Source organism: Lonchura striata, chromosome 5 (assembly GCF_050655825.1).
Source record: "Lonchura striata isolate lonStrDom1 chromosome 5, ASM5065582v1, whole genome shotgun sequence".
Classification (NCBI taxonomy): Eukaryota; Metazoa; Chordata; class Aves; order Passeriformes; family Estrildidae; genus Lonchura; species Lonchura striata.
Window position 1 is genome coordinate 68,664,987 of NC_140707.1, and position 52,823 is coordinate 68,717,809.

Genomic DNA, 52,823 nt, shown 5'->3' on the forward strand with positions numbered 1-52,823 from the left:
GCACTTCAAATTATATACAATCATGGATTTAATTTTGCTTCCATGTTACCTACACACATGTTTTGATAGCTTTTTTTAAAAATAATACTGAATGAAAACATGGCCCTGTACCTTTTTGGCAATGCCCTCATTTTAAACTGCAAGAACGTAATGACAGCAGAGAGTTTGCTGTTGTCATTTGCTATTTATACATTTTTCAGGGGAAATTGGACTAAGTCAAATTACTACAATATTTTCTTAAACCATAACTTTTATTTAGTTCCCTACATTTGCTTGGCCTGTTGCACTGACAAGGTTAATAAATATTTACAAGAAATTCAAGCATCACTTTTAATTAGTATAAAACAGCTGTGTATATCATATCCCTCTACTAAACGTATTTGTAGTTGATAAGATTGCATCTCCCAGTGTACAACTATTTATTTTCTCTTTAGCTGCACATCAAGTTGTGATACAGATGGTTGAGACCTGTAGTCACCACACTCATTAGCACCACAGTAACAAGAACCATTGTGAAACTCAACTCTGTATTATAAATAATTTATGAGTTATTGAGAAGGATTACATTTCACTGTTGGAACAAGAAAATTCTTTTAGCATTATAGTCATATTTAAAATGATATGCTGCTCCCCAGCCTATTTTTAGAAAATATTATTTTGGACAATTTTAATTCTGTTTCCTGTTACAGCTTTTGAGAATTCTTTAGATGGATGGTAATTGCCAAGAGTATTTCTAAAAAAAAAAAATAAACCCCTGTGTATCTAAATAAACAGCTTTTTGTCACCAATGCACACTCAGTTATTGCAGGCAGGAGGATGAGTTTGTTCTGTCTATTCATTAAAACTCAATTTAGAAAATTCCACACTTAGCCCGATGAGGCTGTTCCCAATGACATCATTTCCCATAAAAAGAGAAAATGGGACCGCAGTTGCTGCTGGGATCACGTGGCAATTTAACTGCACTTTGGAATCAGCTTCCATCGCAGGGGCCATATTCTGTACGAGCCTGCCGTAATCTCAGCATGCTGTATTGCCCAGCATCTCTTTTAACTCTTCCTCGTTTAATACCAGTGATTCAACTTCTTTTATTGGTAGGTATATTGAAGTATCACACCTTGTTTTTCTCAAACAAGGGACTTTTAATACCAATATCACAGAATCACAGGATCGCAGAATCACAGAACAGCCAGGTTGGAAAGAACCTCTGGAGATCATCCAGTCCAACACCCTGCCAAGGCAGGGTCATCACCTGGAGCAGTGACACAGGAATGCATCCAGGAGGGTTGGAATGTCTCCAGAGAGGGAAGCTCCACAACCCTCCTGGGCAGCTTGTCCCAGTGCTCTGCCACTGTCAACATGAGAAGTTCTTCCTCATGTGGTGGTGAACTTGTTGTGGTTTAGTTCATGGTCTTTTCTCCTCATCCTGTCTCTGGGCACCACCAAAAAGCATCTGGTACCATCCTCGTGGCATCCACCTTTGAGATATTTGTCGGCATTGATGAGATCCCCTCTCAGTCTCTCCTCTGGACTAAAGGGGCCCAGCTCCCTCATCTCTCCTCAAAAGAGGGATGCTCCAGACTCTTGATCATTTTGTGGTCTCTGCTGGACCCTCTCCAGTAGCTCTTTGTTTTTCTTGAAATGAGGAGACCAGAACTGAACACAGGGCTCCACATGTGGAGGAGTAGAGGTGGAGGATCACTGTTGTAACTGTGAGCTGTTGTATGCACCATTTAGATTTCTTGACTTCACAGAGAAAAAACTGAACTTCTCTCTTCTGAAATCTTAGTTTCAGCTACCCTTACTTACTGTCCCTGTTCCTCCTCCCTTTTATGGTCTGCCATGAATATCTGATGTAGGTGGGAAATAATAAATTTCAAGTTACTCTGAGGCCTAAAAAGTTGGTAAACTGTGTGGTTTTGTTTGGAAAAGGATTTGTATCACCTGGTAATACTCATCTAAATATGAGATGTATAATCAAGCTGTCCAGGCTGCCTTGGTTTGGTGGAAGGAGACAGGTGATCATTACTGTCATGTTTTTGCCAGTGCCTGGAGCGGGTTGGGTGTGTCCTTTGAAGGTGACTTTTTTCTCTCCTGTAGTTTCTGTGAGTTCAGAAGAAGCTGAGATGGCTACTTAGACTAGATCCTTAATTTTTAGATAGCTTAAATTAATTCATTACCTTAAACCCTTAGAGATGCTCAGAGGTTATCTACAAAAATCTTCACATTAATGATATGTGTGACCTGAAATAGTGGGATGTTGGCTTGGGAAGTACTGATGCCCTGCCCCATCCCTTCTCCGGGGGGGCTGCACCTATTTTTGGAATCCCAAAGCCAGGTGGATGATTTCCCTGCAGGCTTTCCATCTTCCTGGTGCTATTCCTGCAGCATCCTGCTGTGATGGCACTTGTGGGGATCTGCTCAGGCAGCTGTGCCATTGGGAACTCCATAAAATGCTGGCAACTGCAGCAATGATTAATCATCACCTGATGCTTAAATCATCAAAAGCACACACCTAGGGTGTATCCTGCATCCAACCTGAACTTCTCTGAAGGATGTCACACAGATTTTGGTCATTGCATATGAACATCCTGCATTCCTGAAATACAGCACTTTTGATTTAATTCCCTTTCTGCTGGACTTTTGAAAAGTGCTTCCCAACCTGCCATACTTTGTTGCCACTGAGACCAGATCCGTGCTCTGCAGATCTCATTTAAAAACAGTTATGACCTCATTTAAAAACCAAATGCTGGTAATTTTCAAATTATAAAATTAGGTACAAAATCATTAGGGCATCACAACGTGGTTTTCTTATTTTAGCTGTGAGAGAAAGCAAGTGATGCTCAGTCATGAGTTTTATTTTTCCAGGGAGAATTTGCTGATGGAAGTAACCTATAATTCAAGAAAATCAGAAAAAGCAAAGTACAGTAAAGACCAATATATCAACAGAAGCAAAATCCTTTTATGCTGAAAATTATTAGAAAAAATATTCAATACAGAAACATAATAAAAATACAAAGCTTGTAAAAATAAGCACAATAAAAATATAAAGCATAATAAATATAAACATAATACAAAATAAAGCATATAAAACTCAAGCATATAAAATATATATTATAAATTAAGAAAAGATAAAAAGGAGAATAAAGATAATATATTTACCATTAATGTAAATTAGTACATAAAAATATTATTAATATTCTAAAATATTGGGTAAGGGTCATCCTTCCATTTTTCTCTTTTTTGTATATGAAATTTGGGAAAAGCATGGAATCTCCCAGTTTCTTCAAAAGCCCAAAGATGACAAAAATCAAAGCAGCTCAGGAAAAAAAATGCAGTTTATCGAGGTTTTCAGAGCTCATCTGCAAAGCACCTGCATTTCACATGATTCCTTCTATCTGTAGCAAAATGTCACCAAAGACCCATTGGCTGGGAAAATTTGCTTTTCCTGTGACATGGGGAAATTTAAAAAAGAATGTCAAAATAGTCTACAGGAATTTTAAAGAAAATTAAAAATGGGGAAAGAAGAAAAACATTTAAACAGCGATTTTTTTTCCCCCCCTCCCTTTAGAATATCTGCTGCCTTGGTAGCTGAAATGGAAAAGCCTTGCTAGAAAGCCTTGTGTGTCCTGAACATGTTATGGAAAAAAGACAAAATATCCATGCTTGATGTCTGAAGAAGTGCTGGCATGGCTTGGCTGGCTATGCCAGTCCATTCTGGCCCCTGTCCCTGAGCTCTCCACCAGTTTCTCAGCAGTACAATGCATATGGTCTCCTTGGGACCATCTGTGCTCCTCCGCAGCACAGAAACCATCAATCAGCTTAAAGCCACATTAGGAGACAGCATAAGTTGATTTGAAGTATTTAAAAGGCTGGGGCAGATTAGTACACACCAGGACTCCCACAGGGAATCCTTCCACAGTTCTCTCCAGCATGGAGGGGCACACTTCCTTTAATCTTCATCACTGGACACCAAGAAATGCCTACAGTATTCAAATTCTCAAAGTCTGATTCTCTTGACAAAATCCTCTTTTGCTACAACACAAGCTGTGGAGAATGAAATGAACAGGGTCTATGCCTTTATTAGTGTTCATCCCTTTATTGAAAAGTCAGCTGGGCAGGGGGCTCTACACAGAGCTCACCCCCGCTGTTGTGGCTTTTTCCCGATAGCTGAAGGGGGAGAAGGTGGCAGAGTCTGTCCCTGGAGTCTCCATGGCACACTGGTAGCTGGAGGTGAATAGGTGTCCAGTCTGTATCTGAAGTCCCAGCAGACTGTCCTCTCTCCTTCTCTCCTGGTGACACCAGATAAAGTGTCTGAGTGTCTGTCTTCCTTGTGCCTGCTTCCCACAGCCCAGTCCAGTCTGGTCCTCTGCAGTTATGGTGACAGGTCAGACACAGACCAGGGATCTGGTTCCCTTTTCCCCAACCAGCGCACCCATCCAGCCCCCTCCACTGTGCCCAGCCTTCCATTTAGGGGTGTTTTCATCCCCAAAACCCCCTCCCATGATTCCACTGGTCTCCCTATTTTGCATCCCAGTCCTAGAATGGTAGTGAGGGTGGGGCGGTAGGTGATTCCCAGGAGCGATTAGCTAATTAACATTTCAATGTCAATTCACAAGTGTCCCAGCCAGGCTGTTTTGTTCATAACAGAGAACGCACAGAATATTTTATCATCCCGGCTTTCACCTATTCTATACATTAGACTCTCTTTTCAGAACGTGAGACAAGTTGCTGGTTTTGTTTGCTCTCGGTCCGTGCAGGGAGGCCTCGCCGTGTCCTCCCTGGAGCCGGTGACAAAGCTGCGCTGACCTCGGCGTCGCAGCGCGTTGTACAAACCGCTCTTGGCCAACGACTGAAATGGGCCTGGCCACAACTGCTGGTTGTTTAACCTGAGAATTAGCTTAGCAGCCACAGCTGAAATTACTTGAGAGACCGACGATGCGTAAGAATACTTCACCCTGAGTCATCAGGAGTCTTATGATGCTCTTAAGGGGTTTATGATTATTAACATCCCGGCAAAGAGACTCTGAAATTTGATAAAGACTGGCATTTCCAGATGTGAGGGAGATTAGTTTGGATAAAAGGATAAGATTTATATTTTGTAAACTCCCTTTTTTCCCTTTTATCTTACCAGTCCTCTTCTTCTTTCAGTATGTAGTCATCTTCTTTGTACAACCACACACAACTTATGCTTTGCTATGTTCATTCACATAAATGTGCTTAATCAGTTGTCTCTTTTAACAAGCTGTTAGCTGGGACACAGCTGAACAGATAATTTTTTTTGGTGTCAATTAAACAGTTAAATTAAGCTAAAAGCAACATGTCCAAGTCAAATAACCAAGGCAGTGAGATATTTAAAATCTAAATATTACTCAGTATTTTGCAAAATAACTTTTCCACAGTACCAAGGATTCTGGAGAGTCCTGGATTTACAGGATAACAGGATAATCCTGGTCTGGAGCTGGATTTTTGCCACCTAGGGCTTTTTTTTTTTTTATCTGACAGGATAACCAAAGTTTAAATTTAGTTTCATTACATACGTGCTGAAGGGGTATGACTAAGAAGTAAAGACATTGTTTCATATTTGCTGGCATAAGGGACATGGTAAAAATGGATATGTGATCTCAATTTCCATGTGTCAGCTTTCTTAGGAAAGCAAAACAAGCAGCAATTTGGATTTTTAGCATTTTATGACAACCCTCACTCTTCAGTGATGGTGTTCTGTTTTGCTGGGGATGGTGCAGAACAAAATATTAGCAAAACAACAGGGCCCATTATGGAAAGAAAGTGCATTTTAAGCCCAGAGGTATTAGGAAAGGAAGATCTGAATTGCAGGTCACATTAGCATACATTCTTTTGGAGAACATTTAAGGTGCAGCTTCATATCAGAGGATTACTCAGAACATGGATGCTCCTTGGAGGCAATCCAAGTCTCCACCCTAACCAGAAAAGTATCCTTCCTTCTCAGGAAATTTCAGTTAATCCAAGGGATTAGGACAGCTACTTCTTGAGGGATTGTGAATGTGAGCTCTTTTAAGCATTTGAAACAAGTTTGTTTCCTTGCTTGTTTTCTTTCTTTGTAGTATATGACTCCCATATTTATTAATATAAATCTATGTTTCCATTCTCTTTGTATCTGTAAAGGCATTCAACTATGTTTCTACAAAGTCGTGGGGTTTTTTTTCCATTTTTTAACCTTTATAAAAATAATCAAAATGATTAGCTAGTACTTGACATTTATTGTGTTGTAATTACTCCCTTGTGTTGTTTTACTCTGTTTCACGTTGAAGATAAATAATAGGATCCCTTGTAAGGGACAAGATAAGGAAGGAAGAGGGAAAAACTTGTTTTACAATGAAAAATGATGAGGTGAAAAAGGGAAAGCAGTGGCTGTGGTAATTCACAGCAGTCTGCTGAAAACAGAATTGGAACCATTAGCTCGCTCTACAGAGGTCACAGGATGGCCATTCTATGACATAAATTTCAATTATTATAGACAGTGTCTCAACATGAAAGCAGCAGTTGACCTGAGCTGAACCCACGTTAGACAAGAGGCTCATTACCAATAACACTTGGCAAATGGGAATTTTCCTACAAGTGCAAACTGAAAAATGGAGTTACACCCCCCCAGAACACTGAGCAAACTCCTGCTCTGCTGGTGACCCTCTGGGCAGGATTTGTGACTTCTCAAAAGAGAGCATTTCTCATCTAACTGCAGAGTCAACCTATTGAGAAACTCATAGTTAAAAAAAAAAAAAAAGAGCAATTTCTAGTGTCACCTACAAAGCTAAAGTTTTGTATCTTTTCTGGTCACGAATCCTGAAAGGATTGAAGTTGATCCAGTGCCTTTCAAGTTGAGCTCAAGATTCCCACTGACTTCAGTGAGCCTGGATTGAGTAAAATTTCTTATTCACTCATTAGAACTGTCAAAGTAGCTTCCATCAGGTTAAGCTGGATTTATGACCCAGTAGTCACTTACCATAAAATCATGGAATAATTTTGGTTGGAAGGCACTTCTGGAGGTCACCTTGTTCAATTCCTGGCTCAAAGCAGGTCCAATGAGGAGTTGCTTAGGTTTTTGTCCAGCTGAGCCATAGAACTTTGGCGTGCCCTGAGCTGGAAAGATCATGGAATCCAGATCCTGACCCTGCACAGAACAACCCCAGGAATCCCACCCCGTGCCTGAGAGCATTGTCCAAACCCTCCCTGAGCTCTGTCAGGCTCTGCTGTCACCACTGCCCTGGGGAGTCTGCTCCAGCACCAACCACCCTCTGGGTGAAGAACTTTTTCCTGAAATCCAACCCAAGTATCTTTGAGAATGGAATTCTCACCTGACTAGGCACTTGGTTTTGTTTCCCATCAGAATTTCCTGTGTCATAATTTGTGTTGTCTCTTATCACTGTGTATCTCTGAAAAGAGCCTGTGATTGAAGGCAGCAGTGAAACCTTCCCTTATCCTTCTCCCCTTACAGCTGGGCAAAGACAGCTCTCTAAATCTCTCTCCACCTCGGCTGCCTCCATTTCACTTTCTCCAGTACATTCATGAATTTACTTACCCAGGGAAGGTAACAGGAGGCTGCTTAAAAAGCTTTGATGTAAATACCCATGGCCAGGACCTTGCCTGTTGCTGTGACATGTGAAATGCTTTTTAACATAATTAAAAATCCTTCAAACCTATGCAAAATAAACCATTATTGTCTTTTGTGACTCTCCTGAACATCTTTGGGTTGACACCTGTGTTACTACCCTTTTCTGCCTGATCCTGGACAATGCAGGAAATATTTTTAGGGGTTAGCATTATTTAGAGCAGTCTTGGAGCTTCTTTTTCTTTGTTTTGGATAGCAGAAAATAACTCCTGGAATACCAAGTGCACCAAACTTCCTTTCTCCCAATGCCGGCATGTCCTGTACTTCAGCTGGTTAAGAAAACACTGTGCTTTAATTCACTTCTCTGTCATCCAGGGATTTCCCCAGATAATCAGATCTCTGTTTTATGGTGTTGATGGGATGGGTGCTAATATTTAGCTACTGTACCTCCTTACCTGTTTGTTTCCTTCAATTATGTGCTGTCTGAGCATGGTTTTTTAGCTGAGATACACAGAAAAACCCCATCCCCAGCAGCCTATGCTTCTCGACATCCTTACATAATATTTCCATTAAAATGCCAATCACAAGGTGCTGCTAAGAGCCAGATCAGGCTGGGATCAGCTTTTTAGGCCATGTTCACTTTTGGACTTCTTGCCTGAGAAATTCCACAGGTTCACATGCTTGATTATGCAATTATTTTCTTGAATTCATTTTAAAAACGACCCCTATGCTGAGTTCACAGCCCCAAAGCTGCTCTTCCGTGTGATTTAATCTCTGATAGTAAAAGGTTAAGAAAGAGAAATCTGGAATTTTCTCTTGAAAAGGTTCGTTGGTAATGAAAAATCCCTGGTATTTTGTGTTTTGCTTTGGGAAGACCAGCAGAGGGGGCTTAAGCCAGAGAGCAAACCCCATCCCAGATTTGTACTGGAGTTGTGAACAATATCAGTGTAAAAAACCCAAGGCAGCCCCACTTTATTTTAGTTCTCTATTACAACCAAAGCAGAATACACCTATGAAAAGGAAGGCAAAGCAGCTGTCTTAGTAAAACTGCACTATTAAGAGGCTGTCCCAAAAGAAGTACTGTGAAAAATGCTAATTATTTGGTTTTTTAAATTTTAAAAGTTTAATAATAATAAAATGGTTATTAAAATAATAATATACTTAGAGTAATAAAGTTTAGAGTTAGGACAATTATAAGATAATAAAAAGTAAAGAATTATGGGTGTTAGGATGCTTTCGGACACTAAGTTATGAAAAGTATGATTTGTGAACAAAGGAATTATTTTTAAACTAATATATTTGTTGTATATTTATATATTTTTATGGTTATGTATATATTTTATTCTAAATAAGAAATTCTGTTTGTTGCATGTTAACCATGTTTTTAATTTTTTAGTGTCTTTGATTTTGAGAAAGGCTTGAAGAAATTAGTTTTTTCTGACAAGAAGCTATAAATTTTTCTTTTTTGGAAAATTTAGGTGTTCTTTGAAGTGAGTATTTAATTCTTAAAAAAAAAACTTTTTTACATACATATTTTCTATTTTAACATTATGTTGGAACTTAAAACTATATTTAACACACTACTTAAGAGAATTAATACAGCATAACTTTTTAACATTACACATATAATATTTATTGTAACATTTGCAAAAAGCCAATCATAAAATACGCATTTTTCACAAGTACTAATTATTACGGGGAAAAAAAAGTGGCAATTAGGAAATAAATTTTAATTATATGATTCTGTCATTGGCTAACAGCTACTAAAGGACTGATTCCTTGAAGTGTCTTTTTTTGGAAGACATTCCCTCCACAAGCTACTCCTTAAGTTACCTCTGTGTCAGGACATGGAGGAGGAAAAATTCTTTAAGTGCAGGACTTAGATCAGTCCCAGCTTATGTTCCCTGGCCACCCCCAAAGTGGAGTTTTTTTTCCTGCTGACTATTGCATGTGCCCAGTGAGGCAAAAATCTGCAGAATCAGCCTTTTGGAAATACTTCTTTTCCTTCTCCTGCCCCTCACTCACAATATTCAATGTTGCAAGAGAGAAAGTTTTCCCTGTTCCCTTTAAGTAATCCTTTCTAGTGCACTGAGAGAGCCCACATGGAAAAAAAACCATCTAAGTTCATCACAGCAGATTTAAATGGAATAAATGTTGTATATATACACATATGTCAAGATATATACATATATAAAATTCCAGATGTGGAAAGGGAGTGCAAATCTCTCCATTGAATTTGGTGACCTTGAAAAACCACCCCACGTTAATAGACACAAAACAGGGATCTAAGAATCAGAATGTAAATAACAATGGTATTGTCTGCCTCTTCACCATGGGAAGATGGTTTGTTCTGTAGCAAGACAGCAAGAAAACTGTTCCTTTAAAGCAAAATAGAATCAACAACTTCTATCTTGTCTTCTTCTAATGTTTCTTTTAAATAATCATAAAGAATTATGTAGAAGTAATGTCACACAAACAAAATGGTTATATCAAATGGGATTTTCTTCAATTTACCTGAACATGTTCTCTATTTCTGTTATTTAAATAAACACAGGTGAATTAGTCACACCCCTAATGTAAACTAAAAATAGTATGTTTTGAAAAGGAAATGGATGATATGACTCAAGAACTCTGGGTTCCATCACTGTCCCTTCATTATAAACAAATCTTATCTTCATATAGACGGCCCATCTCCTGCAAACAAGGTTGACGTTTTTCTGGATTTCTCTTTTTATTATTTCTCTGAGTAAAAGTGCTTTTAATGTCAATAAACAGGAAGAGAAGTCAAAATAGAGTGGTCTGGAGGAATGTGCAGGTCCCAGACAGACGTGACTTGAGTTCACCCTTATGTGAAGGACACATCTGCATTATTTTAGTCACAATAAAATATCCTTTTGGGTCGACGGGGAGACTTAATGTGCTGGAATTCTTTGTCTGGAGCAAATATTGTCCTTTAAAAGTAATGTGCCTCTTTTAAACAAATACAGTTAATGCAGGTGTCAGTGAATGCTCACAGAGCACTTTAAAAACAAAACCCAAAGCCAAGCAGTTTATAATCAAATGGAAAAGTCATGGATATGAAATTGGGAAGAAGGGCAGGGCCAAGTGGAGCTGCAGGTGGCTGGGATCACTGCAGAGTTTTACTGCTTCAAACACAAGTGTCATACCAGCTACAAGGTGGAAAATGCTTCTTTCTTCTTATACTGAGGAAATCCTGCCTAGGGTATGCCACAAAAAGTCACTGACCAACAACCAGGAATCATCCTCTGTGCCTGAACATGCTCCTATTTTTGTCCTGGCTGTCTGAACAAGCATTGTCTTACCCTTGTGTATTTTATATAGCTATTCTGTATTTTTCTGTGATGCTCTGTTGTTATAAGACATTTTCCTCTGTATTTTTCTATTTGTTTTTCTGAGGGGGCAAATAGTGAGGTAAGGGTGGGGAGGAGGAGAATGATTTACTCACAGTTACACTTTGCTTAACTAAACCACTGCAAAGGCTTGTGCAATCACCTTTGCTCCATCTTTGCTAGCAAGCAAAGCAATTTTTGAGCTTTTTACTACTGAGATCAGCTGGACTGCCCTGGCTTGTGTGTGTAGCTGATGTCCCTCAGACACGTCCCTCATTCCTGGGGACAGTGCTTGTGTGCAAAGCCATACCAGGAACCCCAGAAACACATTGAAAGTATGGATGACCAGATGCCAGTGTCCAACTCCACACCTGGCCCTGTTTGACTGACTGGTACAGATGCAGCTTATTTTGGCAAAAAAAGTGCAACGTCTCTAGTTTACCATCTATGGCTTGGGAACAGGCTGTATTGAACTATAAACCAGTGGCTCACAGCTGTATTTACTGTTTTACAAATGGATAGAAGACACAGTATTTCATCTTGTCCCAATTGTTCAGCCTGGAGAAGGGAAGGCTTCAGGGAGTCCTTAGGGAACCTTCCAGTGCCTAAAGAGGCTCCAAGAGAGCTGGAGAGGAACTTTGGAGAAGGGTCTGGAGTGACAGGATAAAAGCTTTAAACTGATTGAGGTTAGATTAGAATTTAGGAAGAAATTCTTCCCTGTGAGGGTGGTGAGGCCCTGGCATAGATTACCTAGAGAAACTGTGGCTGCTCCATCCCTGGAAGTCTCCCAAGATAGGTTGGATGGGGCTTGGAGCAACCTGGCCTAATGGAAGGTGTCCCTGCCCATGGCAGAGAGGTTGGAAGTGGGTGATCTTTAAGGTCCTTTCTGACCCAAACCATTCTATGAGTCTATGATAATTATAATTAGACTTCAAGTTTTAAATTGATGGGAACTCGCACACAAAAGCTTAACTAAACAAACTGAAATTAAATGGATGCAAGTCATAAGCAAAATTAGGAATGATCTGAAGGAAGACAAGGTGGGAGTTATTCAAGTCTCTAAATTGCCTGGGCAAGGCAGCAGGCAGAAGGGGCTATGTGTGAAAAAACATGAAGGTGGAACAACATGCTGCTAAAAGCTGAAATGAGAGGCAATTAGGGGAGATAGGAATGCAGAGGCTTAAGTGCTGAAAACCTCAGAGACTTGAACTCAAGAAGGTTACTTGGATGCAGAAAGCAGAGGAGCTTGTGCTGTTTGTAAGCAAGAGGAAAAATTTCACTGACATAGTGCCAGTGGAATTGTTCCTTGAATCAACATTGGATCACAATGATTGCCACATTTAAAGGTTCAAATGGATGATTCTTACCTAGGATACAGTTTTAGGTTTTCAGTAAATGCTGTTACAAAAGAGATGACACTTTCTGACATAGGAATTTGTGGTTAAACGAGGTATAAAATAAAATTGGTTGAGGGAATGTACATATCCATTTTCTGATCAGATAGATGTATGTAAGAAGTATTTTTGGCACTCTGTTACATTTACATGGGACTGTCTTTGCCTGGATGTGTGTTTGTTTGTCTCCTGTTCAGGCATCACTAAGCCATACAGCACAGACCACATTCTGAAGCAGATAGGATGGAGACATGGCCTTACTTCACTTACATTCATTTTATGGCAGATTCTCCCTAAAGTTTTGTTTTCCTAAACAAAGCAAAGAGCTTTTCTCCTTATAAAGTATTCTGTTTTGCTCATGGTGAAACAGAATATAGAAGAAGAGGATGCTCTACTTACTGATGTTCATTTTAGTGTTATTGTACTCTCATAAATAATTGAGTAAAGTAAGAGCGTTTTTCAAATCTGTGTTTGACACAGACCCTGAAATAATATAAGATAATTGCTCTGGAGTTTTATTCATTCTAATGTAGATCAAAGAAATTGCATCACAGCACTGTGGAAAATACTCACACCCATGCTGTCACAGTATTATTAGCAGGGCTGGCAGCAAGTCATGTGAGGCCCACCTTGTGAACATTCCAAGAGGAAGAACTTCACCTATAAATCTGTGCAAATTGACTCATTTTATAGAATCACTGAATGGTTGGGATTGGAATGAACCTGAATGACCATCTCATTTCAACCCCCTGCCATGGGCAGGGACACCTTCCACCAGGCCAGGTTGGTTCAACCTGGCCTGGAATACTTCCAAAGCAGGGGCAGCTACAGCTTCTCTGGGCAACCTCATCATCCTCACAAGGAAGAATTTCTTCTTAATATCTAATCTAACCATGCCTTCTTCCAGTTTAAAACTGTTACCCTTTGTCCTGTCACTACATCTTTTGTAACCTCTGTGTTTCTTAGAAGTCCCTTTATATATTAAAATGCCACAATAAGGTCTCCATGGATCCTTCTCTCTTCCCAGCTGAACAACTGCAACTCCCTCAGCCTTTTGTCCCAGCCCACTGACCATTTTCATGGCCCTCCTCCAACAAGTCCACAACTTTTTTATCCCAGAAATCCATAGCAGGACACAGATCTTCAATCTCATCTGTGCAGAGTAGAGGTGGAAAATAGGGGCTGCAAGGTTATGTTGCTGGCTCATGTCCAGTTTTTCACCCATCAGTATCCCCAAGTCTTTCTCTGCAGGACAGCTCTCAGTCCTTCCATCCCTCAGTTCTACTTCTGCACAAAGACCCCTCAATACTGCACAGCTGGAGAAAAAATACATAGAAAGAGCAATCCAATCAAACACATATTTCTGCCATATTGCTTTAGAGACAGAAGGCAGCTTATCTTGCTTTTTTTTACATTACATTTGTCAATATAATTTGTGTTACTCTTGAGAATAAGGCTCATTATCATATTATGTGCTGAGTTTAATTGACCCATTATCTGCTGCCTCTGACACAGCAGGGGAACCTCAGCAAGGCTCACGGAGGGTGTAGGGCAAGGCTGTGACCTCCCACATTAGGAATTGCTTGTGATTTTGTTTTCAGAGCCCTGCACTCCAGCTTTACATTGGCTCTTGCACTTCCCAGCTGGAGTTAAGCACGCTGGGCAGATATCAGAATGTGTTTGCTGAGCTCCAAAGTGCCATCTGCATCAGCCACGGGGCAAAGTGCAGCAGAGCTGCCACTCATGCTGCTGATGTTCAGGTTGACTTTGGTTGACTTTTAAAAGCTGTTAGCAGTGATGACCCCTTCAGAAAGTGAAAATTAGCTTCTCATGTGACAACTCAATTCAGACATTATGTGGAGAATTTTTTTTGGTCTTCCTTGGAAACAAAGATGTTGTACAAATCCAAGGGCTCTGTTATGATGTGATCCTTTCAGAAATCATAGAATAGATTTGAATAGAAAATTCCTTAAGAATTTTCCCAACAATTCCTTAAAAATTCTACCAAACTAGCTTGGGAGATTTCCAGGGATGGACAGCCACAGCTTCTCTGGGTAACCATAAGATGCACTTACCTATCATTAACATAATACTAATGAGATGAGTGTATTTACTTTTTGTAAATTGTAAAACAGCAAGAATGGACATTACCTTGTAAAGGACATTTTAAATTTTCCAAGTGCTCTCCTTCTGAAGCTCAGGTTGACACCAAGCATGAACTTCATGCCTGTCTCAGAGCAGGACATAAAATCTTGACTGATGGAGATTGTGCAGGTGTACAAATGCACAAAACCTCCCTGACTTAACTCTATTTTTTTTTTTTTAACAAGAGAAATATATTTTACTCAGGTTTGTTGTAAAAGAAGTGCTGAAGCACAGAGTTAACACAATAAATTGTCACCACTAACCAACCACAAGATGCTGGAACTTCATCACAAGATGCTTGTGAATTTCTGCTACTCATCTTTTCTGTGCTCAGCCCCAGCTGCTGCATTCCTGTGTCTTTGGGGATAGTTGGGAAAAACCCCCCCGGGAATACACTGTGCAGCTGCAGTTCACATCCTTCTCCAGCTTTATACTGCCTGTTAGGGTGTGTTGTGGCACAAAGCTCCACAATTGTGTACACACCCCCTGCATTTAGCACGAGTAGAAAATGAGACCCAGAAAACAGTTACTTGCTATTTATTTATATTATTTGTATTTTCTATGACAATAAGGTTCCATTACATTGTGCATTGTATTAGCACAATATAAATAGTTCTTAACTCAGCAAAACAGGAGAAAACAGAGGAATATAAAGAATATCTGTTACCTGTAACTGTATAACTGTGAGCATTCATAGTTCTGTGACTTCCTTTATAACCTTCAGAGGCCTTTTTCTATTCTGAATTACCACAACCATTTAATTTACAATTATTAGTTTGGACATGGCTGATGACTGGGGCTATTTACAGAAACAAAGTATGTTGATGGTGTGTTTTTATTTTCTGTCACCTTCCCCTTGTCATATGGATTAGGTTTGGACTGATTTGCTGAAAAATCAGTAAGAGACCAAGGGCTCAAAGGTAGACCATGGCTGTGTTTTGCTTCAAAAAGCTGTAATGCAAATTTTATGGTAATTCAGGGGGTGATTCATGAATTCTTCACTCACTGGTGGAGCTGGAACAGACCGAGCAGCTGCGTGTGGTAAAGATCCATCCTGTGCTGCATCTGCTGACAGATCAGGGGCCTGAGCCTGTGAGATTTTGGGAACAGGATGTATGTCCTGTCCTACACAAGCTCTGCATGCATTTGTGTCATATCTGGTGAGGAGCCAGGAATTACTGTGGGTTACCCTTTTCATGGAATCATAGAACAGTTTGGGTTGAAAGAGACCTCAAAGATCATCTTGTTCCAGCCCTGCTGCCGTGGGCAGGGACAGCTTCCACTATCCCAGGCTGCTCCAAGCCCCATCCAACCTGGCCTGGAACACTGGCAGGGATGGGGCAGCCACAGCTCCTGTGGGCACCCTGTGCCAGGGCCTCACCACCCTCACAGGGAAGAATTCCTGTCTAATACCAAATCCAAACCTATCCTCCTTTAGCTTAAGGCCATTCCTGCTTGTTCTGTCACTGTATGTCTTTGTGAAAAGTCCCTATCCAGCCTCTTTTTTGCATCTATACCTCCTCTTGTGAGATACTTTGGTACATCAAAGCAGTAAGAACAGAGCTTTTCACTTCTGCACATAAGCGCTAACAGATCTGTCATTAAGAACTGTAGATGAGTGATGACCAGAAATGCTGTAGTCCCTGGTGTTTTTAGTACTTGGGGATATCCACCACCCCAAAGTTGGGAGCCCGAGGTCTGAAACGTTGGCCAGAGTGGGTAAGTGTGAGAGCTGGGTTCACAGTCACAGGTGGGGAAGCAGGAGGCATGTCCAAGGGCAGCATTCCTGCAGGAACCTGGCCGGGAAAGGATGTGACCCAGGGGCCGGGGGTGGCTGCAGCTGGGCTGGCAGCCCTCGGAGAGCTGCAGAGGGGAAAGGAGTCGCCGGTGTCTCGCAGGGACAGCCACGAGGCTCTCCAGGAAATCGGGCACCGGTTTTTGTTCTCTGAGCAGCGTTTGGTCCCCGCACACCGAAGCCATGCCCGGGACGTGCGGCGGGCAGCGCTCTTTGCAGCGGGGAAAGGCCGGGCAGCCCCGGCTGCCCTGGGGGCGCGGCGAGGAGGGGAAACAACGCGCTCCGCTCCCAGAAAGAGACCTTCACCCCCGGCGGCACGCCGGGCTCTGCCCCGCGCACCCCGCGCTTGTCGCCGCAGCCTTGGGCGCCGCGGGGAGGGAGGGGAGGGGAGGGGAGGGGAAGGGAAGGGAAGGGAAGGGAAGGGAAGGGAAGGGAAGGGAAGGGAAGGGAAGGGAAGGGAAGGGAAGGGAAGGGAAGGGAAGGGAAGGGAAGGGAAGGGAAGGGAAGGCGAGAGGGAGGGAGGGCACCGGAGTGGAAGGGAAGGGAAGGGAAGGGAAGGGAAGGGAAGGGAAGGGAAGGGAAGGGAAGGGAAGGGAAGGGAAGGGAAGGGAAGGGAAGGGAAGGGAAGGGAAGGGAAGGGAAGGGAAGGGAAGGGAAGGGAAGGCGAGAGGGAGGGAGGGCACGGGGGTGGAAGGGAAGGGAAGGGAAGGGAAGGCGAGAGGGAGGGAGGGCACCGGAGGGGAAGGGAAGGGAAGGGAAGGGAAGGGAAGGGAAGGGAAGGCGGAGGGAAGGCGGAGGGAAGGCGGAGGGAGGGCACGGGGCTGGAAGGGAAGGCGGAGGGTAGGAAGGCGGAGGGAGGGAGGGCACGGGGGTGGAAGGGAAAGGAAGGGAAGGGAAGGCGAGCGGAGGGAGGGCCCGGGGCTGGAAGGGAAGGCGGAGGGAGGGCACTGGGTGGAAGGGGAGGCGGGCGGGAGGGAGGCGGGGAGGAGGCCGGCTCGGATAAAGGGGCGCGGCGCGGCGGGCGCGGAGCGGCGGCGATGGCGTGGGGCTGCGCGCTGTGCCTGGCGCTGGCGGGCGGCGCTCTCCTGGCGCTGCTGGTGCAGCTGCTGCGCTGGCTCAGGGCCGACGGGGACCTCACGCTGCTCTGGGCCGAGAGGTGGGGGAAGAAGCCAGGTAATGCCGCCCCGGCCGCGGGGCACCGCGGGGCGCGGCGCGCTCGGTGAAAGGGGGTGGCGGGGAGCGTAGGGGCGCTGGTGGCATCAGCTGTGCCGTGGGGTTGTCCATAAACATCCCCCAAAGGTGTAATTTCCCTGGATGAGGCGCGTGGTGCCCCTGGCGCTGGCAAAGCAGCTCCCAAAAAGGCACTGGGCGGCGGGTCCGCGCCCAGCGCTGGCTCCTGTGCCCGGGACTTTGTTTTGCAGTTTCTGGGCAAGTTCCCGGTCCTGCCCCGCGGAGCTGCTGAGCACAGGGCACAGTGTGGGAGGAAGGCTCGGGAAGGACGAGGGTGCCTGGCCCGTGTGGCCGGGACGAGTGGCTTTGTAGCCTTTTTTTAGCTGCTGCTGCAGTATTCTGCGGTCTCCGGGCAGATCCTGCGTTCACAGGGCTGTCCGAAGTGTTTACGGTGAAGGAAACATGAGTATTATTAATGCTGGGGCTATCAGGGTTTCCTGTTCCGTGGATTGTGCTCTGGATGTCTCCAGGGAGCAGCCCCGGCACACGATGCTCTTAGGGACTGTCACTGCATCTCTAGAAGGTGCTGCCTTGGTCACCTGGGGGACAAAAGTTCCATGAAACACTGTCAGGCACTTTCAGTTCTTGCTCGTGTTGAACTTTCTATTCTGACTGTGATTCTGCCTATTTCTGGACAAAGATCTTTAGAAATTATGGGTTTTGTTTGCTTAATAGAGGCTTTTGGTCGGAAAAGGCACAAATGTGTGAATATCCCCCCTTAGTTGAGCCTGCTGGGGTGATTTGTGGCTGCTGTGAGCTCCTGGCTGTGGGTGCTTTAGGTGGAAGTGGAGATTGGGGACAGAAGGTGGGATGAGAGACACGATAGGATATCCCATGTGGGAATTGAAATGGGCTGTTGGGTTGAGACAGGGAGAAGGGATTTCATGGAATGAAGGTGGACCAGGAATGGTGAAGGTTTGAGCTTGGGACCATGATTCCTTAGGGGATGGTGGTGCAGGTGAAGTCTGGTGTGAGGAACAGCTGGAGAGAAGAGTAGGACAAACTTGAGACCTCCTTGTCTCCTGCCCTCAGCAGAAGCTCCTTGCAAATGTGAATATTTTCTGTTCTCCATTCAATGGACTAGCCCAAGTAATAAAGCTCTAAAAAATACTGCATTTAAATCAGTGTGAACAATCTCTTATAGCTGTTTTGAGTACTCAGCCAGAAGCTTTGTATGAGCTCCATCAGAACGTTCCCTTGCTGTAACAAAACTGCAAAAAATCTTTGTGGACTTTGCAAAGAGCATGGAAAGAATCAGGGCAGAGAAGAGAGATAAATCTTGACTAATACAAACAGAACTGAAGTTTTGTCCTGAGGGATCGATGTGCAATATGCATCAACATGTAGGAGCTCTCTTGGGTAGACAAAGTATTATTTGAATATAGCCTTCAGAATGATTGAAGGCCTGGAAACCCTGTAAGTAGTCTAAAAATTCACGTGTGAAGACCAGTGCAGTGTAATTTTATGATGGGGTTGTTTTAACATGTAGTACCAGAAGAATCAGGCAAAAATTCATCAACATAAGCGGTCAGCTGTAATTTTGGCCCCCTCCCCTTTCCCCCCAGCCTCTGTGCTAGTAATTAAGTAAAATATATAACTGAAATGGTACCATTTAGCAAACCAGGTAGGAAAACAGAAGAGACATACACTAGAAAAGATGTTTCATTAAATAACTTCTCCCTTTTTCTTCTCCCCATATTGTGCATGTAGGGTGCCTAGGTAAATAATGTGTGTATCCCTTAATTTTTAATTAAAGGTGTTGTTAGAGCTATCACTCTGGCAGTCATGGTATTGTGTTATCATTTCTACAACATTATTATGGGTGTTGAAGTTTTTGGAGATGAAGGTATTTAGCAGAAAGTGGATTGATCTCCTGTGCTTTTTGTGCTATGAACTATAATTACAAAGAAAGACCATAATGTAGATAAGACTTGGTCCAATTCAGTGCTTCAATTCTATAGGGAAATTTGACTTTTGGATTTATTAATTGGCAGGTGCTGGATTACTTCCCATCCTCTGAATTTGTGTGTGGTCAGGACAGAAGGATTTTTGGGTGCTGGATGTATTTCCTTCTGCTTTGTGTTTTTCTGAGTGCATAGAAGTCACCCTAAACCCTGTGCTTTTCACAGGCAACTTAATATTGTCAAGCTAAGGAGGAGCCTTCCATGTATGAAAGCCCTGCTCTTAAATGTAGGAATAATAGTATGATTCTTTAGGGCTCTGGAGTAGATGTTCTGTTTTAAACTTCCTCACTTCTAATAATTTTCCTGAAAGAAAGGACATGGCAGCCTTGTGCTATAAGACCTATAAAATGTGGAAAAAACTCTAAGCAGAACTACAAAACTTTTTAGGTTACTTACAGAGCTAGTCAGTTCAGCCTGTCATTTGTTATGCCTTGTTGCACAGTAGTTAATGGTTAGTAATGGCATTATCTACTTTTATTTTTTAATTTGGCATAGTTAATTTTTAAACTTATTTCCAGCAACAACAGGACATTTATTCTGGAGCAAAGTTGATGGTTTGGTTCTTGTTCCGCACCAGCATTTGAAATTTCCCATTTTGTTAACTCTCAGTAGCTCAGTGCTTGGTAATCAGCTCTGGGGAATCGGTGGGAAAACTCTCCTTATCTCAGTGAATTATTCTGTTCACAGAACAAGATCCTGAATAACTGCTGAGGAGCTGCCCAAGACAGGTTGGAAACAGGGAAACTAAGTGGTAGGAGGAAGTGGATTTGTTTTCAGTAGCAAGAGGAATGAGTGTGGTAAGCAGGGTTGAAATTACTTCCATGTGTTGTTTTGTTTGTGTAGTGTTTGTCTGCTCAAGTTTTCTGCAGGGAAAAAATGTAGTAGGAGAGGCAAACTCCCATGTTTATTGTGTTTAGTTCAATAAATTTGGAATATGTTGGAATAAAACTGTAGGGAAAGGGTGTAAATAAACTTTACAGACAGCGGCCATTTGTTCTAATGATGAACACTGGATATTTCTACAACTTCAACAGCATCTCATTCCACTTCCCTAGTTCATAATCTCTCCTTTGGGAAGTGACTCCTGTTGCTGTTGTTAGTGTTTTTAGAAACAAGAAACTCCAAACAATCCCAAGCCAGAAAAGCCTGGGCTTAGGAAGGATTTTTTTGGGCTGAAATGCAGTCAGTTTAAGAAAAGACAAGTAATACTGCCAGCCCCACAAAGTCAAGCTGAGCTCTGACAGTCAGTCTTGAGTGCTCACTGCTTTTGTCTGAAGGGTGAAGGGTTTTGGTGCTGGTCTTTTTGTGGGATTTGTGTAATTTAGACTCCAAAATAGAAATTTGAAACATGGTGTAGTGTAGAGAGAAGCAGGAACTGATTACTGGAGAGAGTAGGAAGTAAAAGCAGTCTTGACCACAGTGGAAAAGGAGTAATTTTTTCTAAATTAAGGAGTATTTTTTTCTAAATTAAATTAGTGGTTAATTTTCAGTGACCTAAAATGCTACTCTGAGCCTTTTCAGAATGAAACTGGCTTTAAGTCTCAGGAACTGCATTTGGCTCTGATGTTTGAATTATGCCATGAAATCTTTCGTGGCTGGCTAGATGTTGGAATGCACAAACTTGCAAAGAGAGGGAAGAGCTCCTGTCAGCAGTGCTCTGAGTTAGATTTTCCCCAAGACTGATATTCACTATATCTGATCTTGAGGAACACAGCAACGATTCCTTCTGGAAAGTGCTCTGATATTTGTGATCTTTCACCCCTAAATCATGTTTTGGAATTAACTGAATGATTTTTTTCAGCTATCTGTGGTATTGATGATTTTGGATACATGTGTGGAAAGCTAAGGCTTTTCCCAGTGCCCAGCTGTACCACAGGGTGGGAATGATTGTAGACAAGTGGGAACAGGCATTATCAGCAGAAGAGTAAACAGAGCAAGGTGCTCTTAATTTTACTACAGGTTAAAAAACCGTGTCAGGGCAGGAACTGGGGAATCCACATGTGAATTTACACCTTGGGAACTCTGTGTACTGTGCCCTGGCCAGTGCAGGAGCTAACCTGCATCAGATGATAAACAAAGTGGATGAAAAGCCATTTGGGTTTTTGTGATTAGCTGTCTTTCTTTTCAGAGAATTTTACTCAGTCAGCAATTTCTCTAGAACATTTTTTGGGATGAAACTTTATTTGGAAAGACTTGCTTAGGCTTTTGGTTGTGTTTGCAATACAGTACCTGATTCCTGTCAATTCCAAGAATTCTCTTCCCCTTTTTCCTCTGAAACTGTTTTTGATGAAGTTAGTGGAATTGTTATGTGTGGATGGCCTGCAGAAATGTAATCAGATTTCTTCCATCAGGTAAATAACCCGTGTTTATTCAGATTAGCCTTGGAACAAAGTTCAAATGGCAACAGAACAACCACGAACAATTTCACAAATGCATGTGACTAAAAAATAAAGTCAGGATTTTGTAATACCCCCAAAATGAGCATATTTCTTAAAAACAGCACCAGATGACACCCCTGCAGTGAGTTAGATGCTTATCCTAGCATTGGCAACGTGTGAACTGCTGTCTTGATTCTTTTGATAGAACATGAGCTGCGTGGCAAGGTTGTCTGGGTGACAGGAGCCTCAAGTGGCATCGGAGAAGAATTGGCTTACCAGCTGGCAAAGCTGGGAGCCTTGCTTGCCATCTCTGCCAGAAGGGAGGATGAGCTGCAGAGAGTGAAAAAGAAATGCCTTCGTAAGTACAACTTAGCATTTCATGCAAGCAGTTCCACCCTGGCTGGGCTGGAATTGCCACAGGAACACTAACCCACCTATCATCAGAATAAATTTTACTATGAAAGTCAACTTTATACACAGCTGTGTATTCTTTTTGTGAGTGAGAAGCCTTTGTACAGACATGCATTTCAACTTCCTCCTTAAGCCACTGGTACCTAAAAATCTCCATGTCATCAGTTGCAAGTGCTCTTGTAAGATACTAGATTAAGAAATGGAATAAATACTGTGGGGAATGGAGGAAACAATCCCGGGGGTATTACTCTGTAAAGAACCAAACCACGTAGATGCTTGCTGCTAAGAAATATTTTTTCTTCAGGTTTGTGCACATTACAGGCTTCGAGAAAACTGACTTTGCTCTTTGGAAAATGAAAAAGTTGTACTAGGAATGTGGAAGAAGGGGAATCTCCTGTAATCAAGAGGAAAAAATGTGAAGCAGAATTTTAAACTATTCCAGTTAGCTCTCATATGCCTGATGACTCAGTGGTCTGGCTTCATTCCTCCTGTTTCTCTTTTTCCCTCCTGTTTTCTGGCTTGGCAGCAAGAGAAGAGGCAGTTAATTCACACTGATAGATAGAGAGTTTGAACATGGTTAACAGTATGCATTTTTTCAGACTATTTATCCTCTGTAGCTCAGGATGGAGTATTTTATGTGGAATGTGTTATCACACCGAGAGTTCAGTCTTAGTAATGTTGACAGAATGTCCACAGTCTACTTGGAATGTGTGTTAGAGAATAATCAGAAGTTTTTCTTGGATTAGCACCTAGACATGTCTAGAAAGCTGGAAGTTCCAGCAGCCTACTCAGAAAAGCTTTCAAGGAACTTTCAAAAATGCACAACTCCTTTTATCCTGGTTTTATTTTCTGAGGACTCCAAAAAGCAGTCACCTAAAGAGTCTGATATTTAAAAAGAGGCAGAGGACAGGTTGGTGAAGTGGCAATTGTGACAAAATCCCAGTGCTGTGTGATGCAATGGTCTGCAGAAGTCTGCAACACCATTTGCGTCCATGGCTGTTTGTTGTGATTGCAAAATTGATAACACAAGACAGGCTGGCAGCAGCTGCAGTCCTGGAGAGGCATTTTCAGGAAATATGTGTAAGATGTGCTAAGGAATATTCAGAAATATTATTTCAAGTAATGTGCACCAAAAGCATTAATTTATCTGAGATGATTTCTGTCTCTGCCAACTTTCAGTGGCCCTGTGAAGGTCTGAGCTTCCAAGGATGCCATACACATCCTTGGTAGTCTTATGTAGCCCTGTGCTTTGCAAATATTTGCTGCTGAACTTTGCTTTAACTGAAGGTCTGATTAGTAGGAATATTGGAAACTTTTCAGTGACACAGAAACATAACCAGGGCAGGCAGTGACAGGACAAGGGGGAATGGCTTTAAACTGACAGAAACCAGGTTTGGATTAGATATTTGGAAGAATTTATTGCTTTTGAGGCTGGTGAGGCTCTGGGACAGATTCCCCAGAGTAGCTGTGGCTGTCCCATCCCTGGAAGCATCCAAGGCCAGGATGGATGAGGCTTTGAGCAAGCTGGTCTAGTGGAAGGTGTCCCTCTCCATGGCAGGGGTTTAGAATGAGGTGACAATTACAGCCCTTCCAATCTAAACTATTCTATGGTAGTTCATGTTTTCTACAGCCAGTTTCTAAGTAGGGGAAGGTAGTAATTGGACCCACTTCCACTCTTTTCCTTTGCTTCTCAAGGCTGTGTAAATCCAGCTTCCACCCCTTTTCTTGACTGTTATGTGTGCCAGCCTCCCCAGCCAGCTTAGCAGCCCTAGGCTTCACTATCTCCAGTTTATCAGTATTTATTTTGAGCTAGGGGGTCCAAAATTGGATATAGTGCTCTAGGTGCAGTCTTAGAATGCTGTGTAGAAGCTCTTAAAAATCACTTTCCCTCAGTGTGCTTTCATTAGTGCAGCCCGTTAGCATTTGTCATTGCCAGAGCCAGCTGCTGGCTTGCATTCAGCTTGCTGCTGTCCTTCCATCAGGACCCAGGTCCTGTTTGGAGATCTGACCCTCTGGATGTTGGCCTGCAGAGCAATATCCTGTCCCAGGTGTGAAAAATCTGCATTTCAATTTATTGAATTAATGTGGTTTGTCAGACTATTCTTTGAACTCGTTAAGATGCCTCTGCATGGCAGTCCAGCCCTGCAGCAGGACTGCTCCTCTGAACTTGATGTTAACTCAAAATTTTATGAAAATCTGTGTTTTTTTCCCCCATCATCTGGGTCATTAGCAAAGATATTCAAACATATTGATCATGGAGGGATGCCACAGCTGATCACAAAAAGCAATTGAGTTGGTCAGGCAGTATATGGCCATGCTAAATCCATGGTGGCTTTCTCCACACACCTTCTTGTCCTCCACTTGGAAATTGCTTTCAGGAGGAATTGCCACATAATTTTCCCAAAGACTGAGGTTAGGCTTTGTGACATTTGTTTTCTTGCTGTCTCTGGGGAGCTACTCAGAAGAAAATTCCAAAAAGGAGTGACATTGGTCAGCTCTTGTAAATCACAGATGCAGATTTTGCCCTGCTTGTAGGTGCATTTCGTCCTTAATTTATCTGACTGGTAGTGTTTCCTTCCCCAGAGTGTAGCCTCAGGAGTGTGGGAGACCTGAGAGGAGATCTTGCCAGAGAAGACTGGGGCAAAGAAGGCATTAAGTACCTCAGGTTTTTCTGTGCATTTCATCATTTCTTCCTCACCATCCCTGTCCAGCAGTGAGCTCACTCTGTCTTTGGCCTCCCTTTTGTTGCTGCTGGACTTGTGGAGCTTTTGCTGCCTTTCACATTCCTCAATTCCAGTGGAAATTTCAGTTTCCACTCCACCTGGACATTGATCTTCCTGATTCCATCCCTGCATGCTTGTCCATGTGCTCCCTGGGGGGCCTGTGCCTGCTTCCACCTGCACGTTTTCTCTTGGCAGCTGAGTTCAGGACTGTCCTGTAGGGTTTGGGGTAGCACGGGGTGGATGAAGTCTGAGCAGCAATGTGAAACATCAGTGTGAATTTGGCTGATTTATGGGGCATGATTGGAGCTCATGTGCTGCAACATGCCTGCTGTAGAGGTTGCACACAGCAGCAACTGAGCTGTGTCAGAAACAAGCACATATATCTTGTTCAGAATTTAGTGACACCACCCTGTGGTACAGGTTTGTGCATCTACACTGCTTAAAAGCTGAGGGAGAGAAAGAGAGAGAGAGAGTGAGAGGTAATCTCTGTTGAGTCATGCACATGCCAACTCAACACTTCACTACACTTGGGCAGGAGGGAGAGAAAACAACTTGTATAACTCACTCAGCTCCTGCAAGAGGCTTCTCTATTTCCCCCAGCCACTCTTTCTTTTCTCAGAAATGTTGGAGGCTGTTTTCTCTCAAAAACCCTAATAAGAAAAATGTAAAGTTGGGGGGGTTGGCAAAGGTCAAATATGATTTAATTATGGATAGGCCAAATGAGTGACAGGCAATCTCTAAGTTCAAAAATTATACACTAATTGAGGTTGAAATAGACCCCAGGAGGTCATGTTGATCAGCCTCTGCTGAAAGCTCAACCTCTGTTGAAGGGCATTTATACAAGGGAGAAATAAAAGAAGAGGAAATGCAGAAGAGCTGGAAAATACTACTCTTGAGCTATGGTGTTTATCATGTCATGAGAAACTGCTGCCTGGGATTAACATGTATTGAAAAGATTTGTTGATCTGAAACCCAAGCAATGAACTTTAAACTAAGGTCTCCTACTTGGGACCTAGTGTTTTTTCTGTATATTATAATTGTTCCCTTAAAAACCTCACTTAGGTAGCAGGCAAAAGGGGCAGTGGATTATTAGGGTTTATTGGTAAAAGCAATGAGGAGCACCATTCTGGCAGTGCATAAATTGGGACCTATATGTGCCTTCTGCACCAGGCACAGTGCTGGTCATCAGCCAGAAAAACAATGGGATAGTGAATGGGAGAAGGAGTTTAGAAAAGGGGAACATGACTGCTTGGATTTTGTAAAAGCTGTCTGAGGAGTGCCTGAAGTAAGGACCCCTCACCCTAGAAAAGAACAAAGGAAGCTGCTGGAGATGCACACTTTGAATGTGGAAATCCTGGATGAGGTTTCTGCTTTAAAATTTCCTCATGTCAGACATCTCTTACATCCTCTAAAAGAGCACTTCCTTCCTTACCAGCAGCCTGTGTCTCTTGCTCTGCTCTTTCCTTTCTCCCCCGTGTAGTTTCAGGGCTGGGCTGACCCTGTGGTCTTGTTAACCCATGGCAGAGACATCCACACCCCAACAGGTCCACGAGGCAGAGGTGTGTGTCCCTGAGAGGGCAGCTTAAACTACATTTTACTGCTGTATTTCTGGAAGAAATGGAGGAGAAAATGCGTTTAGAGGGGTTGGAGGGAGAAATAATATTAACATTAAACCAGACTGTTTGGTTTATTATTTGTTTATTTAACCAGTGGCTTAAATAGCAATGACCTTTGAACAGAGGCAACTTGTGGGTTTAAGTAACCTCTTTATTTCTGTATCACTGTTAAGACAAAGTTCAAATTGCTCTATATTTGCAAGAAGTAGTAATTAAAAAGTTTAGAGCTCTCTGAAGAGGGCAGCTGCTTAAGGGGGAGCAACCAAACCTAGATGTGGCTAGTAATTGATTCAGGGAAAACACAGCACTAACTAATAGTAATCATGTAAAAATTCTTGTTAGATGTAGTTTAAAAAGAGCTTGAAATGATTAAGATTTTGTTATTGTGAGTCATCTGCCCCAAAACCCCAGGGTAACAAATCACTGCTCAAGAAATGCCTTCTATGGAAAAGGTCAGTTGTTCTGAAGAGACAGTGGGGGAAAAACGTGACAAAAAGGCTGGAACTTGATGGCAGCTGAGTTTTATTTCAGGCCATGGATATGTTAAAAGTTATCAGTTAAAAAAAAGTCTTTTACCTCCTCCCAAAAAACCCCAATAATTCAGCTTCTATAGACTTTGCCTCACAGCTGCTCAGGTTATGTATGTTGTGTTTTGGGTGTGAATTGTACAAGTCCTGTTGTCAGGAATAAACATGCTTGACATGTTGACATCCAAGCAAAGTCTCAGGGCTCCCAATGTGCTTCTGAATCCCTCAGTGAAAAGTTTCAGCTGGATTTTACTCCTAACTATTGCAATTTATTTAGAGAAGTGAAACTTCTGTATTGTGCTACAAAGCCTGTTTAATATAGCCAGGCTTTTCACATACAAAAACAGCAAGAAAAACACTTGGTAGGAACAGATTAAAAATAAATTCTGTGTGGGGGTCAAAATGAAAACAAAGCAAGCATTTTATTTCCAACTTGATGTTATGTTTTCTTGATGTCTTCTTTGTGAAAATGTGGTGTTTAAAAGAATGTTATGTTTCCCACAGTTCTGACATTGGGAATCTTATCAGCTCCCATTCCCTTTATGGTTGTTTTTTAGAGATTAGCAGCCTGAGTGACAATGACATCCTTGTTCTGCGTCTGGACTTGACTGACAGATCCTCTCATGAAACTGCAACCAACAGTGTGCTCAAGCACTTTGGCAAGGTAAGATGTACTTCTGGGGTTAAAATTTTATTTCTTTGTCTCCTAGACGTGCATTTATGCTCATATTTCACTTTTATTTTACTGTATGATAAATCCAGCATTGTCGACACCTTTCTTCAGCTTTAGTATTAAACTTGCCAAAAAGTACCTGCATTTTTATCCCTTCTGTTGCTTTCTACTGGTTTTCAGCAGCAAACAAATAACCACTGGTCTTTCCCAAGGACTAAACTCTCACTGAATTACCTGAAGAAGCACAAATATTAAAGGAATTTGTGTTTATATTAATTTATCTTCTTATCTTTCTGGAGATTGATATTCTGGTCAACAATGGTGGGCGCTCACAACGCTCCTTGTTCGTGGACACCAACCTGGATGTCTACAATGCCATCATTGAGCTCAACTACCTGGGCACCATCTCACTGACAAAGTATGTCCTGAACCACATGGTCCAGAGGAAGAAAGGAAAGATTGTCACTGTGAGCAGTGTGATGGGCATCATGGGAGCTCCTCTTGCCACCGGCTACTGTGCCAGCAAGCACGCTCTGCAGGTGAGTTACAGGCTGGAAGTTAATTAATTAAGTTAATTAAGAGGACCAGTACCAGTGCTGTAGCAGAGGGCTTCATTCTCTGCAGAAAACACGAGTCACCTGAAATTTCACATGGCATATGCAACATCCTCAGGTATTGAAAGTTCTTTAGAATTAATTTGCTCTGAAATGTGAAATAGCTCCCACTGTAGACATTTTTTTCCTCACTGGAATGCAAGTGCCAGCTTATTTGGTTCTAGCCACTACATGGTTAAATTCCAGTGTTAAACACAAAACCTTGGCCTCTGGCCTTCAGATGAGGGAATACCTCTATGAGAGCATTATTCTGTTGCATATAGAGCCCTAATGTTCTCAATTCATTTAGGGAGAAAGAGTCACTGGTGAGAGTTTTACAACTTCAGGAGATCTTTAGGACAGTGAAATGAGACCATTGAGTGGTAAGGCAGAGTGCTCAGAAAAATGAGAATTCCTGGGAACAGCTGAATGACTCTTCCCAAGAGTTCTGGATCTTTCTGTGGTGTGAAGAACTGGCAGCTCACAGTGCCATAGGAAGTTATCTTCTGCCTAACATTTAATACTCTACTTTGCCTGGAAAAAGTTTTTGAAAGCAGTGTCACTTGAATAGAAAAACATAAAAGAGGAGTTCAGAAAAGTTTCTGCCTGTAGCATTGGGGAATCTCTTGTTTAACCAGTAAATTTGTTTGGGCATATTTGCTTTTCACCACTGTTTGGCCTTCTGCTAGTGTACATTTTGATCTCAGTAAAACAAACTTCAGCTGCGCTCAGTGATGGTTTAAAAACTGGCTTCTTCTTACTCCCTGCTGCATTTCAGCCCGTGAACAGAATAAACAACTTCTTAAGACATGGGATTAAGAACCTTTTGGATAATTTGACCAGCAACAACAAAAATTTGACAAGTGGCTGACACTGCAAAGCCTCTTGCAAAGATGAAAATGTAGAATATGGTGACAGATCTCTGCTAAAAAAAAAAAATTCAGTTTGTGATGGGGAGAGATCTGCTGCTTTTCACTGGAGTGGCAATGCTGGATTGTCCATTACAGGCCAGCTTTTGGGTTAAGCCTGGTAGATTAAAATTAGAGGAATGCAATGAGCAGAAGCCTGACTTCCCTTCATGCTCCTTCATTTATTAAATGTTCTTTCGGTTGAATTATCTTTGGGTGTGGTGCAGCTGGGCTAAGCATGGCTAATTAATTGCAGAGCACAATGAATTCACATGTTGCTTTAAAAATACTTGGAATTGTCAATCTCATGTTAAGATTGAGAGCACAGACAAAGTTTGAAAAAAATAAGTTTACTAAAATGAAGTAAAATAAGCGGACTGAGCTGCTTCTATCTTTATTAGCTTCTACCTCTGCTCAATAACCAGGCCAGACTCCAAACCTCCTTCTTTGTTTCTTTCACAGTAAGTCTAGAAACACTAATTGCAGGTGTTGAAACAGGACTTGCAATATTGATTTTGGAAATACTCTCCCTGAGAGTCACTGATCAGTCTGGAGTTAGAGCTAGATGAGGGCATGAAGCCCCCAAAAACTAGAAAAAACTTTTTTGAAATAACAAACTTTACCAGTGCAGTTCAGATAAAGGAATACCATAGGAATGGCAGCCCTCCTTAGCCCTGTAGCCCATTTCTGATGGTGACCAAAAAGAACTAGAGACTGGAAGAGGGGAGGGGAAAGATAAGGCAAAGCAAAAAGTGGTGCTTTTCCTGTTCAAGTTTCCCAGCATGTATCCACCTGTCCTGTATTCTAAGATTTTCTTGAATGTTGTGTTTTGGCCACCAGTTATGAAATATGTGAGCCCATCTGACATGGATTCGTCTGTTGTGGTTTTTGGCTTGCTTTGGTATTTTTTTTTTTTTTTTTAATTCATGGCTTGGAGTCTATCACAACTGACACACTTAATACTGCAAACTTAATTACACCCCCTTTTAAAAAAGTCCTTCCTTTTGCTTGGTTTTTTTTTAGTTTTTTTTTTAGTTTTAGTTTTTGTTTTGTTTTGTTTTTTGTTTGTTTCTTTGGGTGTATTTTTGGGTTTTTAAAGATTCCTTTAAATGGCAGTTGTAGGAGGAAGGAAGGAATTCTGCCTGGAATTAGAATCTGTTCTTGGAACAATCATGCTTTGATTCATGCCAACTGGAATTCTTCACAACAATGTTCTACTGATGAAATTACCCTTTATTTCAGTGCTGGGAGTGCTGTAAGAGCATGAGTCAAGCCCACAAGAGTCTGCATCTGCCTGGTGCAGTTTCCCTCCTGGAGGGATGATGGTCATGGAGATCATGTGCATTCACCAGGCTGTAATTCATCTATTTGGTGGCATGGATCAGGAATGGTGGCCTTCAAAATGTTCCTTCATCAGGAACTTGTTTAAGAAGCACATGGACTGAGCAGCAACAGCTCCTCTCTTTGTTCACTGTTTGGTTTTTAGTCTAATTTCTTCAGTCTGGGCTTGGTGGAAATTGTCAGGTTATTCCTTTTGCATTGGAGTTCCTTTACTGTTCCCAAATCTGGGTCTGTCCCTGCCTGAAGTTCAATAAGAGATAGCACTTGTTTTTCTTGCTGAGGAATTTAAAGCTTCTCTTCTGGGGGGAAGCAGAGGAATTTCATGCCTGCTATCTTTGAATATCAAGGAAAAGTGCTGGAATTAGAAAACATGTGCATACTTGTACCCAGAGCCTCCAGAGGGGACTGGTCTGTGTAAGATTCTGGTTTTCAAGAGGCTCTTGGCAGTGTGCATCAGCCAGGATTTAGGGTGAGTGAGTGTCCTGGCCCTCCTGTGTTGCTGGTGAAGGCTGTGCCACTTCTCTGGTGTAAAACCTTGGAGCTGCAACATGAGGGGAGGATGTGGGACAGCAGGATGGCTGCAGAGCAGGAACAGGAGCTCTGGCTACTTGCATTTTGTGTTTACAGGCTGTGCAGCCTTTAAAGGAATCAGCCTGGCTTTGACAGTGCCCTGGAGCTGCCTGCTGCTGCTGTGTGCCTTTGTGTGGCTGCTCAGGTGCCCAGTTTTAGGTACAGCTTGGATCCCAGGAGCCTCCCAGCGTCTGAGTAGGTGTAGGAGCTTTGTTAAAAGTGACTGAGCCATGCTCTGGCTTCCCTTCCATCACAGCATTCCCAGACACATGCCCTCCCACCTCCCTGACTCCTGGAAGTGTGTTCCCTTCAGGCAAAACGGGAGCCAGTTCTGTTCCTCACCTCCAATGGACAGGGAGTGGTGGCCAAGTGGGGGTTTATGTGCCTTTTAAAGTGTGATTTTATTTGCCTTTTTAGGTGTGATTTTATCCTCAGCTGGACTGAGTCACCACCTTTGTGACAGCACTGCACAACTTGGGGGTTTGGGGCTTTTCTGAAAGGAGTGGGCTCAGGACCCCTCAGGGGAGGAAGGGGATGAGGAAGGTGCAGGCTGGGATGTAGCATTAGCCTGGAGTGCTGGATAAAACACAGCTTGTGCACACGAGGCTGGAGGAGCCAGGGGAGAGCCTGGCTTTTTAAACCAAAACTGCTGGGTGTCAGGAGCAGATTCCCATCTGTCCAGGAGAAGATTTCTGGGCACATGAGTGTCCAGTGTCAGAACTTAGTCCTCTCCAGGCTTTGCTCACATGCTGTGAAGATCCAGCCCCAGATGTGGGGCCTGCAGGTATTCACAACTTTAAATTCCTGCTCAGTGTTTTTAGGGAACTGAACTGCAAAGCCTGTATGGAATACAGAAGTTAGAATTAGCCACGAGCAACAGGGAAATTGGAACTCCTGTTCTTGGTCAGAGTGTGCTGCTCCTTTCTGAGCTTCAGTGGCTTGTCCCAGCTGCTGGTTCTGTGTCACCACAGGCCCTTACCTAAACCAGACTGGTTTTAGCCTGTGTTGCTGCTCAGGGAAGAGCTCTGGGCCAGCCATCCCTCCTCCCAAGCTGGATGGGAGTAAAGTGATAAAATTTTACTACAGTGGGAGAAGTTTATCAGCCTGTGCTCACTCTGTGTCTCTATTGTGACACAAAATTACGTGTTGAAATAGATACAGAGGGCTGTTGGTAGCCAGGTCAAAGATAAGGCATGATGGGGTGTTGGCTAAATCATCCTCCAGAGTGTTTGACCAGCAGCTTTGGTGGAATGCACTCTTCTGAATTGTCCACATTTCCCGTGAATAGTTGCTGTCTAAATGTGAATTTAGAAAGAAAACCTTGTATCCTTGTAGCTTAAAGAAAATAAGTACTCGCAATTTTTGTAATTTTGGTTTAATTTGGATGCACTGGTAGCATATTCCCAAATTGAAATAAGATTTGTATCAATGTAGCTGACAATGTAAAACTCTGTAGCAAAGTCAGAGCTGCAAATTAACCTCCTGAAGTGTCAGGGTGCATTTTTTACTCTGCTGAAAATTGTCCTCCTTTCCTTGTGTAAGCCAGTGCCACTGACTTCATAGAAACTGTGTAAACTTTCTATGGTAAACACAAACAGCAATTGACCTGCAAAAGGTAATTTCCATGATATTGCAATACTTAGGATTAGTGGCATTTCCACTGCCAAACAGTAAGACTTGTCCTCAGTACAGAATCTGGCTGTAGTTTAGAGAAATTACTGTGTATTTGGTCAGATGAGGATGGATTCCTCACTGGTTTATATATCAATGTCTGTGACTGCAGATAAAATGCTAAATTAGCCATTGATTGTGAGAAGTCAAAGAAAATAGAAGGGATTGCTTGTAGTGGAATCTTCACAGTATAAATTTGTATGAAAAGATGTCATCAGCTAAACCTTGCAAAAAACACAGGAAAGGAAGATTTCACTATATATTTGTCTTCTAGGGTTTCTTTAATTCTCTGCGGACTGAGCTGACTGACTACCCTGAGATAAGCATTATCCAAATCTGCCCAGGGCCTGTACAGTCCCAGATCATCCAAAATGTCTTTACTGAGAATCTTGCAAAGGTAAGGACTCAGTTCTGCTGTGACAAACCAAACTTCTGCTGTGTGGCCAGTAATCCTTTTGTGGAGTACTTTTGTCTTGTTTTGTCCTCTCTGCAAACACTAACCTCTTCTTACCAAGAAATGTTTTGAGTGGTGCAGAACTGTGTATACTCTTGTCATCTGTGGTGGTATCAAATGAAAATTGAGTTTGGTAATTGCTATTCCTCTTCCTTCCAACACAAACAACCCAACCTAGTAAAATGTACTGTACAGCCACTGTGCTGCAGTTTTGGGGGAGAAAGCCAGGATTTTCTGGACAAAGCTCTGTATGGGGAGTGCTGTCCTTGCTGCACAGGTAAGGTTTTGTTTGCCCTGGTCACGCTGTGCCCTGGTGGGTGACGCTGCTGCTGGCACAGCCCCGGCTCAGCTGACACGAGCTGTGCATTCCTTTCCTGTTAGGGATTGTTCCAGGAGGAAAAGCAAAACCTTCCAACTGCACAATGGCTTTTAGTAAAGGCTGTCTGACAAAGCAGCTGGCAAAATCGCTACTGTGATACATCAAACTGTAATCTGCCCTAAATTCAATCGATTTGAAGCTCAGGATGACCGACCAGCGAGGGGGGAGGGGATTTCTCATTGTTGAATCGAGTTCTGGAACGATTTTTGTGTTGCAAAATGTTGCGTGAAAGAAGACATACTTTTTGAACAATGGTGAAAGTTGCAAAACACATTCCTCAGATTTCAGTGTGGCAGAAGACCAGGGAGGAGGAGCAAATCTAGGCCAGAACTGCTTCTGCCCTGTGATACAGAAGGACAGATTGCTAGAGTGGCCTGTTATTGCTGGAGTGAATTGTGCACGAGTTCACGGGGCTGTGGTTTATGTTCACTAAATGACCTCAGGCTGATGTCCCTGCTCCAAAGCAGCTGGCTGTTCTCTCTTGGTTGAGATGGAGAGAAGTGGCAGGAATATTTAAGTTTATGGGGAATGTGACCTCACCTACTCACTTGGCTACTTGAGTAACTTGTAATGTAGAATGTGGCAGGCACAGCTGGGAACTGGGGAGTTCCCATTCCTCAGAGCTGCAGATGGGGAATCTTGTTCAACAATCCCCATCAAGTGCTAAGCCTTGCTGAAGCAGGACAGAGCTTGGAGATCCATTTTTTTAAACCTTTGATCCATCAATAGAGGCATTAATTAAAAGGGTTAAAATTTGAGCCAAAGGAAGGTGGAAAGGTTCCCACACTGAAAATCAGAGCACAGTGAAGGATGGTTCCCTTGCCCTAGTCTCTGGGTAAGTTCTTGTGGGGAAACTGGGAGGAGTGTGTCTGTCACAGAGAGCGTGGCCCTTTTCCTCTGTCACTTGCAGGGATGGAGTTCTCACCCCTCCCTGTTCTGTCCCCACCTCAGTCCATCGAGAACAGTGGGGACCAGTCCCACAAGATGCCCACGGATCGCTGTGCCCGCCTCACCCTGGTGAGCGTGGCCAACGACGTGAAGGAGGCCTGGATCAGCGACCACCCCTACCTGGCCGTGTGCTACCTGTGGCAGTACGCGCCCACCTGGGCCTGGTGGCTCATGAACAGGATGGGCAAGAGGAGGATACAGAACTTCAAGAGTGGAATTGTGAGTGTGCAGCGTGTCCCCCTCTCCCCTTGTTTGTTTGTTGCACTCTGCTGCTGTTCTTTTCTGCTGTGGGAATGTTGGGATTGCATTGCTCCTCAGTCACACTGATGTGCAGGGCAGTGTTTCATTCCTGTAGTCATCCCTGGTAGATGCTACTGATTCTTTTGGTGCAAAAAACCCTCCCATCTTCAAGTGTTGCAGGGACAGGAAATACAAAAGTAAGGGTGGCACATGCAACTTAAAATTTTGTGCTTTCTCACTCTAACTGCCCATGGTACATGCTACTTTGAAGTAAGTCTTTCACTCACAGTGTTTTTAACACAGGGTGGGGAAATACTGATTTAATGTCCTCTCTCTCCAGGATGCTGATGCCTCTTATTCAAGAAAGAAGAAATAAGGGAAAGTGTGTAAGAAATCCTGCTGTACTTGTGCTAAGGCTGAGAAACTTTTCATATTGGGTGACTGCAAACAACAGCTTTTTTTGGTTTTGTTATGTCTTTGTCATTCTGTAAATTGACAGATCTACAGAGCTGATTACATACTCGACTAAATAAAAATTCCTTTCTAAACACACCTGTTTCATGCCAAACTCCCACAGGCTGAATTTTTAAGCTTACAAGGACTGAAACACATGAGAGGCTGGGCTGTTGCTCTGACATGGGCAAATAGCTGGTGAGCAGCCTAAAATTATAGAACCCAGGATGCTGTTTCCCTCACTTTCATTCTTAAATCATGATGATTAACAAAACCCCACAAGAAGATGGGTATGGTATAGGTGTAAGGGTGTCTGGTCTGTGCTTGGGATGTGTTCCTTGAGCAAAATGTGTGTTCAGGGCTAAATCCCTCAATTTCTGACACAAGATCAGGACTTACTCTCCAGCCCCTTTCTCAGCTCTGCTGCCTTTACACTGCCCTGTGTGTGATCAACATCACAATCTAAAGCAAGGAGGTGTTGGGAAGAATTAAGGCTCTGCACACACCTGGTTAGAAAAGAGAGCACTTCAGGGTTTTCATGGGATAACAATGGGTCCCAAGCTCAGTCCCATTGCTGAGAGCAGGATGCCATCAGTAATCACAACAGCAGCCTGTGAACACAGACAAGGCCAGGGTTGAAGGTGCTCCAATTCCTGAATTCCAGATAAATCAAAGAAATGCTCCAAACCAAACAGGCCGTGGTTCAAGAGCACACAAACCAGCTGAACAGGGGCACTCAGCTGCACAGATTTGTGAGACAGAACAAGCAGCTTTAACTCCTGTTCCTGCCAAAAGCAGAATGCAGACAAGTTTAAGGTGAGGGCACTGTGACTCCGGGCTGTGAACAGCCTGGGCTGTGCCAAAGGGCTCCGTGAGCAGTGAATGGGGTGTGGGACATGCTGCCTGTGACAGCAGGGGACAGGATGTGGCAGGGCAGCACGGCACAGCTCCACATTCCTGTGCTCCAGCAGGAACTCTGCCCATTGCTAATTGTGCTGCTCCATCTGGTGCCAATCAGGATCTCTGCTGGAACACTGGGCCCAGTTATCAGCAGCTCTCCTCAAGGCTGGGGAGCAGATGGAGAGAACCCAGAGAAAGGAAGGGAAAAGGATCACATCTCTCTTCAGCTTTTTCTCAACTGGTTTATTCAGTTTACAAAAGACAAAGGATGAGGGCAGAAATTACAGCCATCTTCAAGTAAGGATTGCTGCAAAAATGGATAATTAAATTTTCCTGTGACCATACGGAAGACAAGTAGTAAGAGATTTACAATGGGGCAAGGGAGGGTTAATTAGATTTAGGAAATTGCTCCAAATTTCCAGCTGCTGCAAGAGCAGCAAAGAACTGGAGTGAACTGCTTGAGGAATTCATGACACTCCTTGCCTTGTAAGTTTTAAATCAGAGTAAACATTTGCCTCCTTGTGAGAGGGAGTTGAAATAGGTGCTCTCTACAAGCCCCTTCCACATCACTTCCATGGCTCTGTATTTCCAGATGCAGCTCAGACATGTGGCACCAGTGTGGCACCAACCTGCTTTGGAAACCCACTACACCACTTGCATAGTTTTTAGAAACCATTTCTGGCCACTATCAAAAGGAACACCCAGCAGCCAAGGACAAGGTTATGTGCAAATTTCATAGGAGACAAAATGTCTTAAAGGTGAGGAGTAAACCTAATAAATGTGCTCAGGCTCAGACAAGGCTGGGTGTTCCAAACCAGTACTGCTTCAGTTATGGAGCAGATCTGATTTATATTGATCCAAACTAGTACTGCTTCAGTTATGGAGCAGGTCTGATTTATATTGATTCTGTAGGACTAGGAAATACAATTACCTACTCCCTGCTCAGCATTTGCCTACAGTGTAAGCATGGACTTGCTGAGAAAACAGTTACATGCTAAGACTGGTGGTAGTGAACAGAATAAATGAGCCACTGGAAACTGGACCTGTTTTCAAGGTGACCTGTAATGCTACAAACCAGCTGTCCAAGTCTGTTCCAGACTGTAGTGAGGTTAAAAACCTAAATTACTTCTGGCACAGACAGCTGGATTTCCACCCACCCCCCCATCATCAAGCTCTCACTGCATTTGTGGAAGACTGGTTAGGGAGGTGGAGAGAGGTTGCAAGTAATAACATTTATATACAGATGTATATAATATATATCATATATATAGATACTGGAAGAAGGAGATGAAATCATACCATTTGTCCTTACAATTTCATCTGTCCCCTGATTATTTACATTGTCAGAGCACACACTGGTTTATATAAATTCTTTTTACCAAAACAAGTAGTTTGGTAAAAATTGTCCTTTAGCACTTAGTTAAAGCATGGCTGATAACTTACTACACATAAGGAAGAACAGTGAAAGTCATGTAATAACTGCTAGAACTGAACACAGTCCAATATAAAATGGCCAGAATAAAAAAATTCATATAAATAGTCCTATGTACACTTTGATTGCCAACTCTAGGGTTGATAACACTACAAGAAGTTGTAACTTGACTGGCAGTGCAAGTCACCTGTCCAAGGGAAAAAAAAAGAAGTAAAAGTAAATCAGAATGCACCAAAAATAGTTAATGATCAGAATTATAGTCATGATAAGAATTATGTTGCTTTTCTTTAAGCTGGAGAATTTCAGCATGTGGCTCGTCAGTCACACAGGCAATGGTGTTGTGTGTTCCAGCAGCACGAAACCAGTCCCCAGCTATCTGCCTGCTGCAGGCTCTGCCCAGCACCACCTCTGTGCCAAGGACACCTCTATGCTGTCCTGGCACCGGACCCTGAGAGTAACACCTGATCTGCAGCACACAAGGGAGCAGGGATTTGATTCCAACAGGCAGAGGAAAAAGACAAACCAGTAACAGCCATTACTGAGAAAAGCACAGCCTAGAAGAGAGGCAGCTGCAGGAGCTGCGAGGAGTAGACGGGGTAGCCCAGGGGCGGGTTGGCCGCCTGCACGGTCAGGTTGCGCAGCAGGGCCGGGTGTGCCTGGATGCTGTAGCGCTCCTCGTCATCGTTGGTGGCATAGAGCAGCTCCCAGGACAGGTTGGCCCACTGCCCTCGCACAGCCTCAGCATTGAGCTTTCCCACCTGGACTAACAACTCCTGCAGAGTGAGGACTCGCCCCGTGTAAATTCCCTACAAGAACAAACACATCAAGATGTCCAGTACATTGCCTGAGAAGAGACAAGAGCTGCACTCCATGAACACTTTAAACACAGCGAAGTATAAACCAGTCCCCTCAGTTCAATTCCTCCACTGGAATATAATCAGGAAATACTACTGGATCTGAAGAATGGTGCAGTGGGGTTTTCAACAACAGTGGTGCCAGATCCTCTTTAGTACACACCAACCATGAAGAGCCTTCATGTTTTAGAACACAATTGCAAGGGGGAAAAAAAGAACAGTGAAAAAGAAACCCAAACTTAGACCTGGTAATTTTTCTCCTTACCATGCTTGGGTCATGCCCCAGTGAGAACAGGTATGGCTTTTCCTGCAGAACTGCTTGCTGCCACTCCAGGTCTGACACCAGCCCAATGTACCAATCACTTTCGTATTCCTCCAGGTAATTCACCAGCTCTTTGAAGTTCTCCACTGGGCCCAGGCTGGCTTTGTCTAGCATAAGTTTAAAGGTGTATCTGAAAGGTGCAGAACATCACACAGTCAGTTGTGTGGCAAAGATAGGAGGGAGAAAGGCTCTTCAGGCCACACAAGGTGGAGAGGCTCCACCAACTCTGTCAGTCACTGCTTGCCAGCTGAGTCCCTGCCAGTCAGTCTGAGTGTGCTTTTAGCTCACCCATATGTAAAACACATCAGCTTAAACACCTCTCATCACCTCCAACACTTCCCCACTGCCTGATAATGGACAGTGCCAAATATCTAAATCCAGCACAACTGCTGAGACCTGGGGATAATGAAAATAGGTTGTTTTCCCCCAGTTAACACAGCAGATTGGAGGCAGCTGCTGTGGAGAAGAAAGAAGAACCTCCACACCACAGGCTTCACTGCCTGGAGTCACAGGCAGTATTTATGTACGAAAACCCCACAAATAAATATAAACTATATGGGTTTAACAAAACATTACTGAAGTGACACTTCTCTATGTAAATTTTTAATCTCAGGAAACAGTATTCTTTTACCTGAATGCTTTTAATGCCAGCTGGAAGAGCTCTGGTTTGCCTGTTAGCCAGTCCAAGCCAGCAGACCAAGGAATGCCACCAGTGTACGCCCTGAAGACGTGGCGAGGGGCAGGCACGGCGTTATCCAGGCCAAACAGACCAAAGAAACATGACAGCACCCCGTGGATGTATAGGTCTTTCAGAGCTTTATCTTTCATAAGGTCTGTGAGTAAACTGGAAGGCCTCTCTTTCAGATGAAAAAAGTCCAGTTGGCTCAAAACAAAGTGGTACCATTCCTCTGGAAACCTCTGCCTCATTTCACTGACTTTGGAAGAAGGCACTGGCGCTGTTCTCCATTCTTCAGGGATGCTCAGCAGCTCCGAGTAGGAGCAACTGAATTCTACAGGAGGTAAAACTTCTGGCTGTTTCCCTTTGTCCACAGCAGGCAGTCCAAGCACCACAGCCCTGTTTAATTTGTCTTCTGGAGACATTTCTTGTAGGAAATCTTGGCTCTGTGTTTCTATAGACCCTGGAATAGACAAGTGCACTTTTGGTGTCAGTCCCAGCTGCCTGGGCTCTTTTCTGTCTCTCGTTCTGCTACTGGGTTCAAAATCAAAAATGTCACTATCATCAGTCCAGTCCTCCACTGAATCAACACTAAAGCTGTCTTCTTCCCTCAGAGCTCTGGATCCTTTCACTGCACCACTGTGGCAATTTTCTGGAAACGATCCTTGTTTGTTCTTGTTGGCACTGCCTGGGCCTTCCCACGTCTTGGATTTTTTATAACAGTACTGGACAAGCATCCATACAAGCACTTTAACAAAATCATCTTTCAGGTGCTTTAAATTCTCATGGGAATCAATTATTCCAGATAACACATTCCTGGCATCAGAATACAGCCGCACAGGAACAACAGTACAGGGAGTCAGGATGTGTCCAAAATGGGGATTGGGAGACAGAATCCTTGTGTGCTCCTGATGTTCAAAGGCCATTTCAAAGATTTCATCCACTCTGTGAGCTTCAGCAGCATGGCAGGATGTTTCCTGCAGTTCCAGCCCCTAAAGCACACATGAAAACAGCTTCCTGTTAGTCTTCACCAGGACATAACTTTAAATGCTAGCAAGCTGTTTGCTTGCAACAGAATTATTCTGAACAACATGATTGTCAATATTTCCACAACTGAATCTACAAATCTGTCTAGAGAGAACAGCAATAACAAAACACTCACTGCAATATCAGGCACAGATCAATGTCTTAAATAAATCTTTGCCTCATGCAGATCTTATTACCCAGCTTATTAAAGATATTCTGTCAGAAGCTAAATGATAAAAAAATTCACATCTGCTACTCATGTAAATTGCACGACTAATTAGTACAACCCTCATCTTAGAAAATTAAATGTAAATCAGTTACATTGCTGAAATGTCACACAGCAAAATGTTTGCACTATTTTCAAACATCAACATCTCAGTGCTCAGTATGCAATTACCTTAATGTTAACACCACAGTACGTGAAGCCTTTTTCCAGCACCAATATCCACATCAACCTGTCCTGAAAGCGGCACAAGTAATGCGACCCAGGCAGAGAGAGACCTAGGCAAGAAAAAAAACCAACAAAAACTACCTATTACCTTTCCTACATGCCAATGAAAGGATTTACCAGCAAACACAAAATATTTCTGCATCGAACATCACAATCAGTTAACACTGGCTAACTAGCACCTTAGAATCTTGGAAAAAATGGCTGAAATTGCAGCTTTAAAAAAGCTGTGGAAAGCTGGAAAACCTCACACAACTGCAGGACTACATTATTCACACCAGACCAGGGTTAAACAACTCCACCCTCAATTCCCTTTGCAGAGATGACTTTCATGATTAAAGATCATTTTTGGCTGCATTTCCAACCACATAATTCCCACTGGAGTGCTCTCTGGAGACCTAAAGTCCTTCTTACTCAGAATACGTTAAAGAATTATGATATAGCAAAGGAGTTTCTTAATGGCCCAATTTGCTGTGGAGTAGGAAGTTTACTTGTTATCAGAGAAATAAAAATATAACTGAACTGGAATTTGAAAATCAGGTCCTGAACAACAGCAAATTTTAGTACTCAAAAAAAAAAACAACCAACCCAAACTTTTTTTTTCTTTCACTTATGTCACAAAAAGAGCAATGCCAAATTTCCTAAGAACTGGTAGTTATACTGTATTTGAACTATAGCTGAATGTCAATCCTCAAAACACAATGCTTAAGAACAGAAGCGTTCTTAAGGGTGATGTTTGCTGCCAGTTTATGACCTGCTTCTGCTGTCACTCATGTCTGGTGACCACTCACTTGCACAGCATTTTAGTTTTAAAATGTTGTAAGGTGAAATCAGTGAAACCAACCATTAAGCTGTAGTTAAAATTTAAGTAACCTTTTCTATCCCACTGAGCTAATGAAGTGCATTTTCTTGCTAACATTTTGCAAAGACTTTAATTCCTTTCTTGCTAGCTGTTAAAGCTACTAAAACTCCTTTATACAAAAAAAACCTATGGGTTTAAATTAGTGACACACAAAGTGGTATTGTTTCCCTTTGAACTCATCTGAGAACACCACAGTTTTTCTTGCTTCAAGACATTCATTCACAGATTTTCCCATTAAAGAAGAGACTTTTTACCCCTCAAGACTAGTGTTTTAAATTATTTATTCTACGGCATACATGCCACCAGAGTCATGATGGAAATTAGGAAAAAAACCCTATTATAATATGTATATCTATAATATAGATAGATATAAGAGATATATAGCTATATATTATAATAATATAATAAATATATCTATTGTAAATATAAAACAATGGACTAATGCAGTAGACAAACTGAAGTATCCTTCTTTAGAGAAAAAACACTTCCTGGTTTTAGTGAGTACCTCTTTCTAACCAGAGAGGAAAGTGCAGTACATATTTCCTAGTAAAGCACTTGGATATATTCTTCAGAAAAGCATGATTAAGGTTAACTTCCACTGCCTTCAAACACTAGGCCACTTTTTCCAGCCATAAGGCATTTTCTAAGAGGCTTATGTAAATATTTGCTTCTTGTCTAAGGGCTACAATCTTTTGATTATTTAGGTTACACAAAGTCTATTTCTCAAGAAAACAGCCTTGCAATTTTAAAATAGTTACTCTGGCTCCAGCTGGGAAAAAGACTGGGCATTTCTTCACCTCTGTCTCTGTAATTCTGTGAAAACCACATCACAATACCTTTCACAGGCTGTAAATCCATAAGTGCTGCTACAATCCTACCCCAGCTGTCTGCACAAGATACGACATTGAATCTTATCAATGGGTTTGTTCTCAGCTGTTTACTGCTACTTAGGCTACATCATGTATTTCCCAAACTTCCAGTCAATATTCACTGTAACCAATTAATACAGCCAAATTAACAAAGTCGCCTTTTGGATGCTGAGCAATGGGATTGATGCAGAGACAGACAGACCTACAGAGAGCAGTCTGACATACATAATTCTCTATGATATCTGGCTAAAGAACCCAATTTGCTGCCTACATTTAGGTGGGATCAATGCATTCCATCCTTTTTATTCAGCATAGAAAGATTAGGATTGATACTGTTTCATCACCATTTAGTTTCTCCTTAAAGGTAACAAAAGAGTTTTTTTTACAGGATTGTAACAAATAGACATTGTAGAATCATTAGCTGGAAAAGATCTCCCAGATCATCAAGCCCAGCCTTTGACTGAATACCACCATGTCCATGAAATCATTTCACAAACTGCTACATCTACTTGTTTCTTGAATGCTCTCAGGGATGGTGACTCCACCACTTCCCTAGGGAACCTGTTCCAATGCTTAATCATTTGTCCAGTGAAGAAATTTTTCCCAGTATCCAACCTCAACCTCCCCTGCTGCAACTTGCAGTGGTTCCCCTTTCTCCTGCTGTTGGTTGTACAAGAAGGATAAAAGTAACCACTTTTTCCTGAGCAATCTCTGAATATCAGATTTGACCCATGCTGTGAAATGTGGTTTACAACCATGGATTCTCCTCCCTTCAGAGGGATCTGATCCCAAGGGGTTTGGGGCGTTGGCAAGGATCGTATCCCAAGGGGTTTGGGGCGTTGGGAAGGATCTGATCCCAAGGGGTTTGGGGCATTGGGAGGGATCTGATCCCAAGGGTTTTAGGCATTGGGAAGGATCTGATCCAAGGGTGCTGGGAGGGATCCGATCCCAAGGGGTTTGGGGCATTGGGAGGGATCCGATCCCAAGGGTTTGTGTGGAAAACCACACTTCCTGAACTGTTCAGCTGCAATATTTCAGAGCGCTGCCCGTACGTACCCAGGCCGCCGGCCGCCAGCGCGGACTGCAGCGCTGCGGCCAGGCCGGGCACGAGCTGCCGGTAGTACACGGTGTCGGAGCAGACGCAGGCGGTGCCGCCCGCGGGGCCCGGCCAGCTGCGCAGCGGCCGGGGGAAGCCCACCAGGAACACGGGCAGCGTGAAGAGCGGCAGCAGGGGCGAGGAAAGCAGCGCCGAGATGGCCACCAGGGCCAGCAGGACGGGGAAGAAGGCGACGTTGAGCGCGATCAGGGCGGCGCTGGATCTGCGGCGCTGCTGCTTCTCCGTCCATGAGGTCAGGAGGATGGCGATGGCGAAGTGCAGCTTGGACAGGAACTGGAACAGCCGATCCCGCAGGAGACCCACCTGTGGCACCGGGCAGGAAACACACGGTTTGTTGCCAGCAGCACACTCGGCATAGCTACAGTAATTTTAAGGAAATGAAGCATGGCTATCATTGCCTGATGTGAGAATATATCTAAGTACAGTTTTTAGCTTCTACTGTTGGGTCCTGTTGTAATTCTCCGACAAAAACAGAGACTTCAGATAACAATTATCTGCTTAATTTTACATTATGACCGTTACCAGCAAGAGTTTGATTCCTGTATCAAGGCTCCTGTTCCACCAGAGGTCTGGATTAATCACCAACATTTGTGCTGCTGACACAACCACCATGTCTAGTAAGGCATTTTCTGTATTCTGCCAGACCTAAAATAGAAATATGTTAGGCATACATTAAAAAACATACCAATTTATCTCTGCTTTCATGACCTGGAATATTTCTTCCAGGTCACCTTGGTTCTCAAGTCATGTAGAAAAACATTTCTAAGGCTAACATATTTAAAATTTAAATTACCATCCTAAACATCCTTGTGAATCCAATGGAAACAGACACAGAATGCAGGTTTTGCAGCGAATGGTCAAGTGACAGGAATGCTATCATAGCAAACGGAGACACTGCAATTGAAATAAAAGAATCACTGACCTTCTTCCAAAAACATAACAAAAGTCAACAGAGGTAAGCAGTGTTATTGCAGGATGGAAATCCCAGCACAAAAAAGAGAAACCTTCCCTTCACTATCACAAACTCCTCTTTGTATTACACTCCCACTATATCAAACAATTTATTTGCACTAATGGCCCAGGACAACAATCACTTACATCGATGCTTAGCTCTTACTTGCTATTAGTTATTTTATCCTTTATTTGTTTCTCAAAGAGAATACTCAAGTAAGTAAAAATAAACATGGAATAGCAATCATCAATCTACTTTCCCAAAGTAATGCTTCTTTATGAAATTAAGTAATTTAAATCAATTTTTTATTTCCTCAAAGTAGATGCATTTGTCTCTAACCTACCAGAGAGGAGGCACTTCTCTTTACAAGCAAGCTCTAAGAACCTAATATTTAGTCAGCTTCAAGACTTTCAATTAATTTTGTTTCCAAGTACATCTTTTCAAATTTGATACTGCAGTAGTAACTAAAATCTTTTAAAAGGCCCGGCTTTCTCAGCTGGGCTTTTAAAAGGCTCAATTTTTTAGGTTCAACCCTATAAAAGAAATAAATTAAATCACTTTCAAATATGCTGAACCAGTAACTTTGACCTCAATGCACAATTTAACAAGACATCAACAAGTATTTCCAGCCATTTGGCTTCCCTTGGTTCATTCAGAGAATCTTGCACATACAGCAATTCTAGAGTTTCAATCTCCCTACAAGCATCATCTAACAAACAACAGACAGTGGTGTATTCCTACCTAGTGTTAGTAAAATCCTCCTGACAACACCAACTTTCATTAGCCTTCTTTGCTTCTCCATGAACACAGCCACAGTCCTGACATCCTTTGGGTAAAAGGGGTTTCGGAAGACTCCAAACAAGTACACTCTCTGAATCTCTCTAAGAATCCACATAATTACAAGTAACAGGATCAGAATGTAACTTGCTATGGCCTGGGGACTGGCTTGGGAAAATGATGAGGAGCCTGCAAATTGATGCAGCAGGCTCGCTTCTGTGAGAGCAAATGTCAACACAGTCACATAGAAAATGAATTCCCTCCACCCAAATTGTATTCTAAGACCTCTGTGAGCGTTTTTAGATTTGCTGGAGGCTAAATGGCTGATCGTGGTGTGTTTGAAGGCAAACCCAATCTCACTTAGGTTAAGACTCAGTATGAACCCAAGTCCAGTCATGAAGAGGATCACACCGAGGGGGCTGGGAATGAAATACGATGCTATTGCTGTTCCAGCAGAAATGAGAAACATTACTAACAACCTGTGAAGGAGAAAATAAACAAGATTTGCTTGAAAAGAAAAAGGTTATAAACAATACTAAGATATTTTACAACTGTATAAACATTTACTTTGTGTTACTTGACATAGGTGAACCTCCTAGTCCAAACTCCAAGAGTTGTTCCATTCCCCAGAGAAAAAGTGCATCAAGCGGGGGCAGAATTCCCATTGCCCACAAGAATGGCAGAAAAAGAAACAGGATGTGCAAAATCTGGTTTGTCTGCTCTAGAATGGGTGCGTTGACAGCAAACCTGGATAAAAGAAGAAATGTATTTGACTGTGAAGGGAAAAATAACTTCTGTTTAGGAAGACTTCCTGCTTAATTACTACAGCAAATCCCAAAGTTAAAACCTTACACATTCAACCTATAAAACCTAATGAGTATCTTTTAAAAGGAAAAACAAGGATATATATTTATGCTTGGGAAAGTAACACATTAATTAGAACACAGACTAAATTTTCATTTAAAAGATTTGAAGCCTTCAGATGAATACAGTGATGCAATTATCCCAATTATTTTTGTTACTCTTGTGATAGTACACTGAAAAAAATACTTGTGCAAAAAAGACAGGTCCACAGGCTCCAAGCAAGGCCTTGACTATTTAACAAAAAATTGAAAAGTAATTTTTTCAGAAACACAAAGGCAAAATTTTATGCAATTTCAAGGCCCAAGATCTAAGCTCTAAAATTGGAAGAACTGGCATGTTGCCTGTACACGTACAGATAACATTGTATATTCCTAAAGAGAGTTTTTTGTTCATAAAAGTGTCAAAATCTTCCTGCAAAAACACAAAGATCAGTATTAGAAATTTGAATAAATTGTAACCCATATGTAGTTTACCAGTTAAAGGAGGTAGATTGCCATGATATTTGGTTTCTCACTCCTTTTTAATAAGTAAGCAAGCCTCAGAGGAATTTTATCAGGAATTTTGACAATGTCTTAATCTTCTCCTCAGGAAATTGAATAGAAGAATTTGGAGTCCAAGACCACATGTAAAATTCTCATACCTCACCTGAAGTGGCAATTAGGGTAAATCATTAACAAAGACATCTCCCAGTGCAAAAGTAGCAAATTCAAACCTACTGTTTTTAAATGTACCTGAAGTAACCCACCCATAAAATATGTACATGTGACAAAGTGCTATAGATATCACCTGATAGGGAAAAAGAATGCAGAGAGTGAATCTAAAAGCATCTTGTTTTACAAGCTTGATACTACGAATACTTCAGCTAAGACACTCATCTGAAAAACAGAAATGTGACTCTCCTAATTTGTAGACTGATACAGCTTTTTCATATTGGAAAAGCACTTAAAAATCCAAGTTCAAAATCTGTATCACAAAGCCACAGCAATATTCCCATTTGCTTATCCATTCATTAAAACTAAATTCAGATGTTTTTGGTTTTTTCTTTCGTTTTGTTTTTGCCTGTTGTATAAAAGCCTCTGTTATCACTTTACAGAGCTTAAATTAGGAAGTATTCCAGGATGAAATCTGGACATAAATCCAGTAATCATGAAGCTTGCAGTGTTTACATTTATGATTCCAGGTCAGGAACATGTGTTTTTAAACCCATCCTCTAAAAGGATATAAATGCAAATGCTTCTAATACAAAAAATATGAAAAATTACATGGTAGAAGATAGTTTTACCTATCTGTTACAAACTGCTCTTCCTAGTTTACTTAGAATTCTATAAAAATTTTTTATAAATCTATATAAAAACTTATATAGATTTACGAAAATCTATCCACAGCATAGAACCTCAATTTTTATCATATATGCATCAATCTTCTTCCTTTGAAATTACTACAGTTAATTAGAATCTCAAAATAAATTTTCCTCAGAAGAATAATTTAAACTTTTCCATCAAAAATACACAGAATAACCATCACTTTAAGTGGCTAAGTGCATTATTACATTTACCTGTGTGCAAGATCCACTGCAATAAAGACAAAAATGTAGAAAGGTCTCATCAGAGCAGTGATTTCGTAAGTATCCAGTGCTTGGAAAGTGGCTGTTTCTGTGGCTGTGTTTATGATTAATGAATACTCTCCTATACATATGGTCACCCATCCAAACACAAAGATCACAACTGTTCCTCCAATGTTGCTATATAACAAGGTTATTCTGTTTGGCAGCAAATACCAAGTTCCCAGCCCACACAATACCCCTGCCAGGAGGGAATGGAATAGAGTGTTGATTATGTACTTCTTGCCAGGAATAATAAATTTTACTGTCTCTGAACCTACACAGCTGGAAAATTCAAACTCATCTTCATCTGTCAGGGTATTCTGAATTTGCATTCTTTCTACTGTCACTGTTTTCTGCTTTGCATAGAGGTTTGTCATCTGAAGAGCAAGTGCAGTAACAAACATGAGTCCTCCTGATAGCCCTGCGGTGCAGAAGTCCTTCATCACTCCCAGCTGGTAGAGGAGTGTTCCCACTCCTCCCCAGAGCCATGGTGTCAGGAAAAGGATGATCTGGTTCACATAGATGTAAGGAGGGGCACAGTAGCCTAATTTGAACCGGGGACCTCCCAGCACAGTCTGAGGGAAGCGCTTCAGGAAGAACTCCTGCTTGTAGTCATTGAGCAGGGGTACATCTGGCCCCATCCTCGTGGCTCAGGAATGCTGCCTGGGGATCATCTTTCCTGGAGGAGAACAGGAAGGAATACATGGACACATTACTGATTCTGGAACTCAGAACCCAGGGAATTCTTGTGTCTTCTTTTTTATTTACCAAGCTACAGTGGTATTCTGACATGGTGCTGTTAGAATTTCCCAGAATACAACTAATAAGCAAATATCGATTTTAAAATGTGAACACATTCTTTCATCTGAGGGTTGCAAATAAAAATATATAACCTGTTCTTGGGAGATGACAAAACCAACACATCTCCCCAGCAAAGTACCTTCTTAAAACTGACATTCTTCCCATTTAATCTGATTCTAATCACACCTTGCCACAGACCTCCAATTCCAAATCCTGTTAAGGATCTCTGTATACAGAATCTGTGATTCCAGTGAACAGTCATACAAGTGCAGGGACTCAGGCACACAAAGGTCCCCATTAAAAAAAAAAATCAAAGCTTTATGCAATAAAGCTTTTTCAACATACATATGTTAAAAGAATTTAAGTAGAAGTATTACAAACTGTTTTCCACATCAGCATTGTTACCATCCTCCCTACACAGTCCAGTTGCAGGACAGGATCTCACTGTAATGTAAAATAAACAGTTTACTTTCTGCTTCCTAAAACATATAAAACAAATAAACAAACAAGAAACCGAACACATACTTGTGAGTTATTGCAGAATTAGCAATATTTCTCTTGGTGACAATGGAAAAAACTGAAACAAAGGAAAAAAGATACCTACAGACATTTAAAATGACCCATCAAACAGAAACAGGTTAGAATACTCATTTAGAGAGGATCAGGGCACATAGAAACAATGAATGTAAGGTGATAACAATGATATTAAAATGTAATTCTATGCTACTAATCCTGAAAGCAAGAATTATGAATGACAGGCAGAAGTACTCAAGCTAAGAAATAGGACAAGAAAACCAACACAAAACCAGCAGTGTCAATGTCATTTAATAATAACTCTAAAAAAGAGATGGTGTGCATTAGGAGATGTGCAAGGACAGAAATTCTGACTGACTTTCTTCCACTGGAGCTGTACAATGTGATGGATACCCATTGCCATCAATGGTGAGACATTAAAAATTAAACATCTGGCTGCCATAGAGTCCTCAAACTACTGTGATCCCTTTTTTCTACAATACCAAACATTCCTGAGCCCTTCTGAGAACAATTCAGCCCATTTATTTAAACAGGTATCAGTCACTCAACTGTTGGTAGATGCTGACCATTGGGGAATGAAATTGGAAACAGTGCAAATGAGATTTTATGCATTATAATGACTGAAAATTTGCACTCTACATCCACTAAATCAATACACTCCATCATGGAAAGCAGGATCCCACAGGCTCTGTAACTACTCTTTATACAGGCTGTGAATTTTTTGGGGTTTTTTTCAACAAAATATTGAAAACACAGGTTTTTTGGTCCTACTATTTTAAGCAACTGAAAGTTTCTTAAATATAAGGAGAAGGCAGCAGTCAGCTCTACTGGAACTAATGGAAAAGACACATGTTGACAACGGAGAGGGGAATTCATCCCAGTCAGCTCAGGAATTAGAAAACGTAACAGTGACACACCCAACTAAAAACAAATTTCAAATGTAATTATAAAATATCACAATTGAATCAATCTTCTTTAGCAAAATAAGCACTGTTTAGAGGGTGCATGGTTGTGGAGCTTAAGTTGCTGGGATAGTTACATGCAGTAGAAGATTTATGGAAATGCATGGAAATTATGGAAAGGCATGGAAATGACAGAAGCTGAGTTTAAAAAGAAAATATAGAACCAATAGGTGGAGAATTTTCCTTGAAAAACAGTTTTTGGGCAGCTGTGTTTTCTGCTCTGAGAAGGACTATTTTTGTTTCAAGTTCCAGCCTGCATTTGTGTTTGTCAGTTTATATTGCTAACCAAATGTTAACAAAACATTCCTCTTACAGTTTCTGTGTAAACAATAGGCATCTTTGTGTGAGACACGAGAATCCACACACATAAACAATATAGTTCCACTTGGCTCTGCTCCAAAACAAGCCATAAATATAGGTGAATTTATTTGCTGAAGCTCGCTAACTGTGGAAACTCTTCCCTCTGCTGTTCTCCTGGCTTCCAACTACTCAGGTAGCACATCAGGACTTTAAAGAGGGACTCATCTATGTCTTATTCCTGTGCATAGCCCTAGCAACAAGGCTCCACACATTTGTGAGTGTTTACAGGACCTGGCTTCAATACACATTCCTGACATACAGGCCTGGCCCCACTTTGACAACTTGCCTGGATACCCAAACAACCCCTAACACAACAGTCTCTCATCACGGATGGAGGTGGGAATCTGTGCCACTTGGATACTATCACAGCAAGGATGGAAAAAGTGCTTTAACACCATAATGTCACTTCACAAGTTTTCCCTGCAACAATCTTGTTATGCCTTTATTACAGCGGGGAAAAAACAAACCTTGCAACAAATTCAGGCAGGAATTCACAGGAAGGCACGAATTTTATTCAGGCAGAAATTCACAGGAAGGCACGAATTTTTGTCTAAATTAACACCATGCTGATGATGGATCAGCTGAGTTTAGTTTGCTTTTATTTTTAGCAGATTACAGAGTATGGGTACAGCTGTCTGCCACCTAAGCAGCTGAAACACATAGGGTTTAAAATCCTTATCTCAGTGGTTTTACAGGTGTTTAAAGGTAGGGGTTACAAACCACCTGCTAACCAAGCTGGAGGAACAGGTGGGAGGTGAGGGGGAGGCTGTGGCATCCCACCAAATCCAGATGCATCCCGTGCCCACACACGGGATTAAAGATTCCCTGGATGAGCATCCATGGCTAAAGACCCCACAGTGCTGCAGGCCAGCTTCCAGGCAGGAGCCAGGCGGAACAGCGTTGATTCCATTCCCCAGGGACAGAGTATTTTAGGACAACACCCCCCCATGCAGTTATGGGATGAGCATCCCGGGATCACCTTTGGGAAGGCTCGCTGGCCGCCTCCTCCGCAGGCACCTGTGCCCCTGACCAGAGGAGCTCCCACCCAGCTCCCCTCAGCTCTTCTGCAGGCGCTAAATAAAAACACCCAACGCCAAGCGGCTACAAAAAACACCTCTGCGGTCTGCGGAGGGGAAGGGCCGGTGGGCAAACCCTCGGCGGGGATGGCACCTACCTGCGGCCCGGGCTCGGAGCGGGGCCGAGCCGGCGCTGGGAGAAGGAGAAGCAGCAGCAGCAGGAGGAGGAGGAGGAGGATGGCGGAGCGCTCCCGTTCTCTGCCCGCCCCTTTTTCCCGCCCGCCGCCGCCGCCGCCATTTTGCCCGCCTGAGGCAGGCGGTGGGGCCGAAATGGCTCCGGCGCTGATCCCGGCGCTGATCCCGGCGGTGCCGGTGTCGGTGCCGGTGCCGGAGCGCTGAGGGCCCGCGGTGCTCCCGCTCCCTCACGGCGGGCACGGCCCCACAGCAGCCCAGAATGGACCCGGCTGGAAAAGCCTCCGGCATCATCCGGTCCAGCCCAGTGCCAGCCTGACCGCGGCACTCCGTGCCCGGCCACTCTTTAACACCTCCGGGCGCCGCCACTCCGCCGCTTCCCTGGCCAGCCCATGCCGATGTCTCATCTTTATTCCTGGAAGGAATCCCTCCAATGTCCCATTTTCCTCCCCTGGTACATCTTCAGGCTCTGTCCTCTCATCCTGTCCTTTTTCCTTGGAAGCAGATCCCGATCCCACCTGGCTTCACCTTCACCTTTAACTCCCTAGTTAAAAGAGAGCGAGAAAGTCACCAGCGTTCTCACATCGTACCAGAATACTCCCAAAAGTTCCCTAAATCTTGAATATAAATGGTCTTTATGTGTTAACTAATTGAAAACACAAACGCTGGTTTTAGCCTCAGATAGAACCAAATCCATTCTCTCCTAGGTAAAGTCAAATTGAACATTCAGTGGGAAACTGAATTACAAATCTAAATACTGCAGTACCACTTAAATTACACCTGTTAAACACTAAGAATATTAGAGTCAGCATGCATAATATAATTAATATCTAATAAGACTAAAATGTATCATTCAATGTATTAACACCAGGGCACACATGTAAGCCTTAATCGCTGTTAAAACCATGTAC

The 52,823-nt window shown here is 42.6% G+C and overlaps 2 protein-coding genes across 5 annotated transcripts; one reads left to right on the forward strand and one right to left on the reverse strand.

Moving 5' to 3' along the window:
• The first annotated feature begins 17,294 nt into the window (after positions 1-17,294).
• On the forward strand, positions 17,295-35,444 carry DHRS7 (dehydrogenase/reductase 7). The gene is made up of 7 exons (XM_021554524.3): positions 17,295-17,439; positions 22,044-22,196; positions 27,673-27,779; positions 28,088-28,327; positions 33,146-33,268; positions 34,656-34,871; positions 35,233-35,444. The coding sequence occupies exons 1-7, from the start codon at positions 17,304-17,306 to the stop codon at positions 35,266-35,268; spliced, it is 1,011 nt and encodes a 336-aa protein (XP_021410199.1). The 5' UTR covers positions 17,295-17,303; the 3' UTR covers positions 35,269-35,444.
• Positions 35,445-36,469: 1,025 nt separating this feature from the next.
• PCNX4 (pecanex 4) lies at positions 36,470-52,037 on the reverse strand. Of its 4 annotated transcripts, XM_085580934.1 has the most exons (12): positions 51,879-51,976; positions 49,374-49,425; positions 48,000-48,726; positions 46,148-46,327; positions 45,545-46,059; positions 44,645-44,745; positions 44,374-44,496; positions 43,791-44,154; positions 40,953-41,056; positions 39,485-40,521; positions 38,797-38,983; positions 36,470-38,483 (listed from the first exon to the last, which is right to left on the reverse strand). In XM_085580934.1, exons 3-12 carry the CDS (start codon positions 48,686-48,688, stop codon positions 38,232-38,234), a joined length of 3,552 nt encoding a protein of 1,183 aa, XP_085437060.1. In that variant the 5' UTR covers positions 48,689-48,726; positions 49,374-49,425; positions 51,879-51,976; the 3' UTR covers positions 36,470-38,231. The 4 variants fall into 4 exon arrangements, with proteins under 4 accessions (XP_085437060.1, XP_021410196.3, XP_085437061.1 ...); XM_021554521.3 differs by lacking the exon at positions 49,374-49,425 and having other exon boundaries at positions 51,879-52,037; XM_085580935.1 differs by lacking the exon at positions 51,879-51,976 and having other exon boundaries at positions 49,374-51,833.
• Between the last annotated feature and the right edge of the window lie 786 nt (positions 52,038-52,823).

Excerpts from the sequence above, each read along its gene's own strand:
- DHRS7 (XM_021554524.3), top strand. The coding sequence starts at position 17,304 with ATGGCGTGGGGCTGCGCGCTGTGCCTGGCGCTGGCGGGCGGCGCTCTC. Across the intron at positions 22,197-27,672 it reads AGTGAAAAAGAAATGCCTTC|AGATTAGCAGCCTGAGTGAC; the intron begins GTAAGTACAACT and ends GTTGTTTTTTAG. Across the intron at positions 27,780-28,087 it reads TGCTCAAGCACTTTGGCAAG|ATTGATATTCTGGTCAACAA; the intron begins GTAAGATGTACT and ends ATCTTTCTGGAG.
- PCNX4 (XM_021554521.3), bottom strand. The coding sequence starts at position 48,688 with ATGGGGCCAGATGTACCCCTGCTCAATGACTACAAGCAGGAGTTCTTC. Across the intron at positions 44,746-45,544 it reads GAGGATTTTACTAACACTAG|TGTCTCCGTTTGCTATGATA; the intron begins GTAGGAATACAC and ends TTTCAATTGCAG. Across the intron at positions 44,497-44,644 it reads TCACAAGGATGTTTAGGATG|GTCTGGCAGAATACAGAAAA; the intron begins GTAATTTAAATT and ends TTTCTATTTTAG.